At 43.6% G+C, this 60948-nt stretch overlaps 1 protein-coding gene across 1 annotated transcript; it reads left to right on the top strand.

Moving 5' to 3' along the window:
- The first annotated feature begins 2467 nt into the window (after positions 1 to 2467).
- On the top strand, positions 2468 to 15020 carry AKAP3 (A-kinase anchoring protein 3). The gene is made up of 3 exons (XM_027819326.3): positions 2468 to 2560; positions 6939 to 9155; positions 14762 to 15020. The coding sequence occupies exons 1-3, from the start codon at positions 2468 to 2470 to the stop codon at positions 14915 to 14917; spliced, it is 2466 nt and encodes an 821-aa protein (XP_027675127.2). The 3' UTR covers positions 14918 to 15020.
- The last annotated feature ends 45928 nt before the right edge of the window (positions 15021 to 60948 follow it).

Genomic DNA, 60948 nt, shown 5'->3' with positions numbered 1-60948 from the left:
TGAAATACGAAAGAATGGGATGTTCCAAGGGGATTTACACACATGCTTAACTTTACACACTGAGTACATCCATTGAAGTCAGCCAGACTACTCCCAGCATGTAAAGTTAAGCACATGCTTAAGTCTTTGCAAGACAGGGGCCTAAGGGAGTTATGAGCCTAAATCATTCCAAGCCATAATGAATAATACCAACAATACACTGCCTTTGTGTTAATTTGGTATTTAATTTATTTTGTTTCCTCATAAATTTTACTGTGATGCAGAATTTTGTATTGAAAGTGGAAACCACTAGAGGGCTTGTCTAAACAAATAGTGCATGACAAGCTGAAGGGTAAATCTACAGTGCACTAGCCTACCACACACTAACTGTCCGTGTGGACCCTGCTACCACGTACTGAAAGTTTTCTCGTGCAGGTTGGTCTCCCTCTGATTCAAAGCAGAGTAGATCCTAGCACACTTTTAGTGCGCAGCAGCAGGGTCCACACAGACAGTGAGTGCACAGCACCCTAGGGCACTATAGATTTACACCCCAGTTTGCTGTATGCTAACTGTTCGTCAGGATGAGCCCTTAGAAAAATTCAGGGGTAAGCGGGAAGTTTTGGAAATTGGGTAGGGGGCAGTTGAGGCTTTTGGCAGTTGACAAGGTGTTGGAGGCAGTTAACGTTTGAAATAAGCACATTAGTTGGATGTGAAAATGATCAGCAATGTAATAGTGAACAATGTTGATAGTGAACTTTGCATAATTAGATTTCCAAATTAACACATCTCTCAGAGCTGTGGTTTCAGGATGTGTGGAGACTGACACTGTAGAAGGACATGACTGTGCCACTGTACACACTGTTCAAATCGGAAAGCTATCTTCACAAGCATAAGGGCTAGTGCTCTGGAGCATAATGCTGCAGCAAGTCCACAGCTCCAGAGTACATGGGACCTTGACCATACCCAATTAATTATTATTTACATCTGAACCATTACTGTATTATTCTGCAGTTTTTCCAGCCATGCTACTTGTTGCTGCTTTTTTTTTAAAAAAAACTGCAGCATAAACTGTATTTGAAAGGTCAGAGAGTTTAATTTTCTCCCCCCCCCGCCTCAGATTTTATTTCTGGCATCCAATGGGGCTTTAAATAGCTGACACTGCTGCAGTACGATGTTTTTAATGTTCTCAGGTATATGGTGTTATTTCTAGTCACAAAGAGTTTTGCAGGCTGGATGGAAAACAGGAATTTGATGCGGCCACTTTACAAAGATGTCTTAAAAACAGAAAATTTTCTTCTCCCTTTATAGGTTCTGATTTTATATGGCTGCCTATGGGAGCAATTCTCAGAAATTGTGAGGACAAATCACAATTTTTCAGAGACTTTCCTTGGGTCTCAGAGCGTGTCCTAAAAAACGGTGAGTTCATTCATTCTGTTTGAACCTTATTTTCATTAAAACTCAGCTCTGAAAATTTTGGGAGAAGTGTCTTGAAAACAATTAGATTAGGACTTTCTGCTCTTTGTGAGCTTTTGTGTAGTATATTCAGTTGTCTGGATTTTCAAAATTTGAAGTCTTCCCTTACACACTCATGATTCTGTTTTCTGGCAATTGTATCCTGTGCCAGGCTGGGGTTTTTTAAAGAACCTAAGGGAGCTAGGTTTCAGAGTAACAGCCATGTTAGTCTGTATTCGCAAAAAGAAAAGGAGTACTTGTGGCACCTTAGAGACTTACCAATTTATTTGAGCATAAGCTTTCGTGAGCTACAGCTCACTTCATCGGATGCATACTGTGGAAAGTGTAGAAGATCTTTTTATACACAGAAAGCATGAAAAAATACCTCCCCCCACCCCACTCTCCTGTTGGTAATAGCTTATCTAAAGGGAGCTAGGTGCCCAACTCTCACTGAATTGCCTTTGAAAATCCCAATTACAGTATACAACTCTCAATGCCTGTCAAAATCCATTGTGTCACACCTGCATTTCCCTCTGCAAAATTGTGCTTAAAGGGACATTGCTATCTTGAGATTTTGATTTCTATCTGAAAATGTATCTTCTGAAATGTCAGGTAACACCTAAAGTTTCTATAGCTAAAATAATGTAGTGTGGGCAAAGAATTGTCTTTGTTTTTTCTTCAGTTTATTGCTAGCATTATCTTCTACTGCATGGTAGGGCATAGGTGCTGGAATTAGGGGTGTGGGGGGTGCTTCAGCACCCCCTAGCTTGAAGTGGTTTCCATTATATACAGGGTTTACAGTTTGGTTCAATTGTTCTCAGCACCCCCACTATACAAATTGTTCCAGCACCTCTGCAGTAGGATACTGCTCTGAAATTATCTCTGGAACGGTGAAGGGTCATGTGGGTCATGTCAAGACACCCCATTTTGGATATCTCTACTGTAGATCATCACTGATTGTCCCCAGCATTGTACACATTCCTTCCCCTTTCTTATCTGTGCCTCTGATTTTGGTTTTCTTTCTACTTCATCACAGATGACTGACAACATTGACTGGTTACAGAGCCAAAATGGACTCTGTAAAGTGGATCGCTATACTCCAGGAGGTGAAGAAGAACAGAACTGGACAGTAAGAAATGTGTTGGGTTTTTTTAATTATTGTATAAATCTATTTTCATAAAAAGAACAGTCTGGAAAAATAACCAACAAAAATACCATACAGAGCATGAAAAGTGATTTGTCTCTGTATGGATATATTAAAGAAAGGTAAATGTTTTTCCCAATGAATTTATTAGTAAACAGGGCTCTGTACATTGCAATTAGATTGTCAGTCATGTAATCAAAGATGCCAGACGTTTGCACTGTTATATTACAAGTTTGGATCCATTTGAATGGTTTTATGCTATATGTTTCATACCTTGGAAGTAGCAAGGTCTTTGTGTCTCAGATATGGTAGTTACTGGTCCCTTACAGAAAGGGATTTACTCTCCAAATGAGAGGAATCAATGTTCAGCTCCATATATTGTAAATAATGTAAGGTTACCATTTGGGAAAATGGGATCTAGAATTTTTTCATTGGTATAGACATTACCTTATCTTCCAAAGTAAAATATTGCATATTTTTTCTTAGGCCAATTAAGGTTTCACTAACAGCGCGGGTGTTGGTTTAATCTCAATGAAAAGTCGGTTGCTGAATGTTCATAATTAATCATCTTGCTGATAAATTTGGTTATAGATCATGTACTAGAAGAAAACATAGGGTATGATGGCACTCTCTCGCTCTGGGTGAATAGTGAGAAAATTTATTCACAGATGTTGTCCTGAGATCAAACGAGAATTTACTTTTAACTTTGTTCACCTCCCTTTTTATTAGCTCTTTGCAAACATTCATGCAAGCAAAATTTGTTCATACAAAAGTTCCCCAAAAGCAGTATTTCTGACAAGAACCATAGATTTGTTTAATACATTTGTCAAATAAGTTATTAGTTGTGATTTGTTTATCCAGCTCTTGTACCCAGAATGTTGTGACAGCACCAGCAGCTGTTATTAGAAATACCAACAATGTGTTTTAGGTTGCTAATGTATGGTAAAGATTATGGATAAGATAAGAGGTATGTATTGTGACATTCCCCTGGTGTTATCTGGACTGGTGATCTGCTAGGTCACTCCAATCCTCGACTCTGGGAGCCAGCCTTACCCTGCTCTGCTGTGAGAACCCCCCACTCCCGGGCTGTTCATGCACAGCCTCTAGCACGTAAGCTGCTCCAAGCTATGTGAGTGAGCACTTTTGGCCAGCCACTGCTTGGATTGTGCAACCTATTGACACTAGTCAATATCTCCGGTCCCAGACACAACCCGAGGAACCTCCGTCTTGCAGTGTCCAGTTGTGCCCGCTGGGCACTGCAATCTTATATTAGTTTGTCAATTTAACAAAGAAATTGCTATGTACCAGGCTTGTTATCCCAAGGGGAGTCTCTGACCCACTTCAAACCAAACGCACTGCTTCAGGTAGAATAAACAAACAAAGTTATGAACTACAAAAGATAGATTTTAAGTGATTATAAGTCAAACCACAACAAGTCAGATTTGGTCAAATTAAATAAAAGCAAAACACATTCTAAACTGATCTTAACAATTTCAGTGCCCTTACAAACTTAGATGCTTCTCACCACAGGCTGGCTGGTTGCCCTTCAGCCAGGCTCTCCCCTTTGATCAGCACTTCAGTCGCCTGGTGGTGGTGTCTGTAGATGGAGGTGGATGAGAGAGAGCATGGCAAACGTCTCTTCCTTTTATCATGTTCTTTCCTCCCTCTTGGCTTTCCCCCCCAACCACCCCGCCTTCAGAGTCAGGTGAGCATTACCTCATTGTAGTCCCAAACTGACAAAGGGAAGGGGGATGACTCACTTGAGAGTCCAACAGATCCTTTGTTGTTGCCTAGGCCAGTGTCCTTTGTTCCTGTGAGGCTGAGCTGGGTTTGTCCCATACCTGCCCTGATGAGATGTGAACTGCCCCTCTGCTCCTGGAGAGTTTTGCCTGGGCTTGTTTTAAGCCAAAAGGACACATTTTCAGCCTCATAACTATTTACATGAAATTACAACCTATAACATTACTATAACAACAATGCTCAGTGCATCATGGTGCTTCCGAAGACACCCAACATGACAAACTTTGCACTGGATACCACACAATCATATTATAAGAATGAACATGGGGGTGCAGGGTGTTCCTCCGCGGTACAGAGCATCACATGTACCATCTTCAAATTATGTGAATTTGATTATGGTAGTTGTTCTTAAAGTAAAGGCACTGAGAGAGTTGTTGATAGGTGCAGTGTATAAAGTGAAAGAATACCTACAATTATTATTTAGGGCTAAATTGTGCTCTTTTACATCCAAAGTAACTCCACCAGAGTCAATGGGCCAGATTCTGCTTTCAACTATATCTGTGTGAGTCCAGACTAAATCCACTGAATTTATCAGTTACTCTGGATTTATACCAGTATGACTTAGGAGCTGCATTTCCTGGGTGTGGAATCTCTTACAAAATAAAGTATACTTTATTTGGGTAAGGTTGGCAGTATCGGGCCCATACAAAGCCTGTAGCAACATTCAGAACCAGAACTCAAGAATCCTGACTGAAGCTGTGAGATTCATGTTGGTTTTAGTTTGCCTGGTTCATACCAATTTTCTGTGGATTCAGATTAATGTAGTTGTGCACATTGAGTTTTGATGAAAGTTTTGGGTTTATCTGACTCCCAGATAATGATGGCAGTAAAGAGCAGTGTGAAACTGGCAAAGGTTTGTAAAGTTCTCTGTAATGCCAATAGGTTTAGTAGGTTTCAGTTTGTGATATTGCTATCTGTTCACCAGTCTGTGTCTCTCTCTAGTAGTGGAGGCCTGTTGGTCCTGATGTAGCTGATTTTGTGTCATGGACTGACACTCTTCAGTTCTTTTGTGTAGGTGACATTGTGGGACTGAAGTCTGCTGTTGTCCAGGCTTGAGGGGTTTATTGGATCTAAGCATTACATCCCTTCTCCCACCCAATCATGCAGTCAAGATAAAATACATGATGCATCCCAAAGAGATGTCCTTTTGCTATAATACAAGGATGAGATGACCATTAGTTATATATCTTCTGGCATCTGTACACTACGCATTGACATAGTGAGTCACATCCATGATGATAAAAATTTAGAATGCACACACAAAAGAACAGCAGCAGCATTGAGGCAGATACATTAATTAAACCGTCATTTCCCCCATCAGGTTCTCATAATTACTAGAGATTTAAGCATGTTAAAATTACTGGACAAAATTATTAATGATTAATTACTAATTTATTTATTTATTATTGTTTTAAAGTGAACAGCAACAAGAGTACAGCTGCTATATATTTCTTTCTTTCTTGATGTGGGGGGGAGGGGGGAAGCGGGTGGGGGAAAGCCATCAGATCCACATCAAGCTCCTCCCTTTGAAGCTGAGGGGATATCCAGATGGTCTAATGGGATAGTTACATGGCTATTCATTACGGCTGTGATTGTTCTATTCCTCTCCGTCAAAGTGCTTTAAGAGGGAAAAAGTAGTTAAACAATCCCTGTGCTGCAGACAGCTCCTAGATAGATGACAGCAATGCTGGTGGAGCTGTGATGAGAGCACTAGCCCTTCAGCTTCACAAATACAGGCCTCTAACTGGCAATAGCAGTAAGAGCCTTTTCATGAGAGGGAGCTAGCTAAAAGAAGATAACATCAGATAGACACACAAAGAAAGTACCTTTCAGAGGGACAATGGAAATAAGATTAAATTTACTAAACGTCATTCCTTTGTTGCTGTTCTCAGATAACAAGTAAACTCATCCTCAGTGCTGGAAGGGTAAAGCAAAGAGCAGTCTCTGATCTTTAAAAGACAATGTATTTCTTGGAGAATCAGGTGAATGATATATGTCATTTGGATCCTTGGTTTGTTCATTCACGAGAGATTAAACTCAGATGTATCTATATCTTTTTGCTTCTCTCTCCACAGTTGTTAAAACATCCAGTTTGTACATCCATTCATTAGTCCTTGTTGTTTACATTTTTCTCTACTATGTAACCCATACAGAAGAAAGAGGCCAGACTACATGCTAGTATAGGACCTGGTCCAACTTCCACTGAAGTCAGTGAGAGTCTTACTATTCACATCAATGGGTGCATCTACAGAAGAAGAGTTAGTGTCCATGTTGCAGCTGCACTAGTGCTAAGCCACCAGTACAGAACAGGGTTTCATGCCATGATAGTAAAAATGTCATCATGTCTGCACTAGCACTTATGTTGGTTCTACCACGGGTTGAGCTGCAACAGTGCTAGCAATTGCTATAATATAGGTATTGATTTTTCTGGCGTAGGCAAGGCTGATGAGAATTGCATTAGGTTTTTATAGAATGCCTTGGACTGAGCAAGGTCTTTGTACCAAGGGAATATGAATATTGGGAAATAAACCATTGTAAATTTGTGATTTGTTTCAATCCTTAGACCGATTCAGCAAAATTTTTCAAACAAGCTGCATCCGATCCACTTAAAGTCTTGAGCTGGCTCCGAAAAGATCTCGAAAGATGTGCACTTGGAATCCAGGATGTGCTGAAGTCTACCAGTAAACAAAAGGCTTGTGAGAACTCAAGGGAACCATCAATAGGTGGGCAGAGCATCCAAATGCGCAATGCACCCTCACCAGGTGGTTTCAGTGTCTATGATGAGCAGTTTAGCATGGACGTTAGATCCAACAGTGGGTCACCCGATTTTCATATGGAGATGAAAGCAACCTCAAGTCAAAAGGAACCAAAGGACATAGAAGGTCAGCTAACTTCTGCAGATACCAAGCAGGGTGTGGATGAAGTCTCTTTTTATGTTAACAGACTCTCTAACCTTGTCATTGCAATGGCACGTAAAGAGATTAATGACAAGACAGATGGCACTGATAAGTGTATACACAAGTCACTTTTCGCCTCTCTTGGGGAACCAGGTCACAAGGCTATTGGAGTAGGCACAAATGAAGGCAAAAATAATCCATCAGAGAATTCAACTCATATTACTATGAAGGAAACCAAATATGAAGAGAATCCATCTTCCAAGAAGAAAACATTTTTTTATAAAGCAGATGAACAATCTTCAGTCAGAAATGAGCAGAGTAATGAAAGAAGGTCAGCACACAGTGAGAACAGATCATGTCATCATAAAAAACGCTTTGGCCCAGATGAATTTACGAATACTTTAAGCAAAGGGATTCTGGTTTATGCCAATAATGTGGTTTCAGATATGATGGTCTCAGTTATGAAGACCATGAAAGTTGAAGTGAATGACTCAAGCATAGCTTGTGTGGTGCTGAAAAAGGTGATACTAAAGCACTCCAAGGAGGTAGTTTCAGACTTAATAGATTCCTGTATGAAAAATTTACACAATGTTACAGGGACACTCATGACTGACTCAGATTTTGTTTCTGCAGTTAAGCGGAGCCTATTCAGTCAAGGAAGTCATAAGGCTGCAGAAATAGTACAAGCAATGCTAAATCGTTTACATACTACCTTAATAGTGCAAAAACCAGCAGGAGATAAGTCCCAGTCTCAAAGCCTTGCGTATGCATCTGTAAAGACGGGTTCACGAGCAGCAGATGCAAAGGCTCAGAACTTGAGGTTTTCAGCAACAAAAACTGAAACAGTTACCAAAGAGAAAGAAAAAGAAAATACCTGTGCAGAAACAGTAGGTAACCACATAATTAAGCATGGGCTTACTCTATGGCATCAAAACCAACAAAAATGCAACAGATGCTCGAAGTCTCAGCCTTCAGCAAGGGAAGCTGAACCTAAACCTCCAGAAAATCCACACTGGAGTTCAGAAATTCAGAACATGACCAAAACATCCGGAGATGCATGGGCAAAAGATCTGATTGTGACTGCACTATTGTTGATACAGTATCATCTAATCCAACAGGAGAACGCAGGCAAGGGCACAGCTGAAGGGGGCAAAACTAACAAAGCAGGTACCACTTCATTTGGATTCCTCTCACATGAGTCCCATGAAAAAGGTGGTTGCAGTAGTTTCAGACCATCTTCAGCAAAAGATCAGGATGCATCAAAGCAAAGTGATGAATCAGGTTCCCAGAAGTCAGAACTTCAAAAGCGGAACCCTGAAAATGACATGTCCAGTGTCATATTAATGCTCATCCGAAAATTAATAAATGAAACCGGTTGCAAAATAGAAGGCCAGCAAGGAAATTCCATGATGGATGAAACAAACAGGAATCCTGGCAAAACCTCTGAGGGACATGCCTTTTCAGAAGTTGAACAGTCCTGTGAAGAGGCTATATCTGGACTGACAAAAATGATTACTGATCAGTTTGACATAAGTGGAAAAGAGGGGGGCAGCGGGCAATTTGTTGACAGTTTGGTGGATACAGTGACAAAGTTGTGTCTTATGATAGCCAAATACAGCAACCCAGAGTCTGCTCTAGCAGAGATAGGGGACAGGGAAGATGGCACAGGATCTGTGGATTCCAAGGGCACAGGAACCGCTGAGGCTGGGCTTGGATCAGGTGAAGACAGTGCATCCGGTCGCAAAGTGGTAGTGGTGAATCAGAATCCTTCCGAGAGCTTACATAACAAACAGCTCCAAGCACTCCTCCAGTGGGTAGCAGCCTCTCAGACAAATGTGCCTGTATTGTATTTCTTGGATGAGGATGATGAGTTTCTGAATAAGGTAAGCAATGAAGTAATTGGGTAATGGGCAGGGACTTTAGGGCATGGTGGGATTTAGGTTCTTTCTTCAGTTTTTTACTATCTTGTGGTATAAAGCTTTTGTTCTAAGGAAAACTTAATTTCTGGCCTTTTCTCTTACTAAAATAGTACTCATCGTGTTAATGATGGTGCTATTGCCTTTATAAAATAACAACATCATAAACATTAGAGGTGGAGAAAGCTATTATGCCATCTACTCCACCCCCCTCCAGTGAAGAATTGTTCTCTATGGTGCACTCTCCACTACTTTGAGTCTAGTTTTACATGACCCAAGTGATTTTACTTCCACCACTTCCCTTAGTTCCACAGATTAATAATCATAGAATATCAGGGTTGGAAGGGACCTCAGGAGGTCATCTAGTCCAACCCCCTGCTCAAAGCAGGACCAATCCCCCATTTTTGGCCCAGATCCCTAAATGGCCCCCTCAAGGATTGAACTCACAACCCTGGGTTTAGCAGGCCAATGCTCAAACCACTGAGCTATCCTTCCCCCCCATATTAAGAACTTTTTCATGATATTCCATTGTATGATACATTTTATGAAACTGACCTCTGCAAAGCACTTTGAGATCCACTGATGAAAAGCGCTATATAAGAGTAGATAATTATCATCATCATCATTACTATTATTTATTATATAGGGACACGTGTCAATTTCAAAGTTACATATTGTGGACAATCAAATTTCTTTTCCTAAATTACTAACCTTAGATTATTAATAGTAAAAAATTTTAAAATCCAAATTACTTTTCACTACATGTGATTTGTTTACCTTTTAAATTTCTTTCACTTAGAAAGGCCATTTGTCTGGTTTTCAGCTGGACAGTCCTGGTTTTCTAAAGTAGTGTCCCCTGTACAATAGTGATTTAGACCTGGACTGGTTTTGTTTGGTATTTTCATGTAAAGTCAGTGGACACACAGAGATTGCCAATTTTCAAAGCACGTCAACCCGCCCCCACTGACATGACCTCGCACACACCATGCGTGCAAGGTAATGTCGGCAGGGATGGGATGATGGGCTTTGAAAAATGGCTTCCTTTGTGTAGCATGACCTTTTGCACACTAAGCAAGGTCACACTGACGGTGGCAGGTACACTCTGTTCCCAGAAGTACTGGAGTATCCAATATTCTGCGGATGCGGCAGTAGCCACCCTACTCTCATCTTGGACAATGAAAATCACTTTTAGTGTTACTTATAGTAGATTTCATTTTCAGGTTGCTGCAATTTGCTCTATATACATAGGAAGTTTAAGAACAAAGAAATGGAAACATTCATGTTGGTCTTAGGTTTTATAGGCTTGTCTTTACAAAATCTAAATTATGGGTCAATTTTGAGTTGACAGTGCCACTTTAATGTCATAGCTCTACTAAGTTTTACCCCTTTGTATTATCTTAAATAATTCTTCTCTCCCCTTGGTATTTTTACCCTTCAAATATCTGAGGGCTTTAATCATGTCCCCTCAGAACTGTTACTTAGCCAGGGTATAAGTAATTAGGTTTTTTTCAGTCTGTCCTCATAAATCAATCTCTCCATTCCCCTAGTCATTTGTTATTCCCCTCTATATTTCCTCCAATTTGTTAGTATTACAGAGGCATTGCTAGCTAGCTAAAGCTTTATTTAGATTTATATATTTTCATTTAAAGCAAGAAGAAATATCCTCCATTTCACACTTTAATAATTGAATTTAGTTTCCAGTTTTACACACCAATTCTTACTAGGCTAATTGAATTGTTTATATATTTTAATAAATGTTCTGACTTTGTCAGAAGAAGCATTTTTTTTAGCTTTGCCCTGACAGTCTCACCATTTTTGTCTCCCTCTAGCTAAAAACACACAGTCCCCAAAACCACAAGACTTCAAACACATCCAGTAGTATCTCTGACATACCACTGTTCAAATTTTAAATTACAATTTTAAAATTATTCCCTTATTTGGCTTAATCAATTTGATCTACTGCAAGGAAAGTTGCTGGAAATGTCAATTTCTGCCAGCTGCTTAAGTTCTTCAGTGCTGGCAGCCTGCCACCCTGACTCGGTTACTGTATTGAGGCCAAAAGGCACTCTAGCCCTGCTGGGGAAAGTGGCAGGCCTAATTAACAAAAAGGTCACATCTCCAGAGTTCCTTTTATAACAAACCAACATTCTCCCTCCTAGGGCTTTTTTTCCCCAGTCTTTCTTCAGGTAGCAAAGAGTTCTCCACAGACAATCTTGTGGCAAAGTTCAGAGTGAACTAACTTTTCCTCCCTGTGGTTATATTTCCAAAATAAAATCCAAACAGACATTGCTTCCCTTTGCCTGGGAGAGATTCTCAGCTCTTCTTGCTCCCTTCAGGTCTTGGGGCAAGGCTGGGTTTATGTAGTATCAAGTGTCTTGATCTGAGAGTAAACAAAGAAAAATCTGCATTGATCTCTAGACTTCAGATAGGCTACCTTAGATTCTACCAAGGCTCTAGCTTGCCTATTCCCAGGACAGTTCATAGAGCACATCCAGGCAGTCAGTCTAACCAAATGTAGGTTAGAAGATTTAGTGATGGAATCCAGCACCTTAGTCACCTCCTAGGCAGGGTTGCAGATGAACAAACCAAGCATTTACAAATTGAATATGATAATGTTTCCTCACTCAGCAGGTCAAAGACATTCTACTTTAGTGGACACTGCCAGAGAATATCTGAGAAGCAGACTGACAGAAGACAATGATAGGCACAGATGCTTCAAACCTGGGTTTGAGAGCACATTCAAAATGTTTGTTGATAGCTTTGAAGAGCTTGGGAGGCAAAATTCCCCATAAACTTGCTAGAGTTCAGAGCCATCAGGACAGCTCTCAAATCCTGTCTCCTACAGATCAAAGGACTGCCAGTGCAGATTCTCTCATACATTCTGTTTATGATGTAGTACCTGGACAAGCAAAGGGGAGATTTGTTCTCTCTGTTGAGACAGGGGGCAATCCTTGGGAGTAGTTAATCCAGAATGAAATTTCTTCATCTGCTCTGCAACTGGCAAATATAAGAACCCTCCACAATAGCCAAACATGTTGATCATCACAAATGATCACATAAACCATCAGTGGCTTGTCCAATATTTGCTAGGTGATGTCATCTGGACAGAAGCAGGCCTAAGTTATTTAGAATGTTGAATATATATTTAGCCTTTGGAGAAAATTCTACAGATCAAATTATCTTGACTGAAAAGTTGGCCAAATTGATAAGACATCATGCCTCCAGATGAATCTAGTCATGCTATAGACTACCTAATATTCCTGTGCTGGAACATCTCAGAGCTTTATCAGGTAGGGGATAGTGGCTTTAATAGCATGTATCACAATATGCCCTTGTCTGAAATTAATAGGACTGCTACGTGGAGTTCGGTTCACACCATTGAGAATCACTATTCTCTCAACACCACATCAAGAGCAGATACTGGGTTTGGAAGATCGGTGCTTCATGTAATGTTCAGCTAATAGTGTTCCACAGTCCACCTCCTCAGGGAGGTCACTGCCTCCTAACTTCTTACAGCTGGGCTTTGTGGAAGCAGTGTCATGAAGGAGAAAAGTCATTTATTTACCAATAGTAAATTTTGTTCTCTGAATGTATTGGCTCCATATAGCCACACTGTCCCTGCTTCCCCACTCTTAATATGTCTTGTTACAGAACCCACCTACAAATAGGGCTTCTGGATGTAGACAAGAACTGAAGGATGGTTAGAAAGGATGGGATATCTATGACCTTGTTCTGTGGACTGTTGGAAGTGGGGGAATTGTGCACCCTCCCTAACTGCCAGCTACTGCTCAAATATAGTTCCATGGTCGCATGTCTAGGCATTTGACTCCTGCAGTGTGGCTCTGTGGAAGCCATACGGTCAGAGAAGAGGAGTTATTGTGGGTAAGTGACCCCTTTTTTCAAGGGGTGTAAATACACATAAATAGATGAAATTAAGAAAAAGAAAATACAGCATTTCCTGACAGACAAGTCTAATTAAACTGTGGAATAGTCTCCCAATGGAAGGGTTGGAAGCCTATTGCTAGGGACATTTAAAACTAGACTGAAGAAAGTCTGGATAATTGATTACTGGGAGTAAGCTGGCACTGAGGAATGGATTCTCTGAGGTCAATAGTACTAAGTCTGTCAGGTTGTATTTCTATAATTTGAGTAAAAACCCTAAGATTGGAATGTTTTTGCATTTTTTTTATTTTGTAGAAGAGAGAGTACATAGCCACAAAGCTCAGACATAGATCTAAATCTTTCCAAGTCTTGAAAACTTAGGGCCTGATCCAAAAACAATTGAGATCAATAAGAGGATTTCCATGGACATCAGTGGACACTAAACCATGCCCATACTCGCTATGAACTGGCTAAAGATATAGAAGGCAAGAAATTCTGAGTGAATGCGTATGAACACACACGTCCTAACATTTACTTCCCAAATTCTGCTCCATTCTGCCTTGTGCTCTTCAAACAGTGGGTGTTCTTAAATGTCATATGTGCTCTGATACCTCAGCATGGTGGAATAATAGCCTTCCACGTTGACTATGATTTCCAGTCATGTTTCATTTTAGTAAGAAAAATGATTAAAAGAAAACATTTTTGTCTGAAAGTGCCTACAGTTTTTTTTGTCACCATGGTATTTAACTGTAGTCTGTTGTATAATTACACATTTATAAATTTTAAAAAATTGCTTCCATGCCAGATGGTAATGGCTCGGGAGTCAGGATATGTTGTTTAGCATCAATACTATTCTAACTAGTATGGAAGAAAAGCCCTAAACATCTGCAAAGAAGACACTTTTCAAAGTGAAATATATGGCATATTTTCAGTTGCCTTTGTTTTTCTGCATACTAAAACCAGTCAGACCCAGGATGACTTAAATGCAGCCAGGTACTCAGAACCTGTTGCCAGAAGTCTTTTCATTTTCTTCTTCTGTGGCCCAACAACGCCTATTCTCCTTGGCTCCCAGTACACAACTTGATTTCCTTTTTAATAAATAACAGACACAAAAAGTGGTGCCAAATTGTTTTCTACAGAGATAGAAGCCAAGGAACAATGTATGCCTTTCTTGAACCATAATGCTATTAAGTTATCACTTGACACTACAGCCCACACATTTGCATTTTGGGCCAAACCTTGATCACCTTATGCACTTAGTCTCATTCAAGACAATGGGACTGCTCAAATGAGTTAGGAAAGTAGGGGGGTTTGCAACAAAGTAGCCACTGATGAAGATTTTTCTGATATTCAACCTAAATTTTCCCTTTGTAAACCTTAACCCATTTCTTCTAGTTATTATGACTTTGTATTTAAAACTAAGTAAGTCTCTCCCTTTTGGATTTTGTAGAGGATTATCTTGTCCCTATTTACAAATGACCTAGCCAGACTAGCTATTTGGCTCTTTTAATCATTCCTCATAGGTCAGCCTCCTGCAGCACCTGGGAATTACTGGGCTTGTACACCTAAGAGCATAGAATGGAAGTAGGTGAAAGAGAAGTACTTCAACACCCTCGCCTCTCATTTCTCCCTTTTAAAATATCCCATTTATGGTGTATCATACTTGTGTTTTGCTTCTGTTTATTTCACAGCTTCAACAACTGTCATCAATAGCAGTGGAGAAGGGGTACAGCGTGGGGGAAGTCATACAAGCAGTGCTGAAGTATGAGAAAGAAAAACAACTGGGCGAGGCCCTGGGAAATTTTGTTCGGTTGCCAGTGCTGGACTGGCTGCTTAATAACCTGTGAGCAGAAGCATCTCCTCTCTCTTCCTCACCAGCAGTGCTTCGTTTCCAGCCAAGCACCTATTACAACTCCAACATATCAGACTCAACTATCCACCACTGATTTGTAGGATACGATATTATCAGTTATTCTGACTCCTGCTGGACAAGCATATAAATAAAACAAAACAAATAGCTAATGAAGTCTGGTTGGAAAAGTTAATTATAATATGTCCCTTTTAGTTGTCTCCGTCAATTGAATTTTACACCTTGTGGCCTTCGATGGCTGCTGAAAATTCTCTCTCTTCCCATGCATCTTTTTCAAGCACAGTCTGGTCTGGGGGAGGAGGATTTAAGCTCTTTAACAAGACTTTTTACTGTATTTGGGGCCAAGTTTGAACAGTGCAGGATAGTTCATAGGCTTGATTCACTCATGCCAGCCAGATTCAGTTTGCATCCTTCTGTGTCCCCAGGGACAACTGCTCTTGAGTGGAGGTGATCCATCAGGGAAGGGCAGCTTTAAATTCCTTGGTCATCCTTCTCTCTGCCCAGAAGTTGCAATGAATAAATGTCTCTCTCATGCATCTTGGCCACTTCTAGTCCCCCAGCCAGTGCTGCACACTTTTGGGGTTGTGGCTGTCAGCTCAGGGTCCCTCAACAAAGGCTGGGTTTGACGGTGTAAGACATGCATCTTGGGGTGTATAATAGTCATCTTAGGGCATGCGGGGTATATACAAACTTACTATACACTAGTAAGTATATACTATTACATTTGAAAAATTGTGGAGAGCTGGGGGAAAGCATGTAGTGGGATATCACAGGGACTGGATGTTAGGTCTGGTCTTATGTAACATCTTCACTCGTGATCTGGAAGAAGGACCAATTCACAGAGGAAGATAATAGGAAAGAGTCAAAATACCATTGAGGGCAGAGAATGGGACCTAAAGCGATTAGAAATATGGGCAGAAACTAGTATATGAAATGGAATTTAGAAAAATGCAGGACAGCAGCAGGAAAATAATCTGAAACACAACTATTCAATGGGAAATAGAATCCAGGAAATCAGTGCTGAAAGAGACCTAGGGATGATAAGGAAGAGCAAACTAGATGAGAATTTACAATACAATAAAGCGGCAGTAGGGTTAATACTGTGTTGTGGTGTGTATGTAGAGGCATCATGTCAAGGTGCAGGGACACAATAGTCCTTGATTGTACAACTCCAGAACAACAACACCTAGAACAGGACATTCAGTTCCAGGAATCTGTTTACCCAGAAAGGCACTGATAAACTGGAGGAAGTTTAGGGAGTTTTGGGGGGAATTGGTTTATGAGAAAAGACTAAAATAGTTACATATATTACTCCTGCTGGAATCTGCACCCATTGCATAATGCAGAATTTGAGCAGAATTAATGTTCCCCAAAGAATTTTATTTTTTCATGTAGAATTTGTGATTTCCACCAAAAAGCTTCCTTTTTCCAGCTGGGGCTCGGATTGTCAGCTGCATGTGGCTGGGGTTCCTGCCGCAAGGATGACAGCAGAAGCCCCAGCCATGCGGGGCTGATAGTGGAAGCCCCAGAAGTGTGTGATTATATTGCGTTATTTTGGACAAATAAATTATGCAGAATTTTAAAATACTTCATGCATAATTTTTTTTTTTTTGGTGCAGAATTCCCCCAGGAGTAATATATTTAGTCTCATTAAGAAATGACTAAAGGGGGATCTGATAACAGCCTCCATATATATGACAGCTGTAAATGTCAAGGTGGGAAAGGAATATATTTACAAGAGTATAAGTAAGAATAAGAATAATGGGATGAAATTAAGTATTGATAAGGGGTCTGTGACATCCCCCAGGGTACAGTCTGGACTGTTGAATTGTTGTGCCGCCTTAACGATACAGTCTGGTGTGCACTATGCCCTGCTTTGCTGTGTGAGCTGCCACTCTGCCCACTCACACAAGCCTCTAGCATGCAAGTCACTTCCAGACAAATACCAGCGTGCTATGCCCAGCCACTCCTTAATTACACTCAGATGGCACCGGCATATCCCTAGTCCAACCATTGCACACCAGAAATGTGTCCTTTACACTGCACAAGACCACCTTGATTAGAGTAAGCTCATTAATTAGTTTGTCCATCAAAGGGTATGAATACGTACCAGCCTTTGTAACTTGAGTAGATTCCCCAAACTTAAATCAAAAACACACTGGTGTAGCTAAAACATTAAAATAAATTTATTAACTACAGAAAGACAGATTTTAAGAGACTATAAGTGATATACGCATAGAAGATTATCACTGGTTACCAAAAAAAAAAAAAAAAAAAGATAAAAACCACAACCTGTTTCTTAAACTTTACCAGGTTAACTCAGATTTCAAGCAGTAAGGTTTATCTTACCCAAAAGCCTGTAGCAATCTGTGCTAACTGGAAATTTTTCCAGTTAGGACAACTCCCCCCCAGTTCAATAATGTTTTTGTCTTTCAAACAATGTTGTTGCCTTCAGCATAGGTGGGGGAGGAGAGGTGGTCTGATGATGTCACTGTCCCTTATTTTATATTCTCCTCCAGGTGCTGGAAAAATCCTTGCTGTGTCATGGGGTTAGGCAGACCCATTGCCTACATGCTCTGCATTCAGTCCTTCATATGAATTTCAAATTCTTGATTACACCCTTTGTGTACGTAAGGCTTGACATGTAAGGCTTGTGTTCACAGTTCCTAATGAATAGGGGACTGCAAACGGGAGTTTGTGGGAGGGAGACATAATATAATCATTATGGTTAGGAAGGGGACCTCAATGCCAGTGTCAACGCTGCTCCTGGCTGTTTAAAAAAGCCGGTGCTCCGCGAACCAGCTGAGCAGCGGGGAACCAGCTGAGCAGCGGGGGACAGCAGAGCAGCAAACAGCAGGAGTTTGCCTGGGATCTGTGTTGGTGAGTATCTGGGTATCTGAGTGTGTGTTTGGTGAGAGGATCGGAGTGTTTGTAGTGAGGGCAGCTTGAAAGTTTGAGCGAGTGCTTGATTGGTTGGCTGAAAAGGGCAGGAGTTGGGAGTGTTTTGTTTCAGGTGAGCCTGGCTGTTTAAAAAAGCTGGTGCTTCGCGAACCAGCTGAGCGGCGGGGAACAGCAAAGCAGCAAACAGCAGGAGTTTGTTTGGGAGTTCGCCTGGGGTGAGCCCACTGAGGCTTAGACCCTAATGACTTCTCTGAGTAATTACTGCATCTCCTGAGGAAGCTCATAGTAGGACAGTAATATGGATGGGGAGTGTTCAGCTGTTGTGACCTGCACTGGATGTTCCATGTTTGTCTTTCTTCCACAGGACAGAAGCGACTTTGTGTGTACAAAGTGCAAGCTGGTCTCCATACTGGAAGAGAAGGTTCAAGGTCTGGAGCAACAGGTATCGACCCTGCATTGCATAAGAGAAACTGAAGATTTCCTGGACAGACGTCAGGATATGCTTCTACAGGCACAAGGTTCTGAAGATTCAGAACAGGCTGCGCAGCGGGGACAGGAGGACGGTGAAGAAATTTGGCAACATGTGACCTCCAGAAGAAGAAGGGGAAACGTCCATGTACCAGCAACGCAGATATAGGTAAGTAACCATTTTCATGTTCTCTCCACAGGTACCATTGCGGGGAGTGGCCCAGATGATACGTCTGGGGGAAGGGAGCAGAAGGAGACTCCACCAGTTGAAAGGCATGAGATGCACTGTCCTAAGGTTGGGGGTTCCACGACCACCACTCCCAAGAGAAGGAGGCGGGTGGTGGTGGTCGGGGACCCTCTCCTCAGGGGACTGAGTCATCTATCTGCCGCCCTGACCAGGAAAACAGAGAAGTCTGCTGCTTGCCAGGGGCTAAGATTCGCGATGTGATGGAGAGTCTGCCGAGACTCATCAAGCCCTCGGACCACTACCCCTTCCTGCTTTTCCATGTGGGCACGAATGATACTGCCAAGAATGACCTTGAGCGGATCACTGCAGACTACGTGGCTCTGGGAAGGAGGATAAAGGAGCATGAGGCGCAAGTGGTGTTCTCGTCCATCCTCCCCGTGGAAGGAAAAGGCCGGGGTAGGGATCGTCGAATCGTGGAAGTCAATGAATGGCTACACAGGTGGTGTCGGAGAGAAGGCTTTGGATTCTTCGACCATGGGATGGTGTTCCAAGAAGGAGTGCTAGGCAGAGACGGGCTCCACTTAACGAAGAGAGGGAAGAGCATCTTCGCGAGCAGGCTGGCTAACCTAGTGAGGAGGGCTTTAAACTAGGTTCACCAGGGGAAGAAGACCAAAGCCCTGAGGTAAGTGGGGAAGCGGGATACCAGGAGGAAGCACGAGCAGGAGCGAGTGAGAGGGGAGGCTCCTGCCTCATACTGAGAACGAGGGGCGATCAGCGGGTTATCTCAAGTGCCTATATACAAATGCACAAAGCCTGGGAAACAAGCAGGGAGAACTGGAGGTCCTGGCAAAGTCAGGGAATTATGATGTGATTGGAATAACAGAGACTTGGTGGGATAACTCACATGACTGGAGTACTGTCATGGATGGGTATAAACTGTTCAGGAAGGACAGGGAGGCCAGAAAAGGTGGGGGAGTTGCACTGTATGTAAGGGAGCAGTATGACTGCTCAGAGCTCAAGTATGAAACTGCAGAAAAACCTGAGAGTCTCTGGATTAAGTTTAGAAGTGTGAGCAACAAGGGTGATATCGTGGTGGGAGTCTGCTATAGACCACCAGACCAGGGGGATGAGGTGGACGAGGCTTTCTTCTGGCAACTCGCAGAAGCTACTAGATCGCACGCCTTGGTTCTCATGGGCGACTTCAATCACCCTGATATCTCCTGGGAGAGCAATACAGCGGTGCACAGACAATCCAGGAAGTTTTTGGAAACTGTAGGGGACAATTTCCTGGTGCAAGTGCTGGAGGAACCAACTAGGGGCGGAGCTCTTCTTGACCTGCTGCTCACAAACTGTGAAGAATTAGTAGGGGAAGCAAAAGTGGATGGGAACCTGGGAGGCAGTGACCATGAGATGGTCGAGTTCCGGATCCTGACACAAGGAAGAAAGGAAAGCAGCAGAATACGGACCCTGGACTTCAGAAAAGCAGACATTGACTCCCTCAGGGAACTGATGGGCAAGATCCCCTGGGAGAATAACATGAGGGGGAAAGGAGTCCAGGAGAGCTGGCTGTATTTTAAAGAATCCTTATTGAGGTTACAGGGACAAACCATCCCGATGTGTAGAAAGAATAGTAAATATGGCAGGCGACCAGCTTGGCTTAACAGTGAAATCCTTGCTGATCTTAAACACAAAAAAGAGGCTTACAAGAAGTGGAAGATTGGACAAATGACCAGGGATGAGTATATAAATATTGCTCGGGCATTTAGGAATGAAAATAGGACGGCTAAATCACATCTGGAGTTGCAGCTAGCGAGGGATGTTAAGAGTAACAAGAAGGGTTTCTTCAGGTATGTTGGCAATAAGAAGAAAGCCAAGGAAAGGGTGGGCCCCTTACTGAATGAGGGAGGCAACCTAGTGACAGAGGATGTGGAAAAGCTAATGTACTCAATGCTTTTTTTGCCTCTGTCTTCACGAACAAGGTCAGCTCCCAGACTACTGCACTGGGCAGCACAGCATAGGGAGGAGCTGGCCAGCCCTCTGTGAAGGAAGAGGTGGTTCGGGACTATTTAGAAAAACTGGACGTGCACAAGTCCATGGGGCCGGATGCGTTGCATCTGAGAGTGCTAAAGGAATTGGTGGATGTGATTGCAGAGCCATTGGCCATTATCTTTGAAAACTCATGGCAATCGGGGGAAGTCCCGGAAGACTGGAAAAAGGCTAATGTAGTGCCAATCTTTAAAAAAGGGAAGAAGGAGGATCCTGGGAACTACAGGCCGGTCAGCCTCACCTCAGTCCCCGGAAAAATCATGAAAAGAAAAGGAGTACTTGTGGCACCTTAGAGACTAACCAATTTATTTGAGCATGAGCTTTCGTGACCTTTTTTCTTTTTGCGAATACAGACTAACATGGCTGTTACTCTGAAACCGGAAAAATCATGGAGCATGTCCTCAAGGAATCAATTCTGAAGCACTTAGACGAGAGGAAAGTGATCAGGAACAGTCAGCATGGATTCACCAAGGGAAAGTCATGCCTGACTAATCTAATTGCCTTCTATGATGAGATAACTGGTTCTGTGGATGAAGGGAAAGCAGTGGACGTGTTATTCCTCGACTTTAGCAAAGCTTTTGACATGGTCTCCCACAGTATTCTTGTCAGCAAGTTAAAGAAGTGTGGGCTGGATGGATGCACTACAAGGTGGGTAGAAAGTTGGCTAGATTGTCTGGCTCAACAGGTAGTGATCAATGGCTCCATGTCTAGTTGGCAGCCGGTATCTAGCGGAGTGCCCCAAGGATTGATCCTGGGGCCGGTTTTGTTCAATATCTTCATTAATGATCTGGAGGATGGTGTGGATTGAACCCTCAAGCAAGTTTGCGGATGACACTAAACTGGGAGGAGTGGTAGATACGCTGGAGGGTAGGGATAGGATACAGAGGGACATAGACAAATTGGAGGATTGGGCCAAAACAAATCTGATGAGGTTCAACAAGGACAAGTGCAGAGTCCTGCACTTAGGACGGAAGAATCCCATGCACCGCTACAGACTAGGGACCAAATGGCTAGGCAGCAATTCTGCAGAAAAGGACCTAGGGGTTACAGTGGACAAGAAGCTGGATATGAGTCACAAGTGTGCCGTTGTTGCCAAGAAGGCCAGTGGCATTTTGGGGTGTATAAGTAGGGGCATTGCCAGCAGATCAAGGGACATGATCGTTCCCCTCTATTCGACACTGGTGAGGCCTCATCTGGAGTACTGTGTCCAGTTTTGGGCCCCACACTACAAGAAGGATGTGGAGAAATTGGAGAGAGTCCAGCGAAGGGCAACAAAAATGATTAGGGGTCTGGAACACATGACTTATGAGGAGAGGCTGAGGGAACTGGGATTGTTTAGTCTACGGAAGAGAAGAATGAGGGGGGATTTGATAGCTGCTTTTAACTACCTGAAAGGTGGATCCCAAGAGGATGGATCTAGACTATTCTCGGTGATAGCAGATGTCAGGACAAGGAGTAATGGTCTCAAGTTGCAGTGAGGGGAGATTTAGGTTGGATATTAGGAAAATCTTTTTTACTAGGAGGGTGGTGAAACACTGGAATGCGTTACCTAGGGAGGTGGTGGAATCCCCTTCCTTAGAAGTTTTTAAGGTCAGGCTTGACAAAGTCCTGGCTGGGATGATTTAGTTGGGATTTGTCCTGCTCTGGGCAGGGGGTTGGACTAGATGGCCTCCAGAGGTCCCTTCCAACTCTGTTATTCTATGATTCTATGATTCCTGTCTCCTCCATCTGCGCCTGTATCGAGACAGACATCCTAACCATGGATGCCTCTACCCAGATCCTGGGGTGGACTTGCAGAGACTGTGGCCTGAATTTCCCACTCACAGAAAGTCAGGCTGGCGGGGACCATCCAGTGTGAGAGGTGCCTGCTGGTGGAATCTCTCAGGAAGCAGGTGAGAGAGCTACAGGAGGAGGTGGCTAGGCTGAGGAGCATCCTTGAGAGTATTCATATGGAGACATCCAAGGCTGAGGAGGCTATCCAGCTACAGAGGATTGCTGTCACACCACTGGGGAAGGAGGATATGGCTCAATCACAGGGAGGACACTGGCTGCTGGTTACTTCTGGCTGCAGGCAGTGCTCCACCCCTACTCCCAACCTGCCCACCATGGTGATGGAAAACCATTATGCTGCCCAGGCAACGAGCGATGAGGAATCACCCCCAAAGGTGGAGGAGGAGAAGCCATGGCTGGGAGGATCGCAGCCACCATTCCCAGGAGAAAACGTAGGGTAGTGGTGGTTGGTGACTCTCTTCTGAGTCATCCTGGGAGGTATGCTGTCTGCCAGGGGCCCGTATCCAAGACGTTATGGAGGGATTGTCAAGGATCATCCAGCCTCTGACTACTATCCCATGCTACTCATCCATGTGGGCACTAATGATACTGCAAAGTATGACTCTCAGCAGATCAGAAGTGACTACAGGACTCTTGCAGTAAGGATGAAGGAGTTGGGAATGCAGGTGGTGTTCTCTTTGATCCTTCCAGTCAACGGTAGGGGCTCAGGCAGAGAAAGATACATCCTGGAGAATACCTGGCTGCGAGGATGGTGTCACCAGGAAGGCTTTGGCTTCCTTGATCACGGGATGCTGTTGCAGGAAGAAGGACTGCTAAACAGAGATGGGGTCCACCTATCAAGGAAGGGGAAGAGCATATTTGGATATAGACTGGCTAACCTAGTGAGGAGGGCTTTAAACTATGTTCGAAGTGGGAAGGAGACCAAAGCCCACAGGTAGGTCAAAAACATGGAGACCTGGGAGAAGGTTGGAATTTGGGGGAAGCATGGGCTGTTATAGCAGGGGTAAGGGAGAGACAAGACAGAACTGGGGGTGGGGGAAGGGGAGAATCAAATCAGTATCTTAGATGTCTGTACATTAATGCCAGAAGTATGGGGAATAAGCAGGAAGCATTCAAAATGCTAGTAAATAAACACAACTGTGACATAGTTGGCATCACAGAGACTTGGTGGGATAACATGCATGACTGGAATATTGGTATAGAAGGGTACAGCTTGCTCAGGAAGGACAGGCAGGGAAAAAAGGGAGGAGGTGTTGCCTTATATATTAAAAATGTATACTCTTGGACTGAGGTTGAGATGGAAATAGGAGACAGAGTTGTTTAAAGTCTCTGGGTAAGGATAAAAGGGGTAAAAAACAAGGGTGATGTCATGGTAGGGGTCTACTACAGACCACATAAGCAGGAAGAAGAGGTGAATGAGGCTTTTTTTGAAAAACTAACAAAATCATCCAAAGCACGGACTTGGTGGTGATGGGGGACTTCAGCTACTTTGATATCTGTTGGGAAAATAACACAGCAGGGCACAGATTATCCAACAAGTTTTTTGAATGTATTTGAGACAATTTGTTATTTCAGAAAGCTACCAGGGGAGAGGCTGTTCTAGATTTGATTTTGACAAATAGGGAGGAACTGGTTGAGAAATTGAAAGTTTAAGGCAGCTTGGGTGAAAGGGATCATGAAATGGTAGAGTTCATGATTCTAAGGAATGGTAGGAAGGAGAACAGCAAAATAAAGACAATGGATTTTAAGAAGGCAGACTTTAGCAAACTCAGGGAGTTGGTAGGTAAGATCCCATGAGAAGCAAGTCTAAGGCGAAAAACAATGGAAGACAGTTGGCAGTTTTTCAGAGACGTTATTAAGGGCACAAGAGCAAACTATGCCACTGCGTAGGAAAGACAGGAAGTATGGCGAGAGACCACCCTGGCTAACCAGGAGATCTTCAATGATCTAAAAATCAAAAAAGAGTCCTACAAAAAGTGGAAACTAGGTCAAATTACAAAGGATGAATATAAAAAAATAACACAAATAGGCAGGGACAACATTGGAATGGCCAAGGCACAAAACGAGATTAAACTAGCTAGAGACATAAAGGGTAACAAGAAAACATTCTACAAATACATTAAAAGCAAGAGGAAGACAAAGGACAGGGTAGGCACATTACTCAATGATGGGGGTGGGAAACAATAACAGAAAATGTGGAAATGGCAGAGGTGCTTAATGACTTCTTTGTTTTGGTTTTCATCAAAAAGGTTGGTAGTGATTGGGTGTCTAATATGGTGAATGCCAGTGAAAATGAGGTAAGATCAGAGGCTAAAAGAGGGAAAGAACAAGTTAAAAATTACTTAGACAAATTAGATGTCTTCAAGTCGCCAGGGCCTGATGAAATGCATCCTAGAATACTCAAGGAGCTGACTGAGGAGATATCTGAGCTATTAGCAATTATCTTTGAAAAGTCATGGAAGATGGGAGAGATTTCAGGAGACTGGAGAAGGGCAAATGTAGTGCCCATCTATAAAAAGGGAAATAAGGACAATGCGGGGAATTACAGACCAGTTAGCTTAACTTCTGTACCCAGAAAGATAATGGAGCAAATAAGCAATCAATTTGCAAACATCTAGAAGATAATAAGGTGATAAGTAACAGTCAGCATGGATTTATCAAGAACAAATCATGTCAAACCAACCTGATAGCTTTCTTTGAGAGGGTAACACAAGCCTTGTGGATGGGGGGAAGCGGTAGACGTGGTATATCTTGACTTTAGTAAAGCTTTTGATACTGTCTCGCATGATCTTCTCATAACAAACTAGGGAAATGCAACCTAGATGGAGCTACTATACGGTGGGTGCATAACTAGTTGGAAAACCGTTCCCAGAGAGTAGTTATCAGTGGTTCACAGTCATGCTGGAAGGGCATAATGAATGGAATCCTGCAGGGATCAGTTCTGGGTCTGGTTCTGTTCAATATCTTTGTCCATGATTTAGATAATGACATAGAGAGGACACTTACAAAGTTTGTGGACAATACAAGGGCTGCAAGTGCTTTGAAGGATAGGATTATAATTCAAAATTATCTGGACTAACTGGAGAAATGGTCTGAAAAAAATAGGATGAAATTCAATAAGGACATATGCAAAGTACTCCACTTAGGAAGGAACAATCAGTTGCACACATACAAAATGGGAAATGACTGCCTAGGAAGGAGTACTATGGAAGGGAATCTGGGGGTCATAGTGGACCAGAAGCTAAATATGAGTCAACAGTGTAATACTGTTGCAAAAAAAAAAAAAGCGAACATCAATCTGTGATGTATTAGCAGGAGTGTTGGAAGCAAGACACGAGAAGTAATTCTTACACTCTACTCTGCACTGATTAGCCTCAACTGGAGTATTGTGTCCAGTTCTGGGCACCACATTTCAGGAAAGATGTGGACAAATTGGAGAAAGTCCAGAGAAGAGCAACAAAAATGATTAAAGGTCTAGAAAACATGACCTATAAAGGAAGATTGAAAAAACTGGGTTTGTTTAGTCTGGAAAAGAAAAGACTGAGAGGGGACATGATAACAGTTTTCAAGTACATAAAAGGTTGTTACAAAGAGGAGGGAGAAAAATTGTTCTTCTTAACCTCTGAGGATAAGACGAGAAGCAGTGGGCTTAAATTGCGGCAAGGGAGGTTTAGATTGGACATTAAGAAAAACTTCCTGTCAGGGTGGTTAAGCACTGGAATAAATTGCCTAGGGAGGTTGTGGAATCTCCATCATTGGGGATTTTTAAGAGCAGGTTAGACAAACACCTGTCAGGGATGGTCTAGATAATACTTAGTCCTGCCATGAGTGCAGGGGACTGGACTAGATGACCTACTGAGGTCCCTTCCAGTCCTATAATTCTATGATTCCTATGTTATTTCGAAAGAGATGCTCTGTGGGCATTTCCTAGACTTACAACATGTTTCAGTAACATACAGCAAAATCTCATAACTGCATATATAATGATGATACATACATTTCAACAGGACAGTAATGTTCAACAGATTACGATTTTTCCAATGATACCTAACAAGGCATACTTTGTATAAAATATATCATAACCATATACAAGTGGTGAATAGGGGGATACAGAGTACCACAGGATCATTGGCCTTCTTCAGGATTTACACCTGTGTAACTGATAGTAGAAGTTAGCCATCTGTTTCCCACGGTTTAAGCTCATTTAAATATTCAATATATATATTAATTGGTTTTTGTAGTAGGAAAAAGCCAGAGATTTGGAATTTACTTAAACTTCCCACTGTTTCTTGTAGCCTGACAAAAATTGAATGAATGCTTTTAGTGACATGCATTCTGGACCAAATTTTGCTCTCAGTTAAACTGGTGTAAGTCTAGAATAACTCAGTTGAAGTCAGTAAGCCAAAATTCATCCTCTGCACTCTGTGGAGCACCCACAGTGAAGTTAGGATTGTCACGGGAGAAGGCAGCTTTAAAACCTGGGAGTCAGCACATACATTGAGTGGCCTGGCCTGTATCGTCTTAATTGGCCCTGCCCTCTTTCTGGGCAGTCTTGGCCAGCAGGAGACTTGTGTGGCTGTGCTGTCATTGATGAGATGCTGGGGGCCCATAGACTGGGGTCTGCCAGCAGAACACAATGGATGATTCTGGTCCTAACCAATGGAGCTGTTCCAGATTGGAGTAACTAACAGCAGATTAGTTTCCTGCACTCATACGATACTGCAATAGAGAAAGAGAAAGAAAAAAAACCTATCAGATAGCAAGATTTCCCTTGTATTGAGCATGGAAATTTCATGGGGAAAAGAATTCTGTCCAGCTGGAGGACCACATAGATCCACCTCATCTGCCAGAGTACAGCTGGTGATTTCATTTCAATGCATGATGTAGTTAAAATCTGTGAGGTCCACTTAAGCATACCTTGGATGGGAAATTAGTATCAACAGCAGGAGGAGGAAGAAGGATTGGTTTACTCTGTGACGGTCATCTCAATGGAGTTGCAATACAGGTTCTTTTCAGCAACAACAGCTTCAGATTTCCTATGCAAATGAATAACTAGGCTCTGTCAAGAAAAATAATCCATTGTATTAAAAAAAAAAAAAAAAAGGGAGGGAAAAATTGCAAAGCCAGTGTTGAAGGCACTTGCAGCAGAGAACATCAAGCTGGTCTTTCCTGTTTATAACAGGACATCTTGTTCCTACATGGAACTTCTGTATATACAGCGCAATCTCAAACAGTGTCATAACTGGAGTCCATAGATATCACACAGAATAAATACAGACATTCTCATGGCTGCTGCCAGCTGACATAAGTCTTTTTATGAAGTGATATTGCATTTGGATTTGAGCTTAGGGAAGGAACTGGTGAGCGTGCTACTGACGGAATGGAAAACTCTGCTCAAGCAAATGACAAAAATAAAATAAAAATCACTCTGGGATATAGAGGTGAAAAAATAAAATGTTCCTGAATTTGATATTTATATTCTTTCTACATTTAGACACAGAGGAATTAGCAACAATGCACGGAACTGGGACATGGACTTCAAACCAGCCTTATATTACACTAACAAATTCTGGATCTGCCCGTGCAAGTAAAGACAGCAGGTTGAAATAAATTGTCCTATCAGGTGAGGAAAGCATGACACTGGGTGGCCTATGATCCATCAGCTAACATGCGTCTGCCTCAGACTGCTGAAGTGAATGGAACAGGATGTCTCTAAATACCTGCTAGAATAGCTTGTTTTTACTTAAATTGGGAAAGAAAGAGAGATTCTCAAGCTGTGTAGTCACAGTTTGAAAACAGCCCCACAGCCCTTTCTGTGTTTTGTCCCAGTACTTGACTCCTTCCTCACCTCACTCCTCCTGATCAACAAAATACCCAGTTCTTCCATACCATCATGTGAATTCTGAATCCCACACCTTGGGCACAATCCAGTGTCCATAGGAATTCATGGAAGGAACCTTACTGACTTCAGTGCGTTTTCAGTCGGGCCCCTTGTTGCTCAGACTGCCCTGCCACACATTTATCAGTAGCAGTAGTAGTAGTGAAAAGGGAATCCAGGTATAGACACACTAAGGGTTTAGTGCAATTGTAGTGGCAGAGGGCCATCTATAACAACTCATGTATTAATAACTGATCTTTCAAGCAGTGTGCTGGGGTGTGATGGGTTATAGTTGTACTGTAAGTTTAAAGGTGAGTCCATGACATACAACATCCCAGAGTTTCACTTAACATTAGAGGTTTCCAGATTTATCATCGACAAATTAGGGACCAAGATTCATGGAGGGTTGATAAAGGGCAGGATGGCATCAGTGCACAAACTAGAAAAAGTGAAAATGCTTATATAATCCTAGGCCAGGACCATCTTCTCTGGTCCCTCTTGTCACTTCCTCCTCTGCTTTGCCATTCTTTAATCTTTTGTGACAAGGGAAGTACAATGAAATGTAGGAACATGAACAAGTAGTTTCAAATGTACTAATATTAAAATTTTGTGCATCTTACTGCTTTTGATTTCCCTTTACATATTTCTTTATTCTTATCACTCGCTGTAGCTCCCACATTGTCTTAGCTGCATACTCTTTTCCTTCCTGTTTATTTTTTCTCCCCATTCCTTTGAGTTTGTCCATATTCTTTCATTTACACCTCTTACCCGTCTCATCTTCACTTTTCAGAACCATCTCTCACCTTAACTATCCCATAATTATTTTTATTAGAGTAGCACCTAAGGGCTCTAACTAGGATTGAGATCCCAGCAGCCTGGGCACTATCCAGATACACAATGAGAGAGAGTCCCTGCCCCGATGAGCTTACAATCTAAATAGACAAGACAGACAACGGCCAGGAACTGGAAAGGGAAACAAAGCAGCAAAGTGACTTGCTCAGGGTTGAACAGCAGATCAGTGGCAGAGACAGGTACAGAGATCAGGTCTTCTGACTCCTAGTCACATGCCTTAACACATGATGCTCCTCCCCCACTCAGAGGGGACTTCTCTTCGTCATCAAAGGTGATATGCTTGGGTCGAGGGCGGAAGCAAGCATCATGCGGCTGCTCAGGCTAGCCTTTCTCAATCCCTTGTTTCTTCAGCCTCAACCCTTGGAACCTTCAGCATCCCCACACTCTCTCTTTTATCCTGCTGTCCTCCCTCCGCCCCCCAGCTCTTTCCTTTTCTCATATTCCCACCATTTCCTGCACAGTGAAACCAGACTGGCCACTTTTATTTCTCTTTAACATCACAATGGCTCTCGTGAATTAACGCACCACTGTTGAGTTTAGGTTCACACTGCTGGGGAATATTTAAACGTTAAAAAGTCCTTTCTGTATTGAAATTTACACTTTGTTCCCATCAGCCTGGATCCTCTCCCCCTGAAAGAAATACACAGGGGAGGAGTGGGATGGAACTCCACAAGGAATCTCCTCACAGAGTTTTTCCAAGACCATTCAGAGGGGTTGTCCTTCCTTTTCAGTTCTGCCCCCAACTACCATGGCTCTCACAGAATTTGCAAGAGGCCAAGGTGCTATGCCGATTCTGGTATTCCTTCTCCACTTCTCTCTTCTAGCTGCATTGGAGCTATGCTGTCAGGGTTTCCACCAGCCCAGCTAATGCAACCTCCACGAAGCACCTACTGGGTTGAAGAACTAACAAAGCTCCAGGAAGAATTAACTCTCCACTGCACTTTCTACTGGGCTTGAGGGATGGCATACAGCTCCCTAACCCTTTCCCTCCCCTGCCCTGTGGAGGGTGTGGTGCAGGGTCTAGGGAAAAGGTGGAGAGGTCAGACCATCTCCTCCCTCAGTGACCAGGGAGGTCACTGCAGAGAGGATGCTCCACACCACAAACCCCAAGGGACTTCTCCCCATCCTGTTTAGTAAAATTTAGGGCTGTCAAACAATTAAAAAATTAATCACGATTAATCACGCTGTTAAACAATAATAGAATACCATTTATATAAATATTTTTGATGTTTTCCACATTTTAAAATATATTGGTTTCAGTTACAACACAGAATACAAAGTGTACAGTGCTCACTTTATATTTATTTTTATTATAAATATTTGCTCTGTAAAGATAAAAGAAATAGTATTTTTCAAATCATTTAATACAAGTACTATAGAGCAATCTCTTTGTCATGAAAGTGCAATTTACAATTGTAGATTTTTTTGTTACATACTGCATTCAAAAATAAAACAAAGTTTAGCACCTACAAGTCCACTCAGACTTACTTCTTGTTCAGCCAGTCATTCAGACAGACAAGTTTGTTTACATGTGCAGGAGATAATACTGCCCGCTTCTTGTTCACAACGTCATCTGAAAGTGAGAACAGGCGTTTGCATGGCACTGTTGTTGCCAGCATTGCAAGATATTTACGTGCCAGATGTGCTAAAGATTCATATGTCCCCTCATGCTTCAACCACCATCCCAGAAGACATGCAGCCATGCTGATGATGGGTTCTGCTCGATAACGATCTAAAGCAGCGCGGACCGACGCATGTTAACTTTCATTATCTGAGTCAGATGCCATCAGCAGAAGGTTGATTTTCTTTTTTGGTGGTTTGGGTTCTGATGTGTCTGTAGTTACTCTTTTAAGACTTCTAAAAACATGCTCTACACCCTGTCCCTCTCAGATTTTGGGAGGCACTTCAGATTCTTAAACCTTGGGTCGAGTGCTGTCGCTATCTTTAGAAATCTCACATTGTTACCTTCTTTGCGTTTTGTCAAATCCGCAGTGAAAGTGTTCTTAAAAGGAACAGCATGCTGGGTCATCATCTGAGACTGCTATAATATGAAATATGTGGCAGAATGCAGGTAAAACACAGAGCAGGAGACATACAATTCTCCCCCCAAGGAGTTCAGTCACAAGTTTAATTAATGCATTTTTTTTTTTTTAACAAATGTCATCAGCATGGAAACATGTCCCCTGGAATGGTAGCCAAAGCATGAATAGCTGGCTCGTAAATACCTTGCAGTGCCAGCTACAAACGTGCCATGTGAATGTCTGTTCTCACTTTCAGGTGACATTGTAAATAAGAAGCGGACACCATTATCTCCCGTAAATATAAATAAACTTGTTTCTCTTAGCGATTGGCTGAACAAGAAGTAGGACTGAGTGGACTTGTCTACTCTAAAGTTTTACATTGTTTTGTTTTTGAGTGCAGTTATGTAACAAAAAATCTACATTTGGAAATTGCATTTTCATGATAAAGAGATTGCACTACAGTACTTGTATGAGGAGAATTGAAAAATACTATTTCTGTTATCATTTTTGCAGTGCAAATATTTGTAATAAAAAATAATAAACATTTTGTATTCTGTGTTGTAATTGAAATCAATATATGTGAAAATGTAGAAAAACATTCAAAATATTTACTAAATTTCAATTGGTATTCTATTGTTTAACAACACAATTAAAACTGTGATTAATCATGATTAATTTTTTAAATCGTGATTAATTTTTGAGTTAATCGTGTGAGTTAACTGCAATTAATTGACAGCCCTAGTAAAATTCCTTTTTACAAACCTATATTTAGAGCCTTAAAGTGCTTGAAAATATCTCCCTTTAATATACACACCACATCAGAATCTGTATCTAGCTTATTTGACCAGGTCCCTTTAAATACTACTTTTCTAGCCCTGACAAAGGAATGTTAAAATGTATAAGCGGTAACTTTGTCAAAGTCAGTCTGGGTTTTAGAATCATAGAATATCAGGGTTGGAAGGGGCCTCAGGAGGTCTTCTAGTCCAACCCCCTGCTCGAAGCAGGACCCATCACCAACTAAATCATCCCAGCCAGGGCTTTGTCAAGCCTGACCTTAAAAACTTCTAAGGCAGGAGATTCCACCACCTCCCTAGGTAACGTATTCCAGTATTTCACCGCCCTCCTAGTGAAAAAGTTTTTCCTAATATCCAACCTAAACCTCCCCCACTGCAACTTGAGACCATTACTCCTCGTTCTATCATCTGCTACCACTGAAAACAGTCTAGATCCATCCCCTTTGAAGTCCCCTTTCAGGTAGTTGAAAGCAGCTATCAAATCCCCCCTCATTCTTCTCTTCCGCAAACTAAACAATCCCAGTTCCCTCAGCCTCTCCTCATAAATCATGTGTTCCAGTCCCCTAATCATTTTTGTTGCCCTCCGCTGGACATTTTCCAATTTTTCCACATCCTTCTTATAGTGTGGGGCCCAAAACTGGACACAGTACTCCAGATGAGGCCTCACCAGTGTCGAATAGAGGGGAACGATCGTGTCCCTCGATCTGCTGGCAATGCCCCTACTTATACATCCCAAAATGCCTTTGGCCTTCTTGGCAACAACGGCACACTTGTGATTTATATCCAGCTTCTCGTCCACTGTAATCCCTAGGTCCTTTTCTGCAGAATTGCTGCCTAGCCATTTGGTCCCTAGTCTGTAGCGCTGCATGGGATTCTTCCGTCCTAAGTGCAGGACTCTGCACTTGTCCTTGTTGAACCTCATCAGATTTCTTTTGGCCCAATCCTCTAATTTGTCTAGGGCCCTCTGTATCCTATCCCTACCCTCCAGCGTGTCTACCTCTCCTCCCAGTTTAGTGTCATCCACAAACTTGCTGAGGGTGCAATCCACACCATCCTCCAGATCATTAATGAAGATATTGAACAAAACCGGCCCGAGGACCGACCCTTGGGGCACTCCACTTGATACCGGCTGCCAACTAGACATGGAGCCATTGATCACTACCCTTTGAGCCCGACAATCTAGCCAGCTTTCTATCCACCTTACAGTCCATTCATCCAGCCCATACTTCTTTAACTTACTGGCAAGAATACTGTGGGAGACCGTATCAAAAGCTTTGCTAAAGTCAAGGAACAACATGTCCACTGCTTTTCCCTCATCCACAGAGCCAGTTATCTTGTCATAGAAGGCAATTAGATTAGTCAGGCATGACTTGCCCTTGGTGAATCCATGCTGACTGTTCCTGATTACTTTCCTCTCCTCTAAGTGCTTCAGAATTGATTCCTTGAGGACCTGCTCCATGATTTTTCCAGGAATGAGGTGAGGCTGACTGGCCTGTAGTTCCCAGGATCCTCCTCCTTCCCTTTTTTAAACATGGGCACTACATTAGCCTTTTTCCAATCACCCGGGACCTCCCCCGATCGCCATGAGTTTTCAAATATAATGGCCAATGGCTCTGCAATCACATCCGCCAACTTCTTTAGCACTCTTGGATGCAGCGCATCCGGCCCCCTGGACTTGTGCTCATCCAGCTTTTTTAAATAGTCCCGAACCACTTTCTTTCTTCACAGAGGGCTGGTCACCTCCTCCCCATGCTGTGCTGCCCAGTGTAGCAGTCTGGGAGCTGACCTTGTTCATGAAGACAGTGGCAAAAAAAGCATTGAGTACATTATCTTTTTCCACATCCTGTGTCACTAGGTTGCCTCCCTCATTCAGGAAGGGGCCCACACTTTCCTTGACTTTCTTCTTGTTGCTAACATACCAGAAGAAACCCTTCTTGTTACTCTTAACATCTTTTGCTAGCTGCAACTCCAGGTGTGATTTGGCCTTCCTGATTTCACTCCTGCATGCCAGAGCAATATTTTTATATCTTCCCTGGTCATTTGTCCAATCTTCCACTTCTTGTAAACTTCTTTTTTGTGTTTAAGATCAGCAAGGGTTTCACGGTTAAGCCAAGCTGGTCGCCTGCCATATTTACTGTTCTTTCTACACATCGGGATGGTTTGTCCCTGTAACCTCAATAAGGATTCTTTAAAATACAGCCAGCTCTCCTGGACTCCTTTCCCCTTCATGTTATTCTCCCAGGGGATCCTGCCCATCAGTTCCCTGAGGTTGTCACAGTCTGCTTTTCTGAAGTCCAGGGTCCGTATTCTGCTGCTCTCCTTTCTTCCGTGTGTCAGGATCCTGAACTCAACCATCTCATGGTCACTGCCTCCCAGGTTCCCATCCACTTTTGCTTCCCCTACTAATTCTTCCTGGTTTGTGAGCAGCAGGTCTTAAAATATGGCTTATTTTATGAGCCATAAAAATAAATAAGCTTATTTGGGTGGTGGACAGAGGGAGTAACAGAAAAAGAGAATCCCAGGCGACTTCCTCCTCTGCACAGAAAAGCATAATCTTAGAAACATTTGGACATGCCAAATATTGGCATTGTACAATTGTAGATGCTACTGTTAGTTCCATAATTTGAGATCCTAAAGCACTATAGGTTTGTATTTTGATTGCATAAGCACTAGGAAAGGCTGGTGGTATTTCAGTGGACTGTTTGTCCTGCAGTTATGGAGCACATGGATGGTGTAGAGAGACATTTAAGAATTCATAGTGCTTTCCCTTTGGAAGCATGTGTCTTGTGTTTGACAGCTGTAGTGCTTTTAGGGACAGAGACAAAAGACCAAGTTGTCCTCTACACCCATTAAGACAGAAAAACAGTGGAGAGTTTTTGCTTGTGGAGACTCCAGACTTAGGTGGTCAAAGAAACTCCATTTGAAATACCTTGTTTCAGGGTAGGGTACAGAGGAGGTTAATGGACAGTTCTTACTCATGTGTATACTTTGTTCTCTGTGTAGCAAGTCCTTTTCCTGAGTCTGGGGCTACAGATTCTCCTCGGAAGCAGAAGTATTGCAGTTGTGCTTTGCAATAGGTAGGGATTCGTACTGCTGCAATATGCAGGGGGCAAGATGTGACCCGGGGAAGGAGAGGCTGGGGAGCCAGGATCTTCCATTGCAGAGATCTTCCCGTTCTTCGTTTTTTCCCCTTACGCAATTGCCTCAGTGAGCTGGGAATGCTCAATAGATTATGGAGAAAGAACTGAGGGGAGGGTGTGCTAAGTTACCAGGCTCACTCAATAAATTATGATCATTCTGAGGAAAGTATCAAATCTGGAAAAACTTGTAGAAGAAGAGAAGAATGGGCCATTAAAGAGAAAAACAGACAGAAAGGAAGCTTACACCACCATATCCATATACTTCTTATCCTCCATAAGAAATGTAAGAAATGACATTATAATCAATGCCATAGTATTTTCATATGGGAAAGCGAATGTTTCATTTTAAAGCATTTAAAATCTGGAAAAGTTAACATCATAAATTATTTTGTTGTATTATTTTTCTGGCTAGAAAACACTACCTCTGATCACTTTCAGTGTACTGCAAAATATGAACAAAGAGAGTGATAACTATTTACCATATGCGCTTCAATATAGCTAAACACCACATCATAACTTCATTAACATTATGGCTAATAAAAATAGTAACAACAGGAATGAAGAAAATCTGATTTCCAGAAAGGGTAGAAAAACTTGGGTTTTCTTGGTATTTGAACTTGGTTTTGAACCAAGGGGTTTGAACTTGGTATTGAAAGTACAGGGAAGAATACTATACATCCCTGAGGGCTGTAATATTTTGGTCTAACTCTGATTGGTGGGGTTGGTGTAAAGGTGGCTGGCTGGTGTTCTGAGGCCTGTGATGTACAAGAGGTCAGACTAGATCAGTAGTGGGTGGCCTGTGGGCCACATACGGCCCGTCAGGGTAATCCACTGGTGGGCCGTTAGACAGTTTGTTTGCATTGACTGTCTGCAGGCACAGCTGCCCGCAGCTCCCAGTGGCCGTGGTTCACTGTTCCTGGCCAATGGGAGCTGCGAGAAGTGATGGTCAGAATGTCCTTGTGGCCCACAGCTCCCATTGGCTGGGAGCGGCGAACCGCAGTCACTGGGAGCTGCGGGTGGCTGTGCCTGCAGATGGTCAATGTAAGCAGACTGATTATCCTGACGGGGCTGCAGGTTGCCCACCATTGGACTAGATGATCAGGTGGTCCCACCTGGCCTTGAACTCTCTATGATAAATGTAATTCTTTGGGGGTATATCCACACACAACTCTGATTTCAAAGAGGAAAACTGTGCTTTCAAAATTTCTAGATTATAGAACATAGGAGTTTCCTATGAGGTTGAGGGAACTTGATTATTTAGTCTGCAGAAGAGAAGAGTGAGGGGGGATTTGATAGCTGCTTTCAACTACCTGAAAGGGGGGTTCCAAAGAGGATGGCTCTAGACTGTTCTCAGTGGTACCAGATGACAGAACAAGGAGTAATGGTCTCAAGTTGCAGTGGGGGAGGTTTAAGTTGGATATTAGGAAAAACTTTTTCACTAGGAGGGTGGTGAAGCACTGGAATGGGTTACCTAGGGGGTTGTGGAATCTCCTTCCTTAAAGGGTTTTAAGGTCAGGCTTGACAAAGCCCTGGCTGGGATGATTTAGTTGCGGATTGGTCCTGATTTGAGCACGGGGTTGCACTAGATGACCTCCTGAGGTCCCTTCCAACCCTGATATTCTGTGATATCCAGGGCATTTTCCCCTTTGAAAATGATGAAACTCACCAAGCCAGATCTTCTCCTCATGTAAATCAGCACAGCTGCATAGAAGTCACTTAACGTCAATTTACTGAGGATCTGGCCCAGTTTGTACCATCATCCTTCTTAGTGCTTATCCACATTATGCAAAAAACAATTAAATCCTGCTATAGCTTTTTAAAAAAAAATACTGTAGTCATATACATTTAACAACTCAAATATTGAATAAGAACTAGCTATAATGTTTTAGTTTCTAAGTTAAAACTCTGGAAGGCAGGAAGGGTAGAGGTACCATCAAACAGGCTCAATGACCCCCTTACACAAATAAAGTATGTGCAAAAGTGTGTCAGCATTTCAACTGGGGGCCTGCTCCTGAAGGTCATTAATTAGTGCAGAATGCAGACTTCAGTTCTCTTGCCCCTGTCAATGGAAATGATCTGGAAGACAGCCCAGACTGAAGAATTTGTCACAGGTTAGAACAGTTCCAACTCTAAGACCGAGTATCCAGCTTATGCAAATCATTTTGTGAGCCATGGGTTCTGAGGGGTTTTTTTAAAGACATTTTTGACAAGAACTCACTTGCCAGATCTCATCTGAAATAGTCCTTTCTTTCCTTCTGAAAAATACTTTAGTCTAAAATGTGTGGTGACAGAGAGCTGGGATATAAAAATAAAGGAAATATTCATATGATATATGTGGAAAAAGTCTATGACATCATCTCACCTATGTGCCTTGGGCCATGAGGCTTTACAGTACATTTCCTAGTGCTTTGTTCAGTCTAGTTTTAAAAGTCCCAAGTGATATACTGTGTGCTTAGTTTGTCTGGGGGACTGTGCGCTGACCGTGTGGGTGCTGAGCCTAGCGGCCTGCTAGGCAAGGCTGAGAGCTTCTTAACGAGGCTGTGATCCGTAAGCCTTTTAGCACCCATCAACCCTTAACCAGGGTCCAGGGCTACTCAGGGAGACCAGGGCTTTAAAAATCCCGCTCCTAAGCAACCAAAGGAGCTAGTGAACAGGAGCGGCTAACGGGAGTTTTGCAAGGGAGTTCTCCAGGTGAAGGAGGAGCGATTACGTGACCCTTGGGGTAAGTTTGTTGACTGTAGTGTGTGTGTGTGTGTGTGTGTGTGTGTGTGTGTGTGCTGTGCTTGCTGCTCGACAGAAATATACCGTGTGCTCTGTTTCTTTGTTTGGGGGACCGTGTGCTGACTGTGTGTGTGCTGAGCCTAGTGGCCTGCTAGGCAAGGCTGAGAGCTTCTTAATGAGGCTGTGATCCCTAAGCCTTTTAGCACCCATCAACCCTTAACCAGGGGGCAGGGCTACTCAGGGCAACCAGGGCTTTAAAAAGCCCGCTCCTAAGCGACCAGAGGAGCTAGTGAACAGGGGAGTTTTGCGAGGGAGTTCTCCAGGGGGAGTGTGAGCAGGGGCTAGAACTCAACGTTCTTTAAACTTAAAAGTCAAAAACACCCCCTTGATATAAGCAAAACAACAACAAAGGAACCAGCTGCAGGAGTAAAAAGAGAATTCAGGCAGAAATCCAGCAACAGAGTGGGGGCTATCCAGTTTATTGCACTCAGTGTAGCATGTATGATTACCTGCCCTATGGGCAGGTGGCGTATGTTTGTATTCGCTGCAAGGAGCTCCTGGCCCTCAGAGACCGTGTATGGGCTTTGGAGACCAGAGTGGCTAAACTGGAGGAGCTGAGGGAGACAGAGGGGTACATAGATAAGACTTTCCGGGACACAGTAGAACAGTCCCACCCATGGTCTGACAGCTCTGTGCTGTTGAAGAGGATGAAAGTCCCAGGGAAGGAGAGCATCTAACTGGAGCAGAGGGAAACAATCCCATACTTGGGACCCTCCTTCCAGATGATGTTGTGGTATCCTCTCGCACTGAGGTTACCTCTCTGGGGGAGGAAACCCCAGCTATTAGAAAGAGGCAGGTATTAGTAATGGGCAATTCAATCATTAGAAACATAGATAGCTGGGTTTTCCATGACCGGGAGAACCGCATGGTGACTTCCTGCCTGGTGCGAAGGTTGCAGATCTCTCGAGACATCTAGATAGACTTATATGTAATGCTGGGGAGGAGCCAGTGGTCGTGGTACATGTAGGTACCAGTGACATAGGGAAGGATAGGAGAGAGGTCCCAGAGGCCAAATTTAGGCTGCTAGGTAAGAGATTGAAGTCCAGGACCTCCATGGTACCATTCTCTGAGATGCTCCCAGTTCCACGCACAGGGCCAGTTAGACAGGCAGAACTGCAGAGTCTCAATGGGTGGATGAGACGATGGTGCAGGGAGGAAGGGTTTAGATTTATTAGGAACTCCGGAAACTTTTGGGAAAGGGGGAGCCTATACCGGAAGGATGGCTCACCTTAGCTATCCTCCAGTCATCTGGTACGGAAGCTGAGTTACAGGCTACAATTAGTAGTTCTGCTAATTACTAAACTAATAATAGTTTTAAAAAAAAACATAGTAAGAGAACCAAAAAAGAGCCACCATGGCTAAACAACAAAATAAAAGAAGCAGTGAGAGGCAAAAAGGCATCGTTTAAAAAGTGGAAGTTAAATCCTAGTGAGGAAAATAGAAAGGAGCATAAACACTGGCAAATGAAGTGTAAAAATGCAATTAGGAAGGCCAAAAAAGAACTTGAGGAACAGTTAGCCAAAGACTCAAAAAGTAATAGCAATTTTTTTTTAATTACATCAGAAGCAGGAAGCCTGCTAAGCAACCAGTGGGGCCACTGGATGATGGAGGTGCTAAAAGAACACTCAAGGACGATTAAGGCCATTGCAGAGAAACTAAATGAATTATTTGCATCGGGCTTCACGGCTGAGGATGTGAGGGAGATTTCCAAACCTCAGCCATTCTTTTTAGGTGATAGATCTGAGGAACTGTCCCAGACTGAGGTATCATTAGAGGTGGTTTTGGAACAAACTGATAAATTAAACAGCAATAAGTCACCAGGACCAGATGACATTCACCCAAGAGTTCTGAAGGAACTCAAATGTGAAATTGCAGAACTACTAATTGTAGCCTGTAAATCAGCTTCTGTACCAGATGACTGGAGGATAGCTAAGGTGATGCCAATTTTTAAAAAGGGCTTCAGAGGTGATCCAGGCAATTACAGGCCTGTCAGCCTGACTTCAGTACCGGGCAAATTGGTTGCAACTATAATAAAGAACAATATTGTCAGACACATAGATGAACATAATTTGTTGAGGCAGAGTCAACATGGTTTTAGTAAAGGGAAATCATGCCTCACTGATCTACCAGAATTCTTTGAGGGGGTCAACAAGCATGTGGACAAGGGGGATCCAGTGGATATAGTGTACTTAGATTTTCCGAAAGCCTTTGACAAGGTCCCTCACCAAAGGCTCTTAAACAAAGTAAGCTGCCACAGGTAAAGAGGGAAGATGCTCTCATGGATTGGTAACTGGTTAAAAGATAGGAAACAAAGGGTTGGAATAAATGGTCAGTTTTCATAATGGAGAGAGGTAAATAGTGGTGTCTCCCAGGGGTCTGTTCTGGGACCAGTCCTATTCAACATATTCATAAATGATCTAGAAAAAGGGGTAAACAATGAGGTGGCAAAATTTGCAGATAATAACTATCTTTAGTAATTTTGTAAGACCCAGGCAGACTGTGAAGGACTACCAAAAGGATCTCTCAAAATTGGGTGACTGGGCAACAAAATGGCAGATGAAATTTAATGTTGATAAATGCAAAGTAATGCACATTGGAAAGCATAATCTCAACTATACATATAAAATGATGGGGTCTAAATTAGCTGTTACCACTCAAGAAAGAGCTCTTGGAGTCATTATGGATAGTTCTCTGAAAACATCCATCCAGTGTGCAGCGGCAGTTAAAAAAGCAAACAGAATGCTGGGAATAATTAAGAAAGGGATAGATAATAGGACAGAAAATATCATGTTGCCTCTGTATAAATCTATGCCCACGTCTTGAATACTGTGTGCAGATGTGGTCGCACCATCTCAAAAAAGATATACTGGAATTGGAAAAGGTTCAGAAAAGGGCAACAAAAATGATTAGGGGTATGGAAAGGCTTCCAAATGAGGAGAGATTAATAAGACTGGACTTTTCAGCTTGGAGAAGAGACGTCTAAAGGGAGATATGATTGAGGTCTATAAAATCATGACTGGTGTAGAGAAACTAGATAAGGAAGTGTTGTTTACTACTTCTCATAACTCAAGAACTAAGGGTCACCAAATGAAATTAATAGGCAGCAGGTTTAAAACAAAAAGGAAGTATTGTTTCACACAACGCACAGTCAACCTGTGGAACTCCTTGCCAGAGGATGTTGTGAAGGCCAAGACCATAACAGGGTTCAAAAAAGAACTAGATAAATTCATGGAGGGTAGGTCCATCAATGGCTATTAGCCAGGATGGGCAGGAATGATGTCTCTAGCCTCTGTTTGCCAGAAGCTGGGAGTGAGTGACAGGGGATGGATCACTTGATGATTACCTGTTCTGTTCATTCCCTCTGGGGCACCTGGCACTGGCCACTGTCGGAAGATAGGATACTGGACAGGATACTTTGGTCTGACTCAGTAGAGCCATTCTTATGGTAGGGCTTTCAGCACTTTTTAGGAAATGATTCTACAAGTTAACCTTAGACTGGGATGTATTAATTTGTTATCCATCTGTGTCCACCATTATTGACTTCAGTGGGACTATTCATAGTACATAAAGTTAAGAATGTGTATGTATCTTTGCAGGATCAGGACCTATGTTTCAAATTAACATGGTACAACACAACCATGTAGGGACAAAAATAGAAAGGCTAAAGCACAAAACTAGTTTTAAACTAGCTAGTGACAAAGGGTAACAAGAAAATATTTTACAGATACTTTAGAAGCAAGAGGAAGACCAAGGACAGGGTACGCCCATTTCTCAATGAGGCAGGAAAGACAACAGAAAACACAGCAATGGCTGAAGTGTTAAATGCCTTTTTTTGCTTCACTTTTCACCAAAAAAGTTAGCAGTGACTAACATAGATAACATCCATGTAAATGAGGATCTAATGCTAAAATAGATAAACAACAAGTTAAGAATTATACTCCTGGGGGAATTCTGCACCACTGCACAATGCACAATTTTGCAGAAATTAATGTTGTCCTTTCCCCCCCAGAAATGGGCTGCAGTGCTGCTGACCAGCCCTAGGAGCTACTGGACCTGGCAGAGCCCAGCTCTCACCCAGATGATGCTGCCAGGGGGAGGGGGAGGGAGCTAGAGGGTTCCCGGGAGCTGCAATTCCTGGTACGCCCTGAAGGAAGAAGGTGGAGGTGGTGCGCAGGAAACTCCATACAAGCCTGGGACCGAGCATCAGGTTGTTTCTCCCTCTGGATTCCCTGGGCTCTGAGGGATAGGTGGGTTGGGTATCTAGGCTCTAGGGGGGAAGGGGTGCAAGTAATCTGGGGTGGAGGGGCCCTTGGCTGGGCTCTGGGGGGTAGAGGGTTTGGGTGGATTGGCTGGGGGTGGCTGTGGCTGGGCTCTGGGGGAGCGGAGTTGTGGGTGTCTGGTCTTCCACCTGGGCTCTGGGTGGGGGCCATGAGGGCAAAGAAACAGGAACTGGGTTGTCACAGGGGTTTCTTTAACTCTCTACAAAAACACAAAAATTCCCCCAGGAGTATTGTTACAGACATACTTGCTGACAGGTATTTTTAAATAAATTACCAAAATAACAAACTGGTATGATTATGTAGCGTTATTTTGACAAATAAAATTTGCAGAATTTTAAAATATTATGCACAGAATTTTAGGCACAGAATTCCCCTGGGGTAGAATTACTTAGATAACTTAGATGTCTTCAAGTTGGCAGGATCTGACAAATTACATGTTAGAGTAGTTAAGGAATAGGCTGAAGAGATCTAAGCCATTAGTGATTATCTTTGAGAAGTTATGGAAGACGGGAGAGATCCCAGAGGACTGGAAAAGGGCAAATATAGTACCTAGCTATAAAAAAGGGGAATAAGGACAACCCCGCGAATTATAGACCAATCAGCTAAACTTTTGTACCCAGATAGATAATGGAGCAAATATTCAGTTTGTAAGCACATTGAAGATAAAAAACAGTCAATATGGATTTGTTAAGAACAAATAATTTTAAACCAAATATCCTTCTTTGACAGGAAAACAAGACTTACAGATGCGAGGAAACAGTAGATGTGCTATATCTTGACTTTAGTAAGGCTTTTGATACTGTCTCACATGAGCTTCTCATAAACTATGGAAATATAGCCTACAGATGGGTTCATAACTGATTGGAAAACCATACTCAGAGTAGTTATTAATGGTTCACAGTGAAGCTGGATTGGTATATGGAGTGGGGTCCTGCAGGAATCTTCCCTGGGTCTGGTTCTGTTCAATATCTTCATAAATTTGGATAATGGCATAGAGAGTACACTTATAAAGTTTGCGGATGATATCAAGGTGGGAGGGATTGCAAGTGCTTTGGAGGACAGGATGAGAAATCCAAATTATTTTGAAAAACTGGACAAATGGTCTGAAATAGTATGAAATTCAATAAGGACAAATGTAAAATAGTACACTCAGGAAGGAATAACCAAATACAAAATGAGAAATTTCAGAGTAACAGCCGTGTTAGTCTGTATTCGCAAAAAGAAAAGGAGTACTTGTGGCACCTTAGAAACTAACCAATTTATTTGAGCATAAGCTTTCGTGAGCTACAGCTCACTTCATCGGATGCATACTGCATTGGTTAGTTTCTAAGGTGCCACAAGTACTCCTTTTCTTTTTGAAAATGAGAAATGACTCCCTAGGAAGGAGTACTGGAAAAAACGATCTGGGGGTTATGGTGGATCACAAACTAAATGAGTCATATCAATATTACTGTTGAAAAAAAGTATAAACCTCATTCTGAATCTATTACTAGGAGTGTTATAAGCAAAACAAGAAATAATTTTTTCACTCTATTCAGCGCTGATAAGACCTCAACTGGAGTACTATGTCCAGTTCTGGGCACCACAGTTTGGAAAGATGTGGGCAAACTGGATAAAGTCCAGAGGAGATCAACAAAAATGAGTATAGATCTAGAGAACATGGCCTACGAGGAAAAAGATTGGGTTTGTTTAGTCTCTAGAAGAGAAGACTGACATAAGTCTTCAAATACATAAAAGTTTGTTATAAAGAGGAGGAGGATGAATTGTTCTCCTTATCCATTAAGAACAGGACAAGTAGTAGTGAGCTTAAATTGCAGCAAGGGAGATTTAGGTTAGACATTAGGAAAAACTTTCTAATCATAAGGGTAGTTAAGCACTGGAACAAAATTACCTCGGGAGGCTGTGGAGTCTCCGTCATTGGACATTTTTAAGAACAGGTCAGACAAACACCTGTCAGAGATGATCTAGATCAGAGGTTCTCAACCTGTGGTCCATGGACCACCAGTGGTCCATGAGCTCCATTCTGGTGATCCATGGATAGTTCCCTCTAAGGTGCGTGCCTGGGCAGCTGCACACAAAAGAATGAAGGGCCAATCACCTGATTAGTGGAGCCGCAAAGGCAAGGCTCCACTAATTAGGTGCCTGGACCCTGGAGAAGATGCACATGTAAGATGAGAAGGTGGCCTTGTGGGGAATAGGGGGTAGGTGGGAGGGGCAGTGGGTTGAGAAGAGGGGGTGGGGGGAATTTGAGATGTGCAGGGCTGTGGCAGCCAGAGAAAGAGGAGACTTTCCCCAGCGCCAGGGCTGCAGCTGCCGGGGAGAGACAGCCCTCCTTCCCAGCTCGGGGGCTGCTGCGACAGGGGAGAGAGGGCACATCCATCGCATTAGAAAGGTAAGACTACTGATATTAAAATATGAGTTGTGTGCTTTTATTTGTAGAACAAAAAATGTTAATTGTTTTTTTTAATATTGTGCTCTTATCCAAAGCACTTTACAATAGTTAGCTAATGGTACAAACAACGTTTGGAAAAATCATTAAGTGATGCTCTGAGACCCTCAGCAATTTTCAAGAGGTCCGCAAAAAGAAAAGTTTGAGAACCACAGATCTAGATAATACTTAGCCCTGGTCTACACTAGTGGTGGGGATCGACCTCAGATATGCAACTTCAGCTACGAGAATAGCATATCTTAGGTCGACTTACCTTGCATCCTCACAGCGTGGGGTCAACTGCCGCCACTCCCCTGTTGACTCCGCTTCTGCCTCTCGCCGCGGTGGAGTTCAGGAGTCAATGGCAGAGTGATCGGGGATTGATTTTATCACATCTACACTAGACACGATAAATCAATCCCTGATAGATCGATCACTACCCGCCAATCCGGCGGGTAGTGTAGACGTACCCTTAGTCCTGCCTGAGTGCACGGGACTGGACTAGATGACCTATTGAGGTCTCTTCCAGCCCTACAGTTCTATGATTCTACATTGCCAAGTATTGTTAAGTCATTGGGACTTAGACATTGAAGTGATAGGAATTTTAAATAACCAAGTTTTATGGGGGTGGCAGTAAACCAGTGCACAATTTATTACTAATATTCAGCAACATTATATAAAGTATAGTTGTTTGGTTTAAAGTTCAGACCAGGGAACAGTTTGAATCTGGATCCCACTTAGTTTTTTAGGTAGAATTCAGGATCTGAGCCTAGGGTGAATAACATTTCTCAGTTAATTGGTAATTTCTGAAAGTTGAAAAATAATGTTTTGGATCAAATGAAACATTTCATCTTGACAAGACTGAAACGTGTTGTTTCAATTTTGAGAATTTAGTGTTTGATTTTTTTTATTGATAAAAGGAAGTTTTGAAACAAGAAGTTGTTTCAAACAAAAATTGAACCATTTTGTGAAAAAGATCAATCAAAAGAAGAAGTTTCTTTCAGATTTCTTCTCCCACCATCCCTCGAAGTAATCAGCGGAAATCATTGGGAGTTAGGTACCTAAATACCTTTAAGGATCTGGGCCTATGTGTTTATGCAGTTCCTAGAACAATGGGGCCTTCTGATGGGTTGCTTTACTTACCATTGTTGGATTGTACCACCTCCTGGCGGTTCTGGGGATTAGGTCGGTCAGGCTGACACCCCTTCCAGCAGTTCCACCCTGTTAGTTTCTCCTCTGCAGCCCCTCTCTCAGAAGCCACAGCATCCTCTTCATCACTCAGCCCTCTGGCCTGGTCACTATTGTGGTTTCCCCTTCCGGGGACACATGTATCAGGGTTCCTGCTCTCCAGCACTTAGGCAGTCTTCTGCTTCATTGCCTCACAGTGCCACTCCAGCAGTGGCTGGCAGGAGAACCCAGGCCCACCTTCTACTCCAGGTTCCAGCTCACGGACCCTCTAATCCAGTGATTCTCAACAGTGACAGATTTACAATGGCGCCAGTGGCACCATGGATTCGGGCCCATGCTCAGAAGGGGCCCTGGCCTGCTCCACTTGCACAGCGCCCTAAGACCCCACTGCCTCCCCAGTCCACCACTTGCTCCTCTCAGCCTGCCCACCAACTGGCTGAGGGCTCCCCTCCATCCCCATCCCCACCCCCCTGCTTCTCTCTGCCCCCTGGCCGGACCCCAGTGCACCTCCAGCTCCAGGCAGTCTCTGCTTCCCACCACCTGTGGGGCCGCACCTGTCTCCCCAGAGCTGAGCTGCCTGGAACTGGTGCAGAAGCCTGGCCAGTCTCAGGTCTCAGCTGGTGGGGGCGGGGAGGGGTGGAGAGACAGTAGGGAGTATGCGGGGTGCTTGGCTGGGCCTCTCCAGGCAAGTGGGTCCTCAGGGAGCCCAGCCAGGGTAGGCCCTGGCCTGCCTGATCGTGCCACTCCCAAGGGGCCAGAGCGATTCCCTGCCCTGGGACAAGTCCGGCTGCACTGCCAGTTCAGCCTGGCAGACAATTGCCTCCCAGCAGGGCCGGTGAGTGTGGCCGGGAGGCAGGGTGTGGGGGAGTGGGTCTCTTAGGGGTCTGTGGGGTTTTTGACTGTGAGGGGGTGAGGAAGATCGGTGTGTTGGGGCACTAGAGAGTGGGGGTTCTGTGGGGGGTGCTGGGCACTTGTGGTGGGGTTGCGGGCAGGGGGGCACTGGGCAGGGGTGGTGTTGTGCAGGACGCTGTGCATTTGTGGAGGGGTCTGGGGGGACTCTGGCCATGGGGAGTCAGGGGGTTTTGGATGCGGGGGCTGTGTGGCACAACATGGACCCGCCTCCTGAGGGGAAGGGACATGCTGGCAGCACATGGCCAGGTGGGCCGTTGTGTGTCTGGCAACTGCCGGTTTGTAAATAGTGCCCTCGCACTGGGCTGGGCAGAGTGGGGCCACCCCTGCCACGCCATGCCCCATTGCCCCTGGCTGGCCTCTTGCTCTGGGGACTGACCTCCCCCCGCCATGCTCCATTGCTGCCATGGGGGCCCACACATACATTTGGTGCCAGGCCCACAAAAGGTTAATCTGGCCCTGGTTCTCAACCAACCTTACGTGAAACCCTGGGGGTTCGTGGAGGTCTTGCAGGGGGTACATCAACTCATCTAGATATTTGCCTAGTTTTACAACAGGCTACATAAAAAGCACTAGCAAAGTCTGTACAAACTAAAATTTCATACAGACAATGACTTGTTTACACTGTTGTATGTACTATACGCTGAAATGTAAAAGCAATATTTATATTCCAATTGATTTATTTTATCATTACATGGTAAAAATGAGACAGTAAGCAATTTTTCAGTAATAGTTTGCTGTGACATTTTTATGTTTGTTTTTGTAACCAAGTAGATTTTAAGTAAGATGAAACCTGGAGTACGCAAGACAAGTCAGATTCCTGAGAGAAGTACAGTAGTCCAGAAAGGTTGAAAGCCACTGCTCTAGTCAGCAGTCAAGGTCTCTTCCACCCTGTATCTTGCTGCATTTCCCTGAACCCTTTCTAACCTTCTGGCTCTCCCTTCCTTCTCTGGGTCTGCCAGTTGCACAGCTCCCTCCTCCCAGGCCTACATGTCCCTGCAGTCACTCCCTAGAAGGAGGGAGGTGTGTTTGGGAGGCTGTAGACTCTGTCTCCATGGCCCCCTCTGCTTCCAATTTCCTGGCTTTTGTAGAAGCCCTGCCTGTCCCTCACAGGTGAGTTTCTCTCTAATTAGCTGCCTCCAGCCTAAAGCTCCCTTGTTTGCAGCCTGATTAGCTGATTGGGCCCACCTGGCCTAATTCAGCTCTTGCATGGCCAGTGTGGGGAGCACACCCTATCACAGTCCTAATATCATTTAAGTCCTCTAACAACACTAATTACTGCTATTTGTGTTTAGTCTAAACACACAGCTGTATAGAAAATGTTTCTAAACTCTTTGAACTTCTATTTTAATCTTACCCACTCCTTGAAAACAGTTTGCCTTTTTAAAATGTTAAGCATTTGTTAAGGGAATCTAAGTGGGTGCATATAGTACTTCACTACACAGTTTATTCGTTTAAGCCCTGAATCAGCAAGGTATTTGACAAGTGTCTAGGCATATGAGTTGTCCCAAAGATGTCAATGAGACTAGTCATATGCTTAAAATTAGACACTTGCTTAAGTACTTTGCTGATTCTGGCCCTAGTTTATCTGACTCAGAGAGGTAAGTTGAATAATTCAATACAGAATTAAAAGCCACTGGAAATTTTTAAAAACAATTTCTTCAGCAAGAATGGTTTCAGAGTAACAGCCGTGTTAGTCTGTATTCGTAAAAAGAAAAGGAGTACTTGTGGCACCTTAGAGACTAACCAGTTTATTTGAGCATGAGCTTTCGTGAGCTACAGCTCACTTCATCTATGCATCCGATGAAGTGAGCTGTAGCTCACGAAAGCTCATGCTCAAATAAACTGGTTAGTCTCTAAGGTGCCACAAGTACTCCTTTTCTTTTTTCAGCAAGAATGAGTGAAATAAACTACCACATGAGGGCAGCAGAGGGACAGGAATGAGAAAGGAATAGGTATGCTGTGTCTTGACTAACTGAGCTTTGGATGCATTTCTGAGGGTAGAGCTGCAATTAAACAGCCCCTGAGCCCCACGAACCCAAGTTAGCTGGTGCAGGCAGCCATGGGTGTCTAAATGCAGCGTAGATATACTCTTGAGGTATGTCATAGCGATAAAAAGCCACAGCTGGCCCTGGTCAGCTGACTTGGGTTTGCAGGGCTTAATCTCCAGGGCTGAAAAATTGCTTTGTAGACATTCAGCTTGGGCTGAAGCCTGAGTTCTGGGACCCCATGAGGCAGAGAGGGTTCCAGGACCTGAGTTTCTACATAACATTTTAGCCCCACAGCCAAGTCAGCTAGATGTACCCTTAAAGACCAATAAATGGACGTCATTTTGGAACCTACCAGGACACGAAAACATAGAAATGTGTTGAGGTCTGGGAATTCAAATATGAAACACACTGGGATATGTACAGCAGAACCCCATTTATCCAATCTAAGTGGGTCTGGGGCCAGATCAGATAATCAAAAATTCAGATAATCAGGAGAATGAGCAAAGAGCTTTCTATCCGTTATTTTAAAATGCAGAGTTGCTTTTAAACTAGTTGACTCTCCTGGAAGAGCATTAAAACATAGCCTCCTTCTTTGTTTACAGCGTACACGAACTGTTACGTCAAGTAAAGACTACCAGTTTATAAAAATGCATCATTTTAAATTGCAACAACAGCAGTACTAATGGTAACAACTAATATGTGATATGCATAAAGTAAGATACAGTACTGTATACAGCACCGTGGTAGGTACAGCAGTACTAGTGTTTATAATGGCTGGAAAAAAATCTGACAGTTTTCAATACTGTCCTTTTTCCAATGTTATAATCTTGAGCTATTTTTGTCAGTGACTCTCCTTTTTTATTTTATTAATCATCTCTATTTTAGCATCCAATGATAATACTACACATTTTCACTTAATACTCATGGTCATTTTACAAGGCTGAAAAGACGCGACAGTTACAGTAGTGTTGCCATGGAGGCAATGCCAATTTCCCATATTCCTGTGTGTGCCTTGGTTGTTCGGTTAATACAGAGAGCTGCATAATGGAGGCTCAGCTAGATGGGGTTTTGCTGTATAGGGGAAACTGTTTCATGTTACTCATTTGAGTTTCTCTGAATTTTTCTTAGAGTCTCAAATTAGTATTATGAATCAGTTTCACATTCTATAGCAAAGCAAAGGATTGGCTACCTCAGTCAAACTAAGCATTTTGAATGTTTATAGACGCAAAGAGTGAAACCCTGGCCCCACTGATGTCAATGACAAACTCCCAGGAGGGTAAAGATTTCACTCAAAGAGAAAAAAATGAAACAATTACAAGAGAGGCAGTAATATTTGAACCAGGAGAAAAGTTAAAAAAATATTTAGGTTTCCCGGTCTAACTCTTTGTTTCAGCGAAAGAAGAGACAGGCTTCCAAATGTCTATGTATTTGCATGTACCGATGGTTAAAAACAAAACAAAACAGACATTTCAATAGCATTTGTTTACTTTTTAAGAAAAATCCCCTGCAATTTGTAACAATTTATTTTTCCTCCAAAAATCTTATTTGCCTCAAATAAAAAATTTTGATGTTGAAAAAATTCTACCATGGTACTGAGCCTACCAATCAAAATGGAGAATGCAATTTTTATGTATATATATAAAACAAACACTAAACCAAAAAGCCAACTGCAGTCTGCAGAGCACAATGTTCCCTGGCATGTTTCACCAACCATGATGGGCCTAGGTCTGAATTGCAGGTGATGGCTTGGATTCTTTCCTGCATTCCTTGTATGTGTTGGTTCAGGAATGTGCTCAGTTCAGTGAAGGGGGAAGGTGCGTCTTCCTACCTGGTTTTGAAGTAGCCCTATGCAGAAAGGCTATCTTAGACACTGGCAGTCTCCTCCTACAAACATACCACAAACACAGTGAGGTTTAAAAATGTCGTAGCGGTTGTGACCAAACCTAGTGTTGACCATGATTAGCAGAAAGGTTTTTTTAAACATGATTTCTCCTTATCTCTACTAGATAAGTCTTTTTTTAAAAGACGTTAATTAATACAGGTTAGCTAACACAGTTTTAAAAGGTTTCAGAGTAACAGCCGTGTTAGTCTGTATTTGCAAAAAGAAAAGGAGTACTTGTGGCACCTTAGAGACTGACCAATTTATTTGAGCATTAGCTTTCATGAGCTACAGCTCACGAAAGCTTATGCTCAAATAAATTGGTTAGTCTCTAAGGTGCCACAGTTTTAAAAGCCACTCATTTTCCCAAGCCTGCAAAATCCCAAAGCAATTCATGGTCCAGAAGAGTTCTGCAGGGAGGGATTTCACTGCTGTAGTGGTAGTGGAAGGAAAGAAAGATTTTTAGGTTCAGCCATAACAATGGCATAGGGCTTTTGAGAAATCCTATATATTATAAGGTGAGAGGGACTATCTAGTGTTGGATTTTGCCTCTGATCATTTTTTCCATCAGCTTTGCTAGTATTTTCTTCCTTTCTGCTTCACCTAACATATCAAAGAGCTAAGGCAAAATTCCCATTGACTTGAGTAGGGCCAGGATTTCACCCCAAGGCAGCTGAACATGCACTTAGCTTACTGCACCAAATCATTTTAGCTGACTGAGGCTGGGAGCATTGTGGTGGAAGGAAACGTAGGCACCAACCGTTGCAAAGGACTTAAAAAGAGACATTGGTTGCTGCCTTTTACAAAGGAAATGAGCTGGTCAGAGTATCAGCTGAGTGCTCAGCGTGGCAGGAACTCTGAAGCTGATACGAAGCATTTCTAGGAATTACACGTGTCTCTTACCGACACTCTAACACATTTCTCTACTTTTCTTTCACAAGTGTTTAGCTTCAAAGTGTTACTAAGAAAAGTAACTGAGGTACTATAATGTAAAATAGGGCCAGCCCGTACCTGGCCTTTGCACAAATGCATATGGAAGGTGAAGGGCCAAAGAACTCTTCCTCTCTGTGCTGGAGCCTAGCACAAATGCAGTATTGTCCTTATTTGTATTCCAGCAGTGCCTTACATGCCCCATTTTAGTTGGCACTGCACAGGCACAAAGTGAGATAATGTCTGCCATGCAGCATTGACAATCTCGTTGGAGATGACAGACAAGGAGTGGAAGAAAGGAAATATTGTTATTCCCATTTTACAAACAGGGAACTGAGGCACAGAGAGATTAAGGGATTTGCCCAAGGGCACAAAGAAAGTCTGTGGTAGAGCCAGGAACTGATCCAGCCTCTTTTGAGGCCCAGTCTTGTGCCTTAACCACAAGCCCATACTTCTCCTCAGAAAAGTGACTCGCACACTCCAGAGGGCAGACACTCAACTACTGTGGTGATGCGCGCAGTATAAAAACCTATATAGAATAGGCACTGCTCCTGACTAGCACTTCCTGGGGCACTAGCGACTCTAAAATTAGCAGATATATAATGCTGCAGAGGTGGCTCCAGTGATCAGCCATGCCATAGGGCCTCTCACTGGCTGCCACCAGATTCCCAATCCCCCTCCACCCCAGTCTGTGGATGGAAACAGAAGGACTGAGCAATGTTAGATGCTCCATGCAGCTTCTTGTGTGATGTCAGGCCTCTGTTCCCCTGGAACTGCAGCAGTAGCTGCCCCCAGTTCTCTTGTGTGGTAAAGGCAGCCACTTCCTGCTCTTCCATTATGATAGAGTTCCCTGAAACATCAGAAACTACCTCAGCATCCAGGATGTAATGCTCAGCCTGGCCTGAGTGAGCTGCTACTTCTAACCACGTCCCATCAGGCCATTAGACAGACTTCTTAGTGACCCCACCGTGAGCACTGCTTTCTCTGTGCCAGTGGGTAGCTCCATATCACTCAGCCCCAGGGGAAATGCATTGGCCTTCCCACTCATCTTATTCACTTTCAAACCAGGACCCTTGTATTTGTCTTCTGACCTCTGTTCTTCACCATCTCCTGTTTCTCCACTTCCTCATATCTTCATCTTCCCTTCCCTCCTCTGCTCTCACAAGCTCTGCCACCTTCTTTCCTATCAGCCCAGTACCATTTCTCCCTCCCCCCTCATTCTTACTCTACATCACCTTCTTGTCTCTCATTAAATCTCTCTTAATCTAGGTCAACCTGCCATATCCACTCTTTGCCCCTGCTCCTCATCATTTTGAATGGCCAGTCAAGCCTCTTTTCCCAGCTCCCCTGCCACACACACACACACATACACACACCCTGCACTCTCCCTTCCATTCTCCTGCTACCACAGGACTTCCTGCTCTAACCCTCCAAAATCACCTGCTGTCTCCTCTTGCTCACTAAAGCCTGGCCTGCTCTTTCTGACTCATCTGTGGTTGCTGCCTTGTCCTTCTTAAAGGCTCTCATTCTGGAGGCCACTGAAGCATATGCTTAAATCTTATCCCAGCTTAGGAATGCATTTAAAAAGATACTTAAAGTTACACACATACCGTACATCCCACTGACATCACTGGAACCTAATTATGTGTCCAAGTGATTTCTAGGATCAGGGCCTAAATACTCAACCCAAAGGGCTTCACCTCTTCTCTACTTCTTGTCACTTTCAGTCTCTCCCCTTCCCCTTATTCCTCCCCTTATTGAATGCCTTAGAAGTTAATTCCAGCAGGCTCTTCTCACTCCCTCAGAGTGGCTATTATACACTATGCCCCTAGTTGCATGGCTTTCTTTGTCTCTAACTTTGATGCCCAGCTCTTTATTCCTTGATTGCCTGCCCTCATCCTGAGTAACTTAGGTTTTCACATCAGCAACCTGTGTAATTCTATGCCTCTTGCTTCCTCTCGTTAAACTCATTTTCTTTCCAGCTTTGGACTTAGTCATTCACTGGATCTGTTTTACTAAGCAGTGCTCCTTTACCAATCTCTTTCTCCCCTGTACTGTCACTCCCTCCTTTCATGATTCACACTGTCAACTTGAGTTAAATGTGGTTATGTCAGATTTACACGGATGTAACTAAGGGAGGAATTTAGACCCTTGTCTATGTTTCCTTTACTGCTCTGTCTTCATCTGGCATCAGCCTTCTGTGTTCCTGTATAGAAGTTCATCACTACTGCTCTGAGAGCCTTCTCTGAGCTCTGGGACAGCCTGCATCTCTCAACATGTATGTTCTCCTTTGCCTCTTAATTTCACTTTTTGCATTAGTTTGAGAAAGAATGTGATATGATGCTCATTTGCCAACAAATGGCTGCCTTGCAACTCCAGTTAAGGTGCAAGTAGTCCTGTCCCTTTAAAATGTCTCACTTGCTGCTAAGGGAATCCTGGGGAACACCACTAAGGTCCCAGAGGGGGAAAAAAGACACTCCTTGTTTAGCATGGCAGGAAGAATTTTAAAGGGCCAGGACTGTGGCTTGTGACTGTAAATGTCTTATGAAAAGGCAGAGGAGGGTTCTATGTGTGCCTACCCTTCCTATATGATTAGTGTAAGAAAAAATAATAATCAAAAACAAGAAAGGATGAGGTATAACTGCTTCTTACTCTCAGGAAGCAGCAGCAAATGTGCCAACAAAGAGAATATTTATACGTTCTCTGCTGGTTCCTGAAGGCTTATTCCCCCCGCCACTCCCCAATAATAATCTTGGATTTGGCCCCCCTAAGATGTAACGTGGCTTCAGCAACACCCACCCACGTATGGCATTTTACAATACGTTCAGGGGCAAGTCTGTTAAAGAGAATGTGATGTTTTTCCCATATCATGTCACACCTACAAGAGCACTATAGTATGTTTAAACAGCCACATGGTGCTATACATCTCTCTTTCCCAAGCAGCCATAGTAATGAGGATCATAAATCAGACTATGACTGTTCAAGGTGCAATAGATCAAAGCAAGCAAGTACCACTGTAAAGTATGAAGTCGTGTGTGCACACACATGTATAAAGACCAAATCCAACTCTGGACTGCAATAGATACTGCTTGCAGGGGTGAGGCTAATGAGTCCTACTAGCCCTTAAAATGCTGTATGAATTCAGGCCAAAATGTTGTATGAATTCACTAAAGCACACTTGGCCCCCCGTCCCCAAGACCCTCACTACCTCCTCCATTCCACACACCACCACCACCACCACCCCCCCCCGAGGTCCCCGCTGCTCACCTGTCTCTCCTCCTTGAGGACAGGGGAATGAGGAGGGACACGGAGAGCCAGCAGCCAGATGAGTGAGGAGGCTCAGCTGAGCGCTGAGGCCAGCGGCTCGGCAGGGGAGGGATGTAGGGGGCCTCCAGGGCTGGTGGCTTGAGGGGCCTTCCCTGCTGCTGGGGCCGGCCTGGCACTCGGGGCACTGGCGGCTCGGCCCAGCGCTGGCGGGCCTTCAGGGGTGAGAGGGCCTGGTGCTCGAGGGGGCCGGCAGCTCAGCCTGGTGCTTGGGGGGAGGGGGCACTGGGTTGCGGGGGCAGCAATGGCTCCATCTGATGTGGCTGGGGCAGGCAGGCTGGGACTCCTCCAGTCGCAGGGGCCCCGCCAGGTCAGGGCTCTGGAGGGCAGGGGCGAGGCCCTGGGCATAAGGGGAAGGGCTAGCAGGCTAGCCTCCCCAAAGCGGGGGTTCACCCGCCACCCAGGCTCAGTCTCTTATAAGGCCCAAGTGTTCATTAAAATATCACCTGAACCCTCTTAGTCCTGCCCCTTCTGTCTAGGAAGCAACTAATTAACTACAGCACACGTGTAGCAGGTATGCCTAACTGGCTTTAACCCTGCCTAGCTTGTGATGGGGTTTTCACCTCATCACACACATGCAATGCTAAATTTGTGCCAGGGTTTGCCAGGGCTGAGTTCCGGTACCTCTGGGCTTGGCAGTTCATAGTCCCAGCACCTCTGGGCTTGCTGCATCAGTTATGAATGTAAAAAAATTGCTTGAGCCTCAGCACCTCTCTCATTACAAATTAAGCACTGCACACATTTAACCTTAAGCCCATGCTTAACTCCCATTGGCTTCAATGGGACTCTTTGCATGTGTTTGAGTGCTTTGCCGAATAGGGATGTATTTAATCGTGTGCTTAACACCAAGGCTATGTCTACACAGTTGTACTACTGCAGCTGTGCTGCTGTAAGGTCTCCTATGTAGCTGCTCTATGCCAGCAGGAGAGTGTCTCCCATCGACTCAGCGCTGTCCACACTGGCACTTTTGTCAGTGAAACTTATGTCAGTCGGGGGTGTTTTTTCACACCCCTGACCAACAAAAGTTTTGCCAACAAACGTGCTAGTGTAGACAAAGCCTCAGTCAGGCTCACAAAATGCAGACATTAACAGTGCTGGGGTTGGAGCTGTGGTAAAGTGTGAGGAGGTGCTTTCCACACAGAGTTCTGACAAGGCACCTCAAGCCCAGCCCACAATGCACCTGTTCTTCCAGCTCTGGATCCCTCACACAGCTTTGTGTTAACTGTTTACCAAGGCAGGGATTGTTATCTCTCTTTTATAGACAGAGAAACTGAAGAGCAAGGAAGCTGTAAGTAACTTGCCAAAGGTCACACATGGCCCATTAGTGATCAACCTGAGGAAAGAATCCAGATCTTCAGACTCCTAGTTCTGTGCCTTACCCACTGGGCTATACTGCCTCTCTCTAATGAGCGACAGGGGCCATCATCTTTACATTTAGGCCAGTTTGTATTTTCCTGAGTTAATTTTAAATACAAAACATGTTTAAGGGGTATATTATTCAAGTTCAGCATGCGGGGTAAAACCCTGACTCCACTGAAGTCCTGGCAAAACTCCTACTGAGTTCAAGGAGCCAGGATTTCACTCACTATGTGCCTAGACCTTCTTGAGTGATCCTCAACTGGTATAAATCTGTGCAGCTCCATGGCAGTCAATGGAGCTTCCCCAATTTACATCAGCTACAAATCTGGTCAGAAGTGCTCTGACTGACACTATTAAAGCAAAAGCTAAATCGTGTTCATAAGTTATTTTGTTTTGGGGCAGAAACAATAGCAGTCCTTCTAGGCTATTTCAGATCCATGTTCCTAAATGGAAGCCTTTACTCATCTAAGACAGGTTATACATTTGGTCTTGACAATTTATTTTCAAAGCCAGCACAAAGTCATGATTAACTTTATTAGCTGCACTGTGTGGTCTTCCTTGCAACAGTTGGAGGATTGGATCTTTTCCTTTGTAACGTCTGAGTGTCAGATTCAGGGAGTCTGTGGAGATTTCGTGGCATTGCCTTCTCCTCTGACTCAGATTAACTACCATCTGGTAGTTATTCAAAGAAAAACTTTTCCCCATTGTCACTTCCTTTGTCTGGTGGCCTGTAACATCTGACCTCTGCTTTGCAGGTCATAGCCTTCACCTCATTTCCTACCCAATAGGAATAATGACAGCAGGGTTAAGTTTATATGATACCTCTTGTAAGTGCTACTTGTGAGAGCTGGGCTTTAGAATTGCTCTTCATGTCTTTGATGCTAAAATTTCTGTTTTGACCTGCTATCAGCATTAAATTGCTTTGCCCTCTCAGTCCAATCTGGCTCTCCTGGTTGCAAAGATTTGCACTTCTAGGTCTCTTTTCTGACTTATGGCCTATGAAAAGAAGTAGTTTCATTCAGGTGCTTGAACATAGCGCGCTGTTTTTACACAATGAAAGCACTTTTTTTAAAATCAAAATCACATCACTAAATCCTGCCTTCAGCTCCGCCATTCAATCCTATAAATCACAATATTTAGATTGTATGTTATTATTGGTGCTCTATATATAGTAAGAGACCATCTCTGCCCCAAAGAGCTTACAGTATAAATAGTCAAGTCAGATAAAGGAAGTATTATTACCCATTTTGTGGGGAACTCACATCCAGCGTGTAAGGGTAAAATCATGGACTCAAAACTCCCATTGACTTCAATGAGGTCAGGATGTCATCCAAAGTGACTTGCCCACACTCACAGCTGGATGCTCTGGCAGAGCTAGAAATAGAGCCAAGCTCTCTTGAACCCCAGTCCAGGGCTGTAAACACAAGACCATCTTTCCTGACACAGGCTCTGATACAGCAACACTGAAATCAATGGGAGTTTCACTATTGGCTTCACCTGGAGCAGGATCATGCCCATAGTGCTTTTCTTTCTTCGATCTCACAGCACTTTGCAAAGGTGCATTTCCACCCCCAATTTACAGATGGAGAAAATGTGTAACTGTCTCCCTTCTCAGGCTTGGGGCTGCCCCCTTCCAGTGGAGTAAATGGCCATAGGTCTGGCCCCCGGCCCCCTAGGTGTGGGCACAGCAGAAAACAGTTTATCACTTGCAGCCTCTTGGCTGGGGCAAGCAATAGTCATTTGGGCTCTGGCCCTCGGGGTGGGGCAACGCAAGGAAAGAGTCTCCCAGTAGGTCTTCTGGCCTAGGGTGAATTGGCAGCCACACCAGGTATGGGGTGGCAGCAGAGGGGTAGAGTGCCCTGGGCCCACCCTACTCCACCCAGTCCCAGCCCAGGGCCCTAGCAATGGCAGGTGGCCCCACCACTGCTCTGCAGGGAAACGATGCTGCCTCACTTTCTGGAAGCACAGCTGGAACAAGGTCTGGTTTCCCTGGGCTACTTCCTACCACTCTCAGTGAGGGATGCTACATCACTGTGGTTGTTGGCTCTTCAGTCCGGTGGCCAGGCATCACATCCTCTGGTTGCTCCCCAGGCTCCTCCATCTCCAGCAGCCAAAGTGTGCTTGTGGTCCCAGCAGCCAGGCGTCGGTTCTGCAGAGGGTTCAGAGAAAAGTCTGCCTCCTTCCCTGGTCCAGCCCCAACTGAGCTGCAGGGCCCTGCTCTTATACTTCCGGCCACACCCCTGCACTTCCTGTGAGAGTGGCAAGACGGGTTTGGCTGTGCCCACTAGGGGGCATTAACCCCTTCAGTACTGGAGGGAGGTCCTTTGGCCTTACTACAGGCTGAAAGAAGCTAAGTGAGAGAAGGACTTTTATACAGTAAATTTAGGGTCTCTGTAAGTGTGGTGTTTAGATGTTGCTTGTAATTATTAGAACTGGGAGCACTGGCTGTTGGGAGTCTGAAAGGACAGGAAACAGGAAGGAGCGGGGAGGAGTTGAGAGGCTGGGAGAAAGCTACAAAGCAGCTTGGTAAAGAGTTTCCACTTTGAAAATAAAGTCCTGTTGAAGCTTATCTGGTTGATACAACATTTTGGCGACGAGGATGGATCTTCTGCCTCTGAACCCACCTGCACCCTTTCTGCAAAGCCCAGGTGAGCCTCCAATTGCTTTTACTACCTGGATCCATATGTTTGAGACTTATCTGCTTGCAATGAGTGCTACAGAGATTTCTGAAGTAAGAAAGCATGCTTTGCTAATCCACTGCCTTGGAGCAGAAAGGCAGCATATATTTTACACTTTCCCCCTTGCAGATGATAAATATGAGACTGCACTCACTGCATTAAAGAATTTTTTTGTGCCAAAAGTGAATGTAGTAGCTAATCGCTACAGATTTCGCCAGCGTGAGCAGAAACCAGGGGAAACTATAATGCAGTATATTGCTTCCCTGAGGAGTCTGATTGTAATTTGTGACTTTGGGAATATGGCGGATGAGATGATTAGAGACCAGCTCATTGAGAAAACAACCATGCTTCATGTAAGAGAATGCTTACTTCTAGAACCACAACTTACACTAGAAAAAGCAATAACCACGGCTACTCAGATTGAGTCAGCTACAGCTGAAACCAAAATAATGAGCATGGATAAAGGAGGCACAGTCCAGGCTGTGACTCCTTTGCAGAAAAGTTCACCACCACTGCAGACACACAATTGCAAGAGGAAAACTAATGAAAAACCACCAAATCAGCAAATTCAAAATACAGTAAAAGAATGTTTTCGCTGTGGATCCCCACAACACCTTGCAAGCTACACAGGATGTCTGGCAAAAGTAGCTCAGTGCAATCATTGCAAAAAGATTGGGCATTTTGCTAAAGTGTGACGCAGTAGCCAGTTCAATGAACAGGTGCATGCAGTTACAATACCAGATGTTACTGTGCTGAGCGTGGACAAAATCACTACTGCACATATTCCAGAACAGATAAAGTGCACTGTAAACGTTTCGCCCTACCCTCAGGCAAACAACACTCTATTCAGCTAATGTTGGACACTGGCTCAGCAGTATCTATACTACCTGATTCCATCTATCTGCATCACTTTAAAGATGTGCCTCTTACTGAACCCAGGCTTCACTTGGTGTGCTATTTGAAAAATCATATTCCGGTACATGGCTCCCTGCCAGTAAGAGTTACTTTTGGCGATTGCTGTGTAACTGCAGAGTTCTACGTTGTCCAGAAAGGCACTCCTATCCTTGGCAGAGATTTATTGGCTGCTTTAAATCTCAGGGTAGTTAATGGACGAGTTGATCTTCCTCAGCAAAGCACTCTTGCGGTACACACACCAGTTTCAGCTGGGACCCAACACCAGGTTGAGGAGAAACTCAGCTGTGCTTATGGGTTTCTGCATAAAGTTAAAATGCGGAATAATGTGATGCCTGTACGACAGAAGTTACAGCACGTACCGTTTTCAGTCAGGGAAGCTGTTTCAGAAGAACTTAGAAAACTTGTTCAAAAGGACATTATTGAAGAGATCGATTCCTCGGAATGGGTTTCACCTATAATAGTGACGTAGAAGAAGGGTGGAGGCATTCACCTTTGTGTGGACTTAAGGGAGCCAAATAAAGCTATTATGATTGACAGCCATCCTCTTCCTCACATAGAAGAAGTATTTGCAGAACTCCGTGGAGCAAAGATGTTTTCTACTCTTGATTGCAGAGCGCATACCACCAGATTATGTTGCCTGAAGGTAGCAGAGACCTCACAGCATTTATTACACATGGGGGACTATTTCATTTTAAACGTGTTCCATACGGTCTCGCATCTGCCCCAAGTGCCTTTCAAAAAATGATGTCATTGATTCTGAAGAATCAACATGGACTTCAGTGCTATCTGGATGATATTATCGTGTTTGGAAATACTTCTGAGGAGCCTGACAATAACCTGTAGTCTGCACTAAACTGCATCAGCACAGCAGGCCTCCAGCTCAATAGGTCCAAATGCAAACTTAGACAAACTGAACTCTCCTTTCTGGGGCATACAATTTCACAGGCTGGACTAAAACCTGATCCAGATCATATCCTGGCAATTTGAAATGCTCCTCCTCCAACAGATTTGCAAACCTTAACGTTCCTTCTTGGGTCTTACCTCCTGGTATGCAAAATTCATTCCCAATTATGCTTCTGTCATTGAACCATTACGGAATTACTACAGAGAAGTTCAACCGTAGCTTGGACAATGGATGCACAAGCTAGTTTTGAAACGGTGAAAGACTTGATTGTACATAGTCCAGTACTTGCACTATTCAGTCCTGCATTGCCCACAACTGTAACTACTGATGCTTCTGATTATGGACTTGGGGCTGTTCTCACACA

Source organism: Chelonia mydas, chromosome 1 (genome assembly GCF_015237465.2).
Source record: "Chelonia mydas isolate rCheMyd1 chromosome 1, rCheMyd1.pri.v2, whole genome shotgun sequence".
Classification (NCBI taxonomy): Eukaryota; Metazoa; Chordata; order Testudines; family Cheloniidae; genus Chelonia; species Chelonia mydas.
The sequence above is the reverse complement of the archived record's forward strand: the minus strand, read 5'-3'. Positions and strand labels throughout refer to the sequence as shown.

Coding starts and splice junctions, on each gene's coding strand:
- AKAP3 (XM_027819326.3), top strand. CDS start 2,468: ATGACTGACAACATTGACTGGTTACAGAGCCAAAATGGACTCTGTAAA. Junction 2,561..6,938: donor AAGAAGAACAGAACTGGACA/GTAAGAAATGTG, acceptor TTCAATCCTTAG/ACCGATTCAGCAAAATTTTT. Junction 9,156..14,761: donor ATGATGAGTTTCTGAATAAG/GTAAGCAATGAA, acceptor TTTATTTCACAG/CTTCAACAACTGTCATCAAT.